This window comes from Hyperoodon ampullatus, assembly GCF_949752795.1.
Source record: "Hyperoodon ampullatus genome assembly, chromosome: 7".
Lineage (NCBI taxonomy): Eukaryota > Metazoa > Chordata > Mammalia > Artiodactyla > Ziphiidae > Hyperoodon > Hyperoodon ampullatus.
The window spans coordinates 23,163,675-23,235,763 of record NC_136920.1 but is presented as its reverse complement, the minus strand read 5'-3'; positions in this window follow the sequence as shown (position 1 = coordinate 23,235,763).

The window sequence follows — 72,089 nt, the reverse complement described above, 5'->3', positions numbered from 1 at the left end:
AAAAAAATGATTTTAAAAATGAGCCCAAGACCTTAAAGTATATCTCACCAAGAAGATATACAGGTGGCAAATAGACATTTGAAAAAATGCTCCACATAATATGTCATAATAAAAATGCAAATTAAAACCACAAAAATACCACCACACAGTTATCAGAATGGTGAAAACCTGGAACTCTGACAACACCAAATGCTGGTGAGAATGGGAGCAGCACAAACACAAAAAACAGAAGGAAAATAAATGAAATGAAATGAAATGAGTATTAGCCAATGGGAGGTATTAGGGACATTTACAAAAACTCACACATCACATGGATGTTTATAGCAGATTTATTCATAGCTGTCAAAACTTGGAAGCAACAAAGATGTTTTTTAGTAGGTGAATGAGTAAATAAACTGGTACCTCCAGACATGAACTTTTATTCAGCACTAAAAATAAATGAACTATCAAGACATGGAAAAGCATGAAGGAAACTTAAACGCATATTACTAAGTGAAATAATTAAATTTGACACGGCTACATACTGTATGATTTCAACTATATGACATTCTGAAAAAGGCAAAACTATGCAAACAGTAAAAAGATCAGTAATTGTCAATGGATGAGGAGTGAGAAAGATGAATAGCACAGTTCAGAAGGTTTTTAGGGCAGTGAAAATACCCTGTATGATATTATAATGATAGATACATGCCATTATACATTGTCCAAACCCATAGAGTATACAACAAGTGTGAACTGTGAACTTTGTGTGTGTAAATGGTGTTGGTGTAGATTCACCAACTGTAAAAAAAAAAAAATGTACCTATGATGGGACATGTTTATAATGGGGAAGATTATGCATGTGTGTGGGGCAAGGGTATGTGGGAAATCTCCGTACCTTCCTCTTAATTCTTTTTTAACTTCAAATTTCTCTAAAACAATAAAGTCTTAAAATATTATTATTAATTGTCACTTGCCATGAATATCTCCTATTCTATAACTGGTATTTTTCTATTTCTTTATCTTGTTGAGGTCTGCCCATACTGGAGATTCAAAAACAGGAATTCTAAAAGCAGGTAAAAAAACTTTGATTAGGAGTTGAATTGTGTTTTTCCAAAACTCATTATGTTGAAGTCCTAACCCCCAGTGCCTCACAATATGATGTTTTTTGGAAGTAGGGTTATTGCAGGTATATTTAGTTAACATGAAGTCATACTGGAGCAGCATGGATCCCTAATCCAACATGACAAGTGTAAAAGAGGGAAATTTGGAAACAAACTCATGCACAGGGAGAATGGTCTTTAAAGATGAAGGCAGAGATCTACAAGCCAAAAAATGACAAAAATTGACAGCAGACCACCAGAAACAGTGAGAGAGGAATGGAACAGATTTTCCCTCACAGCCCACAGAAGTAACCAACCCTGCTGATGCATTGATCTTAGGCTTCTGGCCTCCAGAACTGTGAGACAAGAAATTTCTGTTATTAAAACCACCCAGTTTGTGGTATTCTGTTATGGCTGCCTCAGGAAACTAATATACAGGCACAGCTCATTTTATTGTGCTTTGCAGATGCTGTAATTTTTACAAATTGAAGGTTTGGGGCAACCCTGAGTCAACAAGGCTATCGAAGTCATCTTTTCCAACAGCATTTGCTCACTTCATATGTCTGTATCGCATTTTGTAATTCTTACAATATTTCAGATTTTTTTCATTATTATTATTCTATTATGGTGATCTGTGATAGGTGATCTATGATGTTACTCTTGTAATTGTTTGGGAGCACCCAAAACCACACCCATACAAGAGGCGAACTTAATCGCTAAATGTTGTGTATATTTTGACTGCTCCACTGATCGGCTGTTCTCCCATCTCTTTCCCTCGCCTTGGACCTCTGTTCCCTGAAACACAACCATATTGAAATTAAGCCAATTAAAATCCCTCAGTTACCTCTAAACGTTCAGGTGAATGGAAGAGTGCAGTCTCTCACTTTAAATCAAAATCTAGACATGATTAAACTTAGTAAGTTAAGTGTGTTGAAAGCTGAAATAGCTCAAAAGCTAAGTCTCTTGTGCCAAACAGTTAACCAACTTGTGAATGCCAAGGAAAAGTTCTTGAAGGAAATTAAAAGTGCTAGTCCAGTGACAGAAAAATGATAAGAAAGCAAAACAGCCTTATTGCTGATATGGAGAAGGTTTTAGTGGATGGGAGAGAAGATCAAACCAGCCACAACATTCCCTTAAGCCAAAACCTCATCCAGAACAAGGCCCTAACTCTCTTCAATTATGTGAAGGGTGAGAGGTGAGGAAGCTGCAGAAGAACTTGGAAGCTAGCAAAGCTTGGTTCACAAGATTTAAGGAAAAAAGCCACTTCCGTAACATAAAAGTGAGAGGTGAAGCAGCAAGTGCTGATGTAGAAGCTGCAGCAAGTTATCCAGCATATCTAGCTAAAATAATTAATGCAGGTGGCTACACTAAACAACATCCTCAATGTAGACAAATCAGCCTTATATGGGAAGACGATGACATCTAGGACTTTCATAGCTAGAGAGGAGAAGTCAGTGCCTGGCTTCAAAGCTTCAAAGGACAGGCTGACTCTTGTAAGGGGCTAATGTAGCTAGTTACTTCAAGTTGAAGCCAATGCTCATTTACCATTCTGGAAATTCTAGGGCACTTAAGAATGATGCTAAACCTACTCTGCCTGTGCCCTATCAATGGAACAACAAAGCCTGGATGACAGTACGTCTATTTACAACATGGATTACTGAATATTTTAAGCCCACTGCTGAGACTTACTCCTTAGAAATAAAGGTTCCTTTCAAACTATTGACAATGCACCTGGTCACCCAACAGAGAAGTAGACTGTCCTTTGACAGCCTTTATCCAGTTATCCAAATATTTTAAATGTACATATTTTTTTTTTACTTTACAATTTCCATCTTCTCCCATTACTTATTGAGAAACAATCATTTGAATACAGTAGCTGGAAGTGACCTTAGAAGTAATTTTGTCCAAGTCATACCTTTTCCAAATGAAGAAAGTGGTATGCAGAGATACTAAAAGACTTGTTTATCCTAATGAAAGCAATTCCAAATAAGGAAATAAATTAAGTATAAATATATTCAACACAATAATAATAGTAGCAAAAATTTGGAAAATACCAAAAATATTCTATAATATAGAATAATAGATAACCATTTAAAGTGAATGAGTAATCAATTATGTATTTATCATTCATTTTTAATCAGTTATTTCTTATATTTATATTATTTATTTATATTTTATATTATATTGTCAAAATTTTATTTAAAAAAGGAAGAGGAAGAATGACTGGAGCTCGCACTCATTCTGTCATGTTATGATACAAGAAGGCAGGAAGGCAGAGATCCCTCACCATAACCCAACTGTGCTGGCACACTGATCTCAGCCTTTAAGACTTAAGAACTGTGACAAAATACATTTCTGTTGTTTAAGCCACACATTCTATGGTAATTTTTTATTTAGTTAGTTTTTTTGTGGTACACGGGCCTCTCACTGTTGTGGCCTCTCCTGTTGTGGAGCACAGGCTCCAGACACGCAGGCTTAGTGGCCATGGGTCACGGGCCTAGCCGCTCCATGGCATGTGGGATCTTCCCGGACCAGGGCATGAACCCGTGTCCCCTGCATCGACAGGCGGACTCTCAACCACTGCGCCACCTGGGAAGCCCTATGGTTATTTTTTATGGTAAACTGAGGGGAAAACTTTTAAAGAACCTAGAAGTAACAGTGACTATAATAACATACATGTAAAACTTATACACTAGTGGAAAAGGGCAGTATAAATTAATAAACAAAATGACAATGGTAGAAAACAAAATTATATCTACAATGTGTTTATAATTGTGTGCTGTATTAGTTTTGTAGACTGTTGCATCAAATTACTACAAACTGATAGCTTAAAACAATATAAATTTACATTCTTGTAGTTCTGGAGGCCAGGAGTCCAAAATTAGTTTCACTGGGTCAGAATCACGATGTCAGCAGGGCCACACTCCCTCCAGAAGCTCTGAGGTTGCATTTGCCCCTTGCCTCTCAAAGTTTCTGGTGGTCATCACCATCCCTTATCTTGCAGCCACATCACTTGATTCTCTGTCCCCATCATCTTATCATATCAGCTCCTCCCCTGTGTGCCTACTCTCTCCCCTTCCTCTTCATACAAGAGAGTACACACGTGATTGCATTTAAGGTCCATGTGGATAACTGAGGATCATTTCCTCAAGATTCTTAACTTAAACAAGTCTACATATCTACAAGTTCCTCTTTTTTATATTTTGCCATGTAAGGTAACATTCACAAGTTCTAAGGATCAGGACGTGGTTATATTTGGGGAGGGGAGGCTTTTTTTGTAGCCTACCACAAGTGATTTGTATGTGTGTATGTGTTTGTGTGTGTTTTAAAATACTCCTAGGAAATAGTGCATGTTTATATTGTTATGAATGGCTGTAGAGATTTGGGGGGATTTTTATTATTTTATTATTTTTATTTTATTATTTCTCTAATTTTCAAATAGCTGTCACTTTTTTTTTTTTTTTTTGCGGTATGCGGGCCTCTCACTGTTGTGGCCTCTCCTGTTGCAGAGCACAGGCTCCAGACGTGCAGGCTCAGTGGCCTGGCTCATGGGCCCAGCTGCTCCGTGGCATGTGGGAATCTTCCCAGACTGGAGCATGAACCCATGTCCCCTGCATCGGCAGGCAGACTCTCAACCACTGCGCCACCAGGGAAGCCCTCGCTGTCACTTTTTAAATTAAAATAATAACAAACGTTTTTACTTTCAAGCATATTCTTTACTTTCATGATCCAAGTCTACTGGCTAACGGAACTAGGCATGGAATCCAGATAAAGTCATATAATCTATCACAATGGTTTAACTCATATGAAAAAGCTACCCAAAAAATCACATAAATATATTTATTTTGGACTCTGAATATTACCTTTAAGATAGCTTAACTGATAAAAGAGTACTGAAACATTTATTCTTTTAGATTATAATGGAAAACATAAACTGCTTACTGAATCCTACATACCATAAGAAAAGAGAACTAGAAAAAAGACCAGGATATAAGAGTAGATAAATGTAAATACTGTCATTTAAGAATAAACAGAAACTGCTGTTTTGTTTTTGATGTTTCTTTCTTTGGTTTTAACTTTAAAATCCAAATATATAGAGAAAGTTTTATATATAAAATGTTAAATAAAAATCTTTTTACTTTTGAAACTATGTTCACACCAGAGCTTTCTTCAATGACCTTCACCAGAAAAATACTTAAAACTGTACCTAAAACAACATGCAGGTGAAAAATATCTCATTTTACTGCTTCAGTAACTCCAAAAGTGGAGAATGGAATTTCACCAAATTTTCAGTGAAAATCCTCATTTAGGAACGAAGAGGAAAATGAGGATGAATTTCAAGCCAACACATTTTGAAGGCTATAAGTGGCTGCAAATAGGACTTATCAAGAAATGTCTCCTCAGCTCGAGCAACAGAGCAATGGCATAAAGCTGTAATAAGCACAATCAATTTTTATTAAACAAAAATGGAAAAACCCTGTAAGTTATTTTGTCAATCATATCATTACTGGAGTCATCCCCAAGATATATAATCCTTTGAATATAAGTGATTTTCTCCAGTTTTAATAATATAGCTTTCACTAAGCTTTGTTAAAAACAAACCTCCCAAACTCACTTTTAATTAATAGAACCAGTGATTGTTTAGCATTAACACATTGGTATAAGTAACAATTTGCCATACCTTTAATCCTTATCTGTAATGTATATGTTTTTTGTTACCTGTCTGAAATAACAGCATAGAGAATGCAAGAGGTTGGACATTGGAGCCTTAAACATTGTATATTGATATTTATGAGTTGTTTTGTGTTTTTAGCTTTATATAAGTATCACTATTTTTTTCTTATCTGGTGTCATCATCATCATTATGATCATCACTGCTGAAGTACTTAAATTATGCTTTTTATATTTGCAAAGTACATTAATAACTGTTTCTATCTGGTATCGAAGAACACTAACATTAACGTCCCAGGACTCTAGTTGTGTATGTCAAAGGGAAACCAGTGAAAACAGCTAGTTAATTAAATTCACATCAAACAAACAGCAAACTTGTTTCAAGTGTCAAAGAAGAATTACACCAGATGAAGTTAAACAGGAGAAGACTTTTTTCAAGACCATTACAATAGGCTTCAAGACTATTGCAACAGGGGCAAGAGATTGAACTCAATTCCTCTGAAACAAAATGCAGGAGGATTTTTAATGCTGGGGTGAGCTAGTGGAATAATACTGGAGCACTTTAAAGGGAAGGCTGGTGAATGTGATGATTCAGTCTGTGTTTGCTAATTGGTGCTTGTTATGGAAGTTATATTCCTAATCTTCTACAGGAACTAGAAGACAGGGGCCCTATCTTTTTGAGGATTATATTGCAAAGAGGGGATGGCTCCAAGTTCCTTGAGAAAGACATGCCTGGGTTGTAGAAGATTTGCACCTTAAAGAGGTACAGAAAGAATTTACAATTGCAAATTTTCTAAAGTAAATGATCTAAGGAAAGGAAGCCCAGGGCCTCTAGCCAGTAAAATACCTGTTTAAAGTTTATTCAAGCTCAGGGGCATGTTAAGGCCATCTTGGTAACAAGTAAAAATTATATTTGGTTGTTAGTAAGAATGGTTAGTCTGTCTTCCAAAAATTATGTAGTATTTGATACTATTATCTCTATTTTATTTTGCCAAAGCAGTTTTCTGAGTGTGTATATAGGTGTGTCTCTTAATTAGATTAATTAAGGTGCCCAAATCATTGTCTTAACGTGTCATGTAAAACTGAGTGTGTGTTAATAGACAAAGACAAATAACCTAAATATGTCCCAGTTCTGTCTCATTTTTATTTTTTATTTTTTAATTTTTATTTTTTTATTGAAGTATAGCGAATTTACAATGTTTCAGGTGTATAGCACAGTGTTTCAGGTATATATATCTATATCCCAATTTGGATCCTTTTCCATTACAGGTTATTACAAGATATTGAATATAGTTCCCTGTGCTGAATACAGTAGGTCCTTGCTGTTTATCTATTTTTTATATAGTAGTCTGTATCTGTTAAATCCAAATTCCAAATTTATCCCTACCCCCTTCCCCTTTGTTAACCATAAGTTTGTTTTCTATGTCATGAGTCTATTTCTCTTTTGTAAATAAATTCATTTTTATCATTTTTTTTTAGATTCCACATCTAAAAAATGTGGAATGATGTCATATGATATTTGTCTGTTGACTTCACTTATTATGATAATCTCTGGGTCAGGTCCATTCATGTTGCTTCAAATGGCATTATGTCATTCATTTTTATGTCTGAGTAATATTCCATTGTATATCTATACCACATCTTTCTTCATTCATCTGTCAATGAACATTTAGGTTGTTTCCATGTCTTGGTTATTGTATACAGTGCTGCTATGACTATTGGGGTGCATGTATCTTTCTGAGTTAGACTTTTCTCCAGTTATATGTCCAGGAGTGGGATTGCAGGATCATATGGTAACCTTATTTTTAGTTTTTTAAGGAACCTTCATACTATTCTCCATAGTGGCTGTACCAATTTACATCCCCACAAAGAGTATAGGAGCATTCCCTTTCTCCACATTCTCTCCAGCATTTATTATTTGTAGATTTTTTGATGATGGCCATTCTGACCTGTGTGAGGTGATACCTCATTGTGGTTTTGATTTGCATTTCTCTAATGATTAGTGATATTGGGCATCTTTTCATGCGCCTGTTGGCCATCTGTATGTTTTTTTTTTTTTTTTGAGGAAACGTCTATTTATGTCTTCTGCCCATTTTTTGATTGGTTGGTTTGGCTTTGTTTGTTTTTTGACATTATACTCTATGAGCTGTTTGTAAATTTTGGAAATTTATTCCTTGTCAGTCTCATCATTTGCAAATATTTTCTCCCATTCCATAGGTTGTCTTTTCATTTTATTTTCCTTTGTTGTGCAAAAGTTTTTATGTTTCATTAGGTCCCATTTGTTTTTTTGGTTTTGTTTCCATTAATCTGGGAGACAGATTCAAGAAAAATATTGCTGCACTTTATGTTAAAGTGTGTCCTGTCTATGTTTTAGTCTAGATTTATAGTATCCTGTCTCACGTTTAGGTCTTTAATCCATTTTGAGTTTATTTCTGTGTATGGTGTGAGAGACTATTCTAATTTCATTCTTTTACATGTAGCTGTGCAGTTTTCCCAGCACCACTTATTGAAGAGACTATCTTTTCTCCATTGTATATTCTTGACTCCTTTGTTGTAGATTAATTGTCCATAGGTGTGTGGATTTATTTCTGGGCTTTCTATCCTGTTCCATTGATCTATGTGTCTCTTTTTGTGTTGGCACCATATTGTTTTGGTTACTTTAGCTTTGTAGTATTGTCTGAAGTCAGGGAATCTGATTCATCTAGTTCCATTCTTCTTTCTCAGGATTGTTTAGGCTCTTCCCCATTTTTAAAGATTGATTATGGCTAATCATTCCATCTTATCAATGTATAGGATAAGATAAAATTAAAACTTATGACCAAAATTATGCTCAAAATAACACCTTATATTTTTAATGTGATTGTTTTGCATACAATGTGAGCTAAATCCTTATGGGATTTTTGTTTTTTTTTGATATTCATGTGGGAAATTACATGGCGAAAGTTTGTGTAGTAAGTATCTGACAACTATGACATAAAGATAAGACTTCCAAAATGGTATTTACCTAAGGCGTGCATTTATTTGCGGGTGTGTGTGTATGCGTTTGTACATGTGAAAATGAGCAGCCACTCATTTTCATGGTTTTTGAAAAAACTTTGGGCCTTAGAACTAGATGGACCTGGGTTTGAGTCACAACTCTGTCAACCACTAGCTATGACATAGGGGCAAATCAGCTAATCTGTCTGAGACACATTCTCCTTATCATTAAAATGATGTTGATGATTATGACACATTTTATTTTCTAAAGGGGGCTACAGCCATATCTCCTCTCCCACATGCTTTTTGTGATGTAAACTTGCCACACTCCCATTGAAAAGTAGAATCCTTTTCCACCCTCTTGAAAATGGGTAAGACTTTAAAAAACATTTTATTGGAGGATAGTTGATTTACCATGTTGTGTTAGTTTCTGCTGTACAGTGAAGTGAATCAGTTATACATATATACCCTCTTTTTTTTCTTTTTTTTTTTGTGGTACGTGGGCCTCTCACTGTTGTGGCCTCTCCCATTGCAGAGCACAGGCTCCAGACATGCAGGGTCAGTGGCCACGGCTCATGGGCCCAGCAGCTCCGTGGCATGTGGGGTCTTCCTGGACTGGGGCACAAACCCATGTCCCCTTCATCGGCAGGCGGACTCTCAACCACTGCGCCACCAGGGAAGCCCCATATATCCCCTCTTTTTTAGATTCTTTTCTCACATAGGTCATTACAGAGTATTGAGTAAAGTTCCCTGTGCTATATGCTAGGTCCTTATTAGTTATCTATTTTATATATAGTAGTGGGTAAGACTTGTAATTGCTCCTACAAAGAGCCAACTCTGGCTGGAACCTTCAGTTAGCCTGGTAGCTTCCACTTCTTAGCTCTTGGAATCTGGTCACTATGTAAGAAGTATGACTGCTTTGGAACCATCTTGCTCTGAGAAAACAAAGCCACTTACACAGGATGAGATACTGCATGGAGAGAAAGAGTGGCCAAGGAAGATTGACTTGTCAGTTGTAAGAATGAAAACAACATTCAACTAAGACCAGTTGAGCCTTCAGATGGTCTCGGCCTCGGTTGTTTTCACATTGCACTCCCATGTAAAATCCAAAGAGAGATCTATCCAGCTGAGACCAGTCAAGCCACAAAAGTGTGAAAACTAATACTAAACTATTGTTTTCAGCCACCAAGTTTTGGGTAATTTGTTATGCAGCAAGAGATCATTGTAACAGTGTCTAATGGTTCATTTGTGTCTATTAAAAATAATGTGTGTAAACAACTTTATATATACGATATTATTATTGGTGCTAGGTACACTTTATAATCTCAAATGGCCATCTTTACTGACTCAAAAATAATACTAGTATTTTTTTCTCAAAGTTTTAATTTTCTTGTCATTAACTATAATTTTTCATCCTTCTCTATGACTTTTCAATATCTTTTACTGCAATTGATTAAAATTATTCAAAGTAAGTGTTCTAACCAGTAACAAAAATGAAGTTAAATTACATAGAACATGCATTAGTTTGCTAAGGATGCCATAAAAAAGTACATTGACTGGCTTAAACAACAGAAATTTATTTTCTCATAATTCTGAAGGCTAGAAATCAGATAACTAGGTGTTGCAGGATTGATTTCTTCTGAGGCTTCTGCCCCTGGATTTGTAGATGGCCATTTTCTCCCTGTGTCTTGATATGGTCTTTCCTCTGTGTGTACTTGTGCCCTAATATCTTCTGATAAGGACACCAGACATGTTAGATCAGTCATATTGAATGTGACCTCAGTTTACCTTAAATATTTCTTTAAAGGTCCTATTACAAAATAAAGTCACATGTTTGAGGTATTGGGTGTTAGGACTTTAGTAAATGAATTTTGAGGGAACACAATTCAGCCTATAACATAATATAACTTGAAGATGATTATTTTTACTGAATTGAAAGTAATAGTATTATTTTTAAACAATTAAATACAATAATAACTGCAGTTAAATAACAGAACAAGTAAAAGTTGTTGAAATTAACTGTTGTTTGGAGTAGCTAGGAAAGACATGACAGACTTTCAATGGGGTAATCATTTATTATTATTAGCTGGAACTGATTCTCTCTCTAAATTCTCTGCCAAGTATATATTCCCAAAACCCCCCCAAATTTCTCAATCTACATACTAATGTTGAATCATGGTGACATTTAACATGCATAACCCTATCTTAATAACTGTTGTAGAAGTTTGCAAATTGGCTGCAATGCTTTGTAGCTACTTTCACTAAGAAATAGAGTTTTGTTTTCCTTTTTTCCCCCTTATTCCTTATACCTGACTGGTCTGTGAGGTCCTCTGAGCCTACACGATGCCACTTCCAACACATTTTTTATTTCATGTCTTGCAGCTTCTGCTCTTGATGTTCATGCTCCCGTGAGCCCACATGCCAAATAAAATAAACCTGGTATTCCCTGCTGTTTGATGTCAGAGAAACCATGTGTAGGAGAGAAAAGCTATCCCAGATGAGTACATCCTAGACAAACCAGCCCCCATCTGACCCAGCAGCTGACCCCAGAAACATGAGTGAGCCTAAGAAACTAGCAGAACAACCCAGTTGAGGCCAGCCAGACTTGGAAACTACAAAATCATAACCTAAATGATGATTGTTGTTGTTAAGCCACTAAATATTGGACTAGTATGTTTTGGAACAAAAGTATATAATTAATTAAAAATTGAAAATATATTCATAAGCATGTTTGACAGCTCATTTTAGTAAACATTGATCTTCTCTGAGTAGATACTGGTGATTCTAATTTTTGGTTGAGATAACAAGATATAGGTGGAACAGGTGAATTACGTTTTAAAGATTGGGAAAAATAACTGGACATTTTAAAGGAAACTCTTTTTGAATGACATTGAACCTTTGACAAATGCCCTTGTTTAACAATAAAGGGAACTGTCTAAGAGTCGGGAAATCACTTGATCAAAAACTGGGATCAAAAACTTACAACAGGGCTTCCCTGGTGGCACAGCAGTTGAGAGTCCGCCTGCTGATGCAGGGGACACGGGTTCGTGCCCCGGTCCAGGAAGATCACACATGCCATGGAGCGGCTAGGCCCGTGAGACATGGCCACTGAGCCTGCATGTCCGGAGCCTGTGCTCCGCAATGGGAGAGGCCACAACAGTGAGAGGCCCGCATACCACCAAAAAAATAAAAATAAAAACTTACAACAACTTCTATCTTTCAGGTCCATGCTTCTTCCACTTCAAACAATATCCTTATTTGTGTGTGTGTATGTTTCATTTTTTTCATATTATTATGTTACTTTTTGGACAATATTTACTATCCACCAAAACATTTTAAAATATTTTAAAGAACAATCAGTGAGCCATGTTGTATAACACAAAGTTTTAAAAGAAAAACATAATCACAACTCTATTAATCCTCCAGAACTTCACTTAAATCAAAATTAGATTAAGAAGTAAATAGTAGAAAGAATGTTAATGCTGTTTTAAGACCCATGACATTGTATAGCTGATTTTCTTTTGTATAAAGCAGAAACTAACACCATTGTAAAGCAATTGTACTCCAATAAATATGTTAAAAAACAAACAAACAAACATGGCAATGAATATCTTTATATGTGGGTATTCTTTTATCAGAAGCAAAAATTCTTCCATCTGGGTAAATGGCAATAATTTTTTCCAATGAATAACATTTACTTTTCACAAGAGAGACATAAGTTGCATATTAGGTTCAAGCAAAATAAAATGAGGCATTTACTATGTTTTTCCATTGTGATTTACAAGTTAAGACATTCATTCAAATGAAAAGAAGTAGGAATGGATGCAACTCAGTCGATAGAAACATTCAATGTGATGATATCCAAACAGCTCCAATGTTACCTGAGGTAGAGCCAAAAACTTGTCAAATTCTCATCCCAGATTATGGGTGTCAATAAAAATATTTTTACTTTTATGTTTTGGTGTTTGGTGCTTATCTGTGTGTCTTTTTTTTTAACAAAATAAAAAGTCCTGTGTTCTTCAAATGACTCAGCAGTTCCTTAAGATTGTTGTTCTTTTTGTGAGATGCTGTTTATATTTTCTCCTTTCTCTCTAAATGTCAAAATTTGGCACAGGAATATGGCAAATCTTCCTGAATGCCATGGCAGAATGGAAAATTGTTCAGGTGTCCTTACTATAAAGGACGCTTCCTCACTACTTCACAATTTGAGTATTGTGCCAGCTTCTCTATCCCACGTCAAAACGGTCACCTGTGCTGTTATTCATATTATTCAGCTCTACAGTATGTCCTCAAGCCAGATGTTTAACTGAGTTATTCTTTCTTCCAGTCAAGTGGAGTGCTGGTTGAAGGATGAAATGAAATGAAACTAAATAATAAATTAGCCAAGTTTTTATTTAAAACTTTGTTTTCTCAGTCCAGAAAAATAAATGTCATTTATATTTGTATTTGTATATGGCACATAATGTCACAGGTAAAGATAAGAACAGGGAGATGGCATCTTATATTTTCTTAAATGTTTCATTTATTTGTATCTTAAGAAGTCATTAGATGTGTCAGATAATCTTAATATCTAAAAATTATGAAAAAAATATGTAGAGGCAGCATCTCGGGGAAAAACACAGACAAGAAACATTATGTTTCAGGGAAAACATGGGGGAAATAGAAGGAGAATGTCCTCCACTTCCCTCTCGGACTAACAAATACTGAAGAATGGTGTTGAGTGCTGATGTTCATCCCTGATGAACACCGAAGACTGAAAATCCCGTGACATGCAACAAGTAAGAGTACAGAAGCTTCAGGTACTTGGGAAGATGCTGATGATAATTCTAGCTACCTTCTGAATAATCTAAAGTAGAAATTAAGGAGAAAGCTCTTATAAGAAGGTTATTAGCAAAGGGAACAGAGAATGTTCTCAAGGGCATATTTTTAGGTATATAAAAATAAATGAATTCAAGAAGGCCACATGTCTCTATGAGTCTGAAATAATCAGACAGCATTACTACAGTTGACTTTCTTGAATATGTGGATGAAAAATTTTGAAGTAGTTTAATACTTTTTATGTAATAGTAGTTATCTACATGCCTTTTTAACATATTCTACCTAGTCTGATTTCCCCATAATTGGGGAAATAATGGCAGGTATAATTATCATAGAAGACACAATTAGAGCAATAAGATTTCTTTATCAGATGGGCTGGGTCAGGACACTGGCTAGGAGTATAGGTTTGCACTCCAGATTCTGGGTTTAGGTTCAATGGAATGATTATCCAAAAGTCTCTAAAGATGGAAAGAATCAGAGTTTGAGTGAATTTGGGGAGTGGATGCATAAAGTCAGATACTAACAACATCACTCTAGTCATCAAGCCCAAGCTAGCGAGAAGAGGCAGGTACAAAAGACAAGGTCAAACAATTGAATGACAGGGTGATACTTGAAAAGAGCATAGAGTAATGATGGAATCAAACCCAAATGTTCTAAATATGGCTACTGGATTCCAGCTCATTTCTTCCATTGTCTTATGATTTATTTAAGTGTTGAAGTGAATTAAATGGAAAAAGTTTTGTTATGTGTGTTGGGGGAGTGGCATTTGAAAGGGTGTGCTTGTTTTTGTTGGAAGTACTATAGTATATGCCTTGGCACTAGAGCTGTATCCTATATAGACCCACCTTAAAAGCCCTTAACAGAGATAGATGTCTGGACCCTATCTCCAGAGATTTTGATTCAGCAGACATAAATCTGCCTTTTATTTAACAAACTTTCTAAACTTCTTGGTGCCATTTTTCTATGAACTACACTGAGAAAAAATGATGTCATAGGTAAAAACATAAAGTTTGGATCAGACTACCTTTGGGTTTTAACTTCACCACAATATTAAATGTGTGACTTTGGAACTTTCTAGCTGTTATTTTCATCAACTATGAAATGGATTAAATAATAACTGCTTTATAATTTTGATGATGAAGTCAGGTGATATATGTAAAGTATGTGACAGAAAGTATGGTCGACACTACTTTATAGATATGAACATAGAGTGGAACCAAACTTTTTAATAAATATAATGAGAAAAAGAGGACAAATGAAGGACGTAAATCCCCAATTGCCCTAAACTCACCTCCTGAATCTGCCTGATTCCTTCTCACTATTCCTTCTAGGTATCAGTTATCCATCCCCCACCTGTAGTAATTCATATAAACTGGATTTTAGGTCTAAAGTCTTAATTAGATTATGTTCAACATATTTGGAAACATGGAGAATTGAAAGATACAGGAAAAAAAACTTTAATTCTCATTCACATGTGTTTCTCCATTAGCAATCAGCATTATGAAGTATCTGTTAGTGATTTTATTATAAATCCCACCACCAACAGCCACCTGGCTACTAGTTCTTCTTTCCAGTTGCAAAAACTGCTTAGTCTTGAATACAAAACAATGATAATAGGATTTGATGACTCCAAGAAAAGATTACAAGTTTCCATAGAATCATAGAATAGTAGGAATACTACTTCCTAATAATACTAGGAATAATATTTAAAGTGAAAATGAAATGAAAATGGTTTTAGAATTCACAGCTGGGGTTTCCACTTACATAAATATAATTCTCAGAAAAATTAGTGTGAACAATTAAGTTCCTTTCTATGGAAATATAGAGTGAATCATTATTTTCTGCATGTATATTAGTTTGTTTCTACCCAATTGTGGAAAAATAAATAATAATTTCTTAAATTGACAGACACTCCTATAATTTTACATTAACCAAATCAGTAACTTTGGAATCAACTTCATTAAACATTTGGTCAGTTTCATGAGAAAAATGACATTAAAAAGAAAAAAATTAAGAGTAATTTGAAATCCTGTCTAACTGATTTTCAAAGTAAGACACAGGCCCATATACATAGGTGGATTTCAAATACCCTCCTGATAAAACACCAATTGGGTAAATAATTATATCTTTTCCATTTTTACTGGCATCTTATGCATAATTCCACTGTCATTCATTCTTCATATTACAAAGATTTACTTACTGGTGAAATAAGTTATTAGTTGCTAAAATATAATATTCTTAAGCTGAAATAATCAGTGAAGTGCTTAGATTGTTTTATATATTTTAAATAATATCGAGTCCACTATATAACTTATGTTCTTATAACAACTATAAGTAAAGTTTATTAAAATTATTAGGTTATTGTTATATTTATATTGCATTTTTCATAATATACATATTAAACAATTGACATATGTTTCTCTCTAATTCATTGTTATTTGAGTTATTTTTCTACTGAGACAAGGTAATAAGTGTAATAGGTATTCTGAGTTGACAAAAATTTTTTAAAGAGTTTACTATTTCAATTGTTCATTTTTTAATATAGTTTACAGAACTTTATTTTTTAATACAAATTCTTTATAGTACTAAAAATATAATTCATTTTTTATGAGAATTGACAAACTGAAATTGGGATTATCTTGTTTTTTTTTTGTTTTTTTAAGACCTGCCTGTACCTCTGTATGACAGTGTGAGCCTTTGGGCAAAGAGCTTAAATTTTCTCCCTTTAGGAGTGAGTTTTCTCACCTGCAATTGAATTAAATGATCTTTGTTCACTGCAGATCTATGTTTCTGAGACACTATGGATTCACACAAAATGCATCAGGTGGGGAAAAAAATCAACCTAGCTGATTAGATAAGCCTAATGAGATACTAACTTCAGTAATGTGTTGTTTTCACAGCTATGATTTTGCTGCCACAATCTGCTTCTCTCTTTTAACCAAACTGCTTGATTTCAAGTTCCTGTAAAGACAGCAATATTGTATCTGATTGCAAAAGATATCCCAAGTATAAATTCTGAAAGATGGTAACAAATACAGAGAGAAAACATGTAAGAAAGCACAAATGAAAATATCAAACAAAAACAAGACACTAAAACTATTTATTACCAGTAATCAAATGTGACACTTTTCAGTTCTTATCAAAATATTAAGAACATTAGTAGACATTTTGGCAACAATTTAATGCCATGCATCTCCAACTGGGGCAACATCCCCAGAAGAAACATTGAATTACAATATGGAGTATCAGGTAGGAACATCAGATTTTCAATAATTCTGCAGTGAAATTTTGTACTTCTGTACTCCTAAAATTAAATCAGGAGTTGAAATTGGTCAAGCTTTCTTTTATTTTTTTTGAGGGGGAGGCATGGTTGGATGTCTGTATGTGCTGTGAGTGATGGCAAATGATGGTACTTTTACGAATTTGGATGACTTATTGATAGAGCTAAGGACCCATTGAGAAGACAAATATTTCTCAATGCTTTTCAGAAGCTTATCTAGCTTTTTACTTTACTAACCTGTGAATTATTAATTTTTTATTATACAAAATCTACTGCTCCAGAGAAACCAATTTATTTCCTTGCTGAACTAATGCTTGACTGAGGTTTAACTTCCAAATATGGGACCAACTGTAGCCTCATCTCCCAACACAGTGAATTCCTTGATAAAACAAAATTTATACAAATTCTGGAAGATTATTTATTTCTTATTTTTGTAACATTCCTAATTTAACCATTTATAGTGTTATATGTTTTAAGTTATAATTTCAGTTAGAAATTTTGAAAGGTGAGGGAAGGGAAAATAGAAAGATGGTAGTATAAGTTTGAAGCCAGTAAAATATGTATATATATATATATATATATATATATATATATATATATATATATATCAGAACAACCTGAAATCATTGAGAATTTTGACAGGCATGGCAATGTCCCTGAGGCTCCACATAATAAAGTTGACAATGAGATGGTGATATACACCAGAGGTGAATCTGTAGTAAGTCTCAGCAGACACTCCAAAAGCTTAAGATATACGTGTTTAGATTTTATATTTGAGAAGAGTCAGGTGGGTGTGAACCTTGTCAATTTTTGTGAGCTCTCCTGCAGTGACATATAAAAATTACACATACACATTTTGAATAAAAATGATTAGATCTGTTTGCAACTAAAATGAGAATTCTTGGCTAGGGAAAGGTGTAATAATTAAAACCAACACTTTTTATTTATTTATTTTTTAAACATCTTTATTGGAGTATAATTGCTTTACAATGGTGTGTTAGTTTCTGCTTTATAACAAAGTGAATCAGCTATATGTATACATATATCCCCATATCTCTTCCCTCTTGCTTCTCCCTCCCTCCCACACTCCCTATCCCATCCCTCTAGGTGGTCACAAATCACCAGAGCTGATCTCCCTGTGCTATACAGCTGCTTCCCACTAGCTATCTATTTTACATTTGATAGTGTATATATGTCCATGCCACTCTCTCACTTTGTCTCAGTTTACCCTTCCCCCTCCCTGTGTCCTCAAGTCCATTCTCTGGTAGGTCTGCGTCTTTATTCCTGCCCTGCCCCTAGTGCTTTTTTAATGTCCCTTTCTAAATCACCCTTAAAGATGAAAAATGTGTCATTGGAGAAAACTTGGTGAACCTTGCTGCTCTGTGAATATGCACAATTATGTTTTGACTCAAAATGAGGTGTATGGGGTTTTAACAGTATATAACAGTTATAAAATATAACCAGTATACTTTAACGTGCATGAAAGTCATTTTGAACAGTTAGTACAAAGGTTGGATTTGACTTAGTTATTTTATATTTGAATGAAATAGAGACATTCATTTTTATTGGTCAGAATGAAGAGATCTATGAAGATATGTTTATTTGATAGTATATCATGATAAAATAACTGATGAAGTATTTTCCAAATAGATAAGTGAATATTTTGGTATGCAAGTGACATGCAAAATTAGGGGACTATTAGTCTGAATCAATTAAACTATATACCCTTGGAGATATTTTCAGTCATTTCATTGTCCATAATTACTTTGTCTCAAAAACCTTTCTTTTTGGGGGAACTTCCCTGGTGGTGCAATAGTTAAGAATCTGCCTGCCAATGCAAGGGATACGGGTTCGATCCCTGGTCTGAGAAGATCCCACATGTCGTGGAGCAACTAAGTCAGTGTGCCACAACTCCTGAGCCCGTGTGCCACAACTCCTGAAGCCTGAGCACCTAGAGCCCATGCTCCACAATAAGAGAAGCCACCACAATGAGGAACCCGTGCACTGCAACGAAGAGTAGCTCCCTGCCTCCGCCACAATTAGAGAAAGCCCGTGCACAGCAATGAAGACCCAATGCAGCCAAATTAATTAATTAATTAAATTATTTTAAAAATCTTTCTTTTTTGTTCTCTCAGTGTGCTAAATGGTGTGGAAAGGACGGTAGAGTTATCAAAAAAAAAAAAGCCCAAGAGTTTGTGTTTTTTTTTTTTAAATTTTAAGCTAATTTGTAATAAAATTGAAAGCTTACTCTGTTAACCATACACACAATGCTTAAGCTAGGGGGAGACAGTTACACTGAGTGTTTGAGATCAATGTTCAGTTGTTAATTTTCTTACGAGAAAGAAAAATGAGCATAGTATGTAAACATCTAGATTAGTTAAATAAACACATACTCACATTAATGATAAATAGTGGCTTACAGAGTCACTGTAAGACATTTCCCCACAAGGCCAGATACTGTCAAGCCAAATCAACATGGCAAATCTGTTCATTTTTGACACTTTATGGCAAATATACATTTTTGAGGGTTGAATAGAGAGCAAAATATTTTATTAAGAGCTTAATATGTGCCAGGCTCTATAACAGACACTAGAAATAGAAAGATAACTAAGACATAGATATTATTTAAGAAATAGGCTTCTTCTATTTAATTGGAGAAATATATTTAAATTAACATTTCTATATTAAATTTAAAATATATTTAAAATTTCAATATAGTACAAACACTATAATGATAAAAATAGTTATAAGCAGAACAGAGCTGATTGTTACAAGCTTTGTCTTCAGAAATGACTGAATGAGACCTTCAAAGGAGCCATTATAAAGAGCTGATGTTGAAGACTCTATTGAACTAGACAAGGGGATACAGAGGAGAACGTTGTGCATAACAGAATCAACAAATACATGAAACAACCAGCATTTTTTAGGCAGTGAAATTTTTTTTTGTGGACTAGTGGTCTCAGGAATAGAAGCCACAAACTTTGGGGAATAAAGTCTGAAAAACTAGAAAAATAAACTTAGTATCTCTGACATGTTAAGGCAGCTGAATGCTGAATATGGTTGGAAAAAAACTGACTGGTTGTAAGTAAGGAATAAGGTAATCAGGTTTGCATTCTAAGAGCCAGCATTTAGAAGAGCATGAAGTGGGAGCCTGTTCCAATCACCCAGTTAAGTCCTCCTATACTCTACCTCACTTAGCCTTAGAGACTTTACAATGGGCTTATTTACACCTATCACCATGGCAGTAGGCTGCTATAACAAAATAATTAATATAGGGACTCTTTTATGTAGTTACACTTTAGTCCAATAGCTCATGGAAAAAAGATGTATTGGTTGACTCTTTTGCATTTTACAAGCCTCTGGTAGCCTACATAAGACATAAATCACATGACATCAGCTTGGACAGAGTTAATTATAAAAAATGCTTTAAAATATGATTAAGGACAAATACTAGGGGTTTGGTATGATTAATGCAATATGTACCATAATGTAAAAAAATTGAGAAACAGAAACTTCAATTAAGTAGAGTCAGGAGACCAGAAAGTAGAGCTCTCATGCCCAGTGATGATAGCAGAGCCCAGCAGAAAGACACTTCTCCTCTCCTGGCAAGGACTCAGCCAATGAAAAGCCATAGACTCTTTGTGTACTATGGCCATCCCAACTTCCTTTTTCTCTCTATAAATGTGTTCTCCTTCCCTTGTCTAGTTGGGACTTGCATTTGTCTTGCTGTGGTTACAGACCGCAAACTGCAACTCTGCTGATTCTGAATAAACCCATCTTTGTTGGAGAGATATCTGGCATTCTATTTTTTTTTGGTCAACAATTGTTTTCTCTTTATTTTTCTGTTTTACAGTCTTGCATTGGATGTTATAAGGATCAATATGTCACACAACCCCGCCTGAGGGAAAGTCTCTTCCACTCCATCTGCCAACCCAAATGTTAAACTGTAGAAACAATGGCCCTCTTGGTAGCCAAACTATAGCAGTGGTTTTTCATCAAAACATGAACTATTACTATATAATGCAGTAGACATCTGGTATTCAGTCTGGAAAAGGAGAGCTCCAAAAAAGGAGAAGTGAGAACAAAAAAGAGAGGGAGTTGAATAAACACAATAAAAATATATTAAGGTCGGCCTATCATATTTCAATGTTTCTTTCTAAAAATAAAATCACTGGAAATCAAGTGAGTCCTCAGCCCAAGAGACAGTTAGTTAAGGCTTCATAGAGCCATAGTCTGTACAAGCAATCCATTTTCAGGTCCATTGAGCCCTGAACTGAGCTGTAAAGCTGTAACAAATGCTGAAATACTCTTAAATCGTGGGCAGTGGTATCAGTTAGAGAGGACAAGCTGTCCTGGCCCCAGTCTTGGTCACAGTTGCTCCCTACCCCTCCCTTTTAAAGGGACACATTCCCAGAAGATGCTGGTCTGACTGCTCATGAACTAAGAATTCCGGTGTAGGATGGGGGCACCAAAAGCTGATGGCTCATGTCAAAGTAGTTGTGAGTCAAAAATGATATTAAAAAATCAATCATATTACTGACTTTCAATATTTTGGGAATTACAAAATACAATGAAAAAAATCAATGAGAAGACTTGAATTCTAGTTCTAATTCTGGTCTGCTACTTTCTAAATTTATATCTCTGAGAGAGAGAGATACTTGTATAGCATTATATTTTTTTGTAGCATAAAAATATACATCTGTAAAGCTTAATTAATGTAGTTAATTTTAGATCAAGAGTTAATATATGCATATGTATTTTAGAAGTTAAGAACATGCAAGGACATAATAATTATTATTAAATGACAGAAGTTTTGTATCTTTAATATAATGAAGCTCGATTTAAAAAATTCATTAATAAATTTGCTAATTATAGTTTTTTCATATTGAACAAAAGTAGCTTGCTTATATAAAATAAAGGACCTGTGAGAAAGCACAAAAGGCCTCTAAAAGACATAACTGAAAATATCTTTCAATGCCTCACTGAACTTTGACTTTTCTTCATATTAGTTTTGCAATCCATGAAATATTAGAAGCATTAATTAATTCATTTATTTGCTTCTTTATTCACTCAGCCATTTGCCAAATTCTTGAGTGTTCACCATGTGCTGTGACTGATACAAAACTGAATATTATTTCTTTGATGAAAGCCACATTGACAACTCTGACAAAAGAAAGCCACTAGCAAAAGAGTGGAGACAAAAATATATATGTATTTTAAAATTAAGAACAAGACACAAAGAATGTAACAAACAAAGAATTTAGTTCAAGGATGAGAAAGGTATTTACATGTCAATATATAATAAGTGTAAACTTTCATGTAATAATGTGTTCAACTGGTTGTTAGCTTAGTGTAGGCGTGTGTGTAACATAGGGAGTAGCATTTACTTAGAATCTACTAGGTAGCACAGATTTCTTTTTTCCCAATTTACTAAGTTTCAGAGAAGTTAATAATTTGCCCAAACTCTCAGATCTACAAAGGAGGGTCAACTAGTATGAAAAATCTAACCGTTCTGATTTTGAAGCATCTGTCCTTTTGGCACTATGTCTCTTTAAAAGGAAGAGGAAAATTCTTTGATATTTGTCATTATCAGAAGAATGCACTTACATAAAATGCCTTTCCCTCTGACACTGCCAGATAAAATAAGATAATAACAAGAGTTTTTTAGATCTCTTAAGGTTTAAAAAGGGAGTGTTTGTCAATGTGAACACTTGTGCTTCTGCTACATTTATAAGTTCAGTGTAAAATGTTTCATTTAATTTCTAATTGAGCTTCTCCTCTGACCTCTGGCCTCTTCTCTTTCCCTCTCTCTCTCACCTTTTATTTTTTAAATAATTTTATATTATGAAAACTTTGCAAAAGTAGTGAGAGTTCCTGCAAACACTTCACTCAGCTTGTCCTAAGGTTACCATCTTAAAGAACTGTAGGAAAATTATCAAAATGAGGAATGTAATGTTAGAACAATATTACTCACTGTTAAACTACAGACCTTATTCAAAATTCACTATTTTCCCTCTCATTTTTTGTTGTTGTTTCAGGATCCCACATTGCATTTAGTTCTATGCCTTCTTCGTTTACTTCAATCTGTGGCAGTTCTTCAGTTTTCCTTGTCTTTTGTGACCTCGATGCTTTTAAAGAGTACTGGTCAGTTATTTTGTAGAAAGTTCCTTAATTTGGGTCTTTTTGATGTTTTCTCATGATTAGACTGGCATTACACTTTTGAACAAGAATATCAAAGATATAATGTTGTGTCCTTCTCACTACATCATATCAGATATGATATTGCTATTTACACTGTTAAACTTGATCATTTGGTTAAGGTATCATCTTATGGTTCCTTCACTGAAAGTTTCTATTTTCCCTTTAATATTAAAAAATATCTTGAGGGAAAATACTTTGAGACCACACAGATGTCCTGTTTCTCTTCAAAATCACAACTTCATCCCTACACATATGCACAACTTTGAACAAATTAAGTTATCTGCCTCAGTTTCCACATATTTAAACTAGACATAATAATTATTTATTTTACATAGACTCTTATAAGTATTAAAACGTTCATGTAAAGAGCTTAGAAAAAGTCTAGGGTACAGTAAGGATTTAATAAATGATTTTTTAAAATGTAAATGTTGAGGGATCTATAAGAGGAAAAGGTTAAAAAAAAAAGCAGTATCAAAATTCCAATAAAGGGACTAGGAATAGTAAGCAGTAGAAATCATGTCATACTTTAAAGCCTGAAAGAAATGTGAAATGGTGGAAAACAGAGACAGAGAAAGTGTTAGAGGGTAAATCTGTAGAATTTGGAAAGATCTTGCAGCCATGATAAGGATTTGAGCCTTTGTCCTAAGGCTGTATTGTATTCTAAACAAATATGAAAGATCCTAAGGATGGCCTTTTACCAATTTTTAAATGGAGCAGAAACATCGTCTGATATTTAGTTTAAAAATACTCTGTCTAGGGCTTCCCTGGTGGCGCAATGGCTGAGAGTCCGCCTGCCGATGCAGGGGACACGGGTTCGTGCCCCAGTCTGGGAAGATCCCACATGCCACGGAGAGGCTGGGCCCGTGAGCCATGGCCGCTGAGCCTGTGTATCCGGAGCCTGTGCTCTGCAACGGGAGAGGCCACAACAGTGAGAGGCCCACGTACCGCAAAAAAAAAAAAAAAAAAATACTCTGTCTATAATCTGGGTAATATTTTGGAGGTACGAGAGGAGGCGTGACAAGACTACTTAGGAAATCAAAATATTTGAGATTGGACAGGAATGTTTGCAACAGAGACAGAAACATAAAACAGAACTATTCATCTTTCTTTACATCCCTTTCTCTCTAGGCATTTTCTGCTTTTCAGAAAAATACCAGCCATTTGCTTACACTGGCCAACTATGTGTTATCCTACTATAATTCTTTCTGAATATAAAATTTGAAAAGTCAGATTTTTAAATTTTTACCTCCATAGCAACCCCATGATATAGGTACTCTTACTGTATTGATTCTACAAACAAGAAAACCGAAGTTCAAAAAGAATAAGGAATCCAATCTAGTCCAAACAAAACCAATCTAATCAATCACTAAATCTTGTTCATTCTCTATTCTAAATATTTCTTAAATAATGTTTCCTTTCCTTCTTCTCCACCACCAGTGGCTTGGCTCAGGTTTCTCCAGTACATATGCCAACTTTCTTCTAACTGGTGGATTGCCTTTAGCATTGTGTTTCTCCCTTCCATTCCATATTTGCAACACAGTGATAACTGTAAACATCAAATCTGGGTATCTTCCTCCCCTGCTTAAAAACCCTTGTTGCTTTTCCATTACTCACAGGGTAAAGAGAAAACACCTTAGTACTAAAGAATTTACTCTCATTTCCTCTCTAGCCTCATCGATCAGCAGCCTCACACCCCCATCTCTACTTTTATCCTCATTCCTCCCACCTTATTACTTTTTGCACCAACAAATTATAATAACTTGCAGTCCCTCGAACACACCATACTCTCAGCTGCTGGCATTTTTGCATGCCAGTATCCCTGTTTCTGACACTTTCTCATCCCATTTTTTTACTTGGCAAATCTTTTAGTTGACGAGGGTTTAGTGAAATTTTTTCCTCTTCTAGGAAAACTTCCATTTCTCAAAAGACTGAATTTATGCCTTTTATGTATTCCTATATACCTTATACTTACATATATTATTGCACTTAATACCATATATTTCCTATATATTCTTCTAGAAATCCTGTTCTTCCTTTAAATCGTAACTTCTTTGACAGCAGGATGGTGTCTATCTTTTTTATCATTGTATTGTTAATGTCTTGTGCAGTGTACCTCCTATGATAGGTGCTTAATATACAACTATAATGTTTCATTTCATGAATTAAGATGGTCAAATGAATAAATGAAATAACAAATATACACAAGAAATGTTTGCAGTGTTTGCTTTTCAATAACAATATAAAATGGCAAAATATTCGTGAAGTTAAGAAAATTTCCAGCAATTTTGTTAGTATAATATATACATCTCTATGCATATAAATAAGTTGTAAAAACCAATTAAATACATATTTACTTGACTATCTGTAATAGGATGTACTTTTTGATTTCTTATTCTAATCTGGTTCATGAATCTCTACTTATATGTTATTTAAGCAATAGTAATGAAGACCACCATTAAATTATTCTGCCAGTCTTCAGTATTACATAGATACCTTAAATGTTTCTGTTTTGCCTTCTAATGATTTAGAGGAAGACTTGACTTTAGCTCCAGATTCATGGCTCTCTGCTTTTATTGGATTCCCCTTTCCAGACGCAAGATCTAGAGTATAATCAATCATATTTACTGATCTTTAGCCCCAGCATTTCATAATTTGATTGCTAAAAATGCTCTTATTTTCCTGGAACAGGTAGATTTTGAATGTGTTCCTTGGCTCCTTGGACATGAGCATAAAGTGGCGTGAACAAGAGGGTACATGGAGAGACAGCAGGTTTGGCATTAGAAGTGACAACATCAGCAGTCTCAGCAAGGGTGACAGTATTTCCAGGCACTTCCCAAGCGTCATGTCATGAGTCCAACCTGTTCAGGTCTCTCCTGCCTAGAGAGGCTGGTTCTTGATTAATATCAAGTCAAGTGTTTTGTCCTTGTAAGGTTTTACTTAGTAAGCCTGAGGTTAAAGATGAGTTTTCCTTTTATCTGTGAATATTTTATCTCCCATTTATAAACGGAAGACCTTTTTCCCCACAGGTGAGTTCCAGTATGCTAAATCTCTTTTGATTTAACAGTTGTCTATTAAAAAGGATTAGATAAACAAAATAAACACAATGAATTATAGGTGAAGGTAAAATAATTTCTACTCAGTGTTCATGTCTAAGAGTAAAATTGAGTTTCTCTTCTAGAGTCGGTTTTAACATGTACATTATTTTAATCATTCACTGAAGCCACGAGAACATGTCCCAATATTGCAACTTTGATAGCAGTGATATAGACAAAACAGAGTAGCTGTTATAAGATATACATGAGCAGAAGTCTTGAAGTCAGGATATTGGGTTTATGGCTAATGTCACCTCTGACTGTGTAACCTTAGCCAATTCACTCAAATGCTCTGAACCTCAATTGCCTTGGCAATAATCAATTATGTTCCTGTTGCCAATAACAGACAGACAGTTTATCTTTGATGATGGGATTTTGTTATTAGGCTCTGTGGTGAAATGACGTGGTACAGGAAGCTGGTAGCATTTTATAATAGCCCCAATCCTGGAGTTTAGAAACCAGAATGATGTAGTTAAGGCAAAAATAGAAAAATAATTAAGCATCGTATAAGATAAAACCAGAAGTGTAGTATTTCACACTCTCCATATGAACCTGTTATTATCATTGTCAGGATATATCATATGACTAGGTAAGTTTATCAGTATACAATGTGAATCACACCAGTTAGAAACGATTTTGGGCCAAGCCACCTCAAAGGCAACTGGATTTTATTATGATCTGTCTAACCAACTTCACTTTGGCTCACAAACCAATTCTTGCTATAATCAATAGTGGTCAAAGTAGTAGCTTCAAATTCACTAGATGAACATGATATATCATTATAATTTGTTCAAAAAAAAGCATTTGGTGGAAATTTCTGTAGAAGGGAAGGGAGTATGTTTTCCTTCTGATGAAAATACCAAACATACATATATGAAAATTCATATATTTACATGTATGAATTGTAAAATATTAGGTAAAATTAAGTGATTATTATATCCTGATAAAAAAGAGATATTTTAGAATTTTATGTGTTTTATAATATATTATGTATTATCAGCTGTGGGTAAAGATACATTATTTAGCTAATTAAAATACAGTCAAGTATTAAGATCTCAATTAGAATCAGTTTTTAAGTGAAAAAGATTTTGTGGAAATCAATCATATGATGTTATTTGCCCAATCCAATCAATCCTCATTATTCATGGTTTCTGTATTTGCAAATTCATTCACTCTCTAAAATTTATTTGGAACTTCAAAATTAATACATGTGGTACTTTCAAGTCATTCACAAACATGAACAAAGTGAGGAAACATTTCAGTTGCCCTGGGCTTACATTTCCAGCTGAGGCCAAACAAGGCAGCTCTGACCTCCTTTTACAGCTCTCATACTGTAAACAAGTATCTTTTTTGCAGTTTATTTATTGTCACCTTTTTTTTTTGCATTTTTGTGCATTTTCTTGGTAATTTTGTCATTTAAAGTGACCCCAGGCTTAGTGCTGAAGTGCTGTCTAGTGTTCCTAAGTTCAAGAAGGCTGTGATGTGCCTTATAGACAAAATAAGCATATTAGATAAATTTTGTTCAGGTATGAGTTATAATACACTAGGCTGTGAATCCAATGTTAATAAATCGACAGTATATATTAAATAAGTATCTTTAAAGAGAAACATGTATAAATATGGTTATATATTGATTGGTTGATGAAAATATTGTGACTAGAGCTTCACAGGAAACTAACCCCGTATTCCCCCTAGCATAAATGATTCAGGATTCACTATCTCAGTGTTTTCAGTAGAACATTACTACCACAAATTTTAAAAACTTGACTGTATTTATTTTTCCTGCTCTGTTTTATGTTCCTACATGGCATAGAATGAGAGAGGGAACAAATGTGTGATTTGTAGAAGAAATTTGCCCTGATGAACTAAGATTTAGGCTTAATTTATATAACAGAAACCCTCTAGCAGCAATCATAATCATGAAAGGAAACTTTGGGGAGAGACGGAGCAGAACAAGGTGGAGTGTTGAGTGGGGAGTTCATCCCCCTCCTCAATGATTGTCTTCCAACCCAACTTCGTGTAGAACTCAATGAAAGAGCCAGTTTTAAGTAAGTATTTGCATGTCTATCTCACCTCTTAAGAGCAGAGACCCTACCTGACTTGCAAAATATGCATATATGCAAGGCCACACTAAGATAGAAGTGAAATCAGTATTATGATCCAAGCCATTATCCATAGTTCAAAGACTCTTATTCTGCTTGCTAAAATCATCTCACTGGTGTGTCTGAGAATCCTGACGGATGTTACACATGAGCTCATTAACAGTTCTGGCTCACTAGGGTTACCACAAGGCCTCATTAGTTTATTTTCACTTGTTTGACTTGATTCACTTTCCCTATGTATCACCCTGTGTGTTGACACTGCTCAATTTTCTCATATCACTACAGATTCTGCTGGTTACTGACATATCTGACACTGTCTGGGCAGCATCACCCCAATCCTGGGCACAGTTCACAAACTGGCCGAAAACCTCCATGTCTTTCTGTATTGGACACTGTTGCTCTGTTTTCCAGGTATGGCTTCTCCAACCAGACACCATACCCAGAGAAGTCTTTTAGGTGCCATGTTTGAGTGATCTTCTGTGACATTTTTGAAGTACAATACACCTCTGATTTAGTTTATTCATTCCATTAAACAGGCAATATAGAATTGCTTCTTGAATCCCAGTCTTATAAAGTTTTCAGCAAAAAAATGTCCTTGCTTTTATTCATACTGCCATTTCACTAAAACTTAACAGAAGTTTATGGGGTATGACAGTGAAAAGGAATTGTCTAACATTATGCTCTACAGAGAATTTTTTTCTAACCTTGGATTATGACATCTGACATGCTATTTCTGGTCCAAAATTCAATGGTATTGTGGTTACGAGTGTAGGTTCTCAACCTTATTGACTGTATTTGGAGGCTGACTCCACAACATAATTGTTGAGTGATCTTTCAAAAATTATTCAATTTCCATGGGCCTCACATTTCTCATATATAAAATCAATATTACAATAGTATCACCTGCCATTTAGTCAGTGGTATTAAATTGTCTAGCATGTGTAATCAGCAGCACTTAAATAAAACTGGCGTTATTAAACATCAATGGGTTTTAGTTATTATTTTTCTTTTAAGATGTGTTCTCACCTCATACAAATTGATGTGAATTAGATTTACCCCATCAGTTTTTCAAACAAGTCCAGATATGTCTTCATAGTAGGTTTGGACACATATATTCCTGACCTTTCAGTACCTAGTAGCTAGCACATATTAAGTGGTAGCTCAGGAGATATTTGTTGAATAAATGGTAAGTACAGATAGAAGCATTGAAATGTTCAGAAAGAGAATATGTCACTAATACACAGTAGTGGTTTTAGCAGGAGAAAAACAGGGGCGCTTATCCTGCCTAGGGATAAGCAAAGTGTCTCATAACAGTTCTTAAATGAAAAATATCCTACACTTACTGAGTAATTTTTCATGCCATGCACTAGCATCTATTATCCCATTTAACAGTCCTATGTTGTATGTTCTGTTCACTATTCCCATTTTGTGGATGAGGAAACTAAGGCAGAGAGGCAGTAATTTGTTCAAGATGACACAGCTGATATGGAGTAGGGTGGGGAATCACATGTTGATAATTTGAACATGAGAGCATGTTTTTTTTTTTAAGGAATATTTTTATGTTTTTATTTCTTTTATTTTTTAATTGAAGTATAGTTGATTCACAATACTGTGTTATTACTGCTGTACAGCAAAGTGACTACATTCTAAGGGCATGGTTTTAATTACATTCTTAACAGAAGGAAAAGGTGAATGAATGAGAGTTTAACAAGGGTTGTAGATGTTAAGACTTAAGCACTTGCGTCAACTTGTATGGATTTGAATACGTTACCTTATTAGTTAAATGAGTAGTTAACTCATTTTTCTGTGCCTCAGTTTCCTGACCTATCAAAAAGTGACAAACATGATATATATGTAACTGGTTGTTATGAGGATTAAATGGGAAAATAATATAAAGCACTTATCCAGTACCTGTCACATGGTATCTGCTTAATAAATAGCTACAATTATCATTGTTTTACTTGTTCTTAATTTTATTACTTATATTCTTATTTTAATATATTATTTGCTTAAAGATGAGGTGAAACAATCAAATTGGAATTATGATACATATTTATATTAAATATTACCCTTTCAAACTAGTTCTAAAATAGTTTTGTGGGTAAAAATGTAGGCCTCAATTCCTTGGAACGTTAACTTAACTGAAACCTTTCATTATCTAATTATTTTAGAGAAAGGGAGGTTCTATTCAATTTTTGTGGATGCAAGTGTAATAGAAGAAATACAGACATACTGCTTCGATACAATCTGCCTTTGAACGAGCTAGAAAAAGAAATCAGTTTCTTCTGAGAAATCTTTGTGTGAGAATAATAGCGGAATCCTAAGATGTCATCTGTTATGGTCATGACTGTTCCTCCAATGACACCTTAAGTGAAGTAACACATTTTACAAAAATGGGTTAAAAGAGAAATAATATATTTTCTTCTGGGAATTATACAGAACAAGAGAATATTTATTATCTGTTGTTAGTATTTTGATCATTTTTCTTTACAGTATAGACAGTAGCAAAGATGCCAACTTGCAACAAATAGTTGAAGATGCTTTCTGGTTTGGAGAAGTAAAGCAATTGTTCCAAGATTTTCTGAATGTGGCCTGCAAAAATCAGCATGTCTTTCATGCCAGATGGATCATAGTAATTATTCCTCAGCTACTATTGTAAAATTGTACTATAATTGATTTTTTTCTAAATATAAGTCACATATACTTAACTAATAGACTTTTATATAAATGGATGTTCTAATTTAAATTCTAAGTCATAAATTGAGACCAAATTTTTAAATACTGCAAGTCCTTTTTTAGCCTGCAATTAAGAGTTCTCATTATACCTAATCTTCGAGATCTCTGTAATCAGTCTTTTTAAGTTTTTTTATAAATATGCTTTCTTTCTTCGTACTCTTTTCATATCATTAGTTGTCAGATGCATTCAAATATTTTATTTCTATTACTCTAAGAGCACCTCAGGGAATGGGACCTGTCTTTTTCTTCTAAGAGCTAGTCCCTTGTTTGACACATTTGAGGTGTACAATAGCTCTTAAAATTAAATCAATAATGTCATAATTAGTTAATTTATGCCCAATGGTAAATTTATTTAAAATACTAAACATTTTTATATGACCACATATATGTATGTATATAGGCAATATATTATTACTAAAAGCAGATAAGTTCTGGAAGCTTATGCCATCCTATATCTTGGTTACGGCACAGCTGGCCCTTCCTATCACTGATATGATACTTTTACTAATAACTATTACAAAGCATTTTTCAAAACATTTTTATCTCTTAAGGTATAGATAGCCTCCGTTATGAACAGGAGGCACTTCTGCATGAATCAATACATCAAGAGGCATATGCAGTTAAATTAAAGAAGTGATAAGTAATGTGAAGAAAGACCAAAGCGAAGTCAGGGAATAAAGAGTGGTAGAACTGTGGTGGTGTTTCTATTTTGCATATGGTGGTCAGGGAAGCCCTCTATGAGGATGAGATATTTGAGGAGATCCCTTGATGAAGAGAGGGAGGGAAGGGAATCATGTAAGCATGAAGAACATTCTGGTGTAGGAAACACAAGTGAAAGTCTTTGAGACAGGAAATAATTAGACATGTCTTAGGGAACTGCAGGAAAGTCAGTGTGATCAAGGCATAGTCAGCATAGCTGAAGCAGGAAGGAGTCTAGGTTGAAAATTAAATCACATGAGGTTTCGAACCTGAGTCAGGAAGTTGGATTCTGTTCTAAGTGTGATGCAAACCACCAGAAGATTTTGAGTGGTATGAGAGTGATATGATCTTATCTACAATTTTAAAAGATGACTCTGATGGCTACATGTAGACTAGACAAGATTAAAAGTAAACAAACCACTAGGTTGTCACTGAAGTAGATCCCAAAGATGATGGTGCCTTGGGCTTGTGAGCTAGTGGTAAAAATGAAGACAAGTGGTCTAACTTAATACATCCTGAGAGTTGATTTTTCAAGACATATGAACAGGGTTCAGAATGATAGTGAAAGTAAAAAGAATCGAGGATGACTTCTAGATCTGAGCAATTAGATGCATGATGAATGCCGAGATGGGGAAGCCTTGAGTTCATTAACACTGGAAAGTAGAGCTATGTTTTGGATATGTTAAGCTCATTTAGTGGAAGCTTTAACAGATAATTAGCTGTAAGCTTCTTAGCTGTAAGGTTCTATAGCACACCAGGCTATAAATTTGAGAATGAACTATGTATAACAAGACTGAAGGAAATCATAAAGAAGTAAGGTATAAATAGGGAAGGAAAGTGGTTGGAGAACTGAGCTGGGTCACCCCAGCATTCAGGAATAAAAAGAGAGACTCCAACAAAAAGGATGGAGAAGGAGTAGCAAGGCAAGGAGGAGAAAAACACATCAGAGAGATGCATATAATAAGCTCAGTGAAAAAGAATTCTAAGAATGTCATCAAATTTATTGAATACTACTGATAGATACAAGAAGATAAGGACTGAGAATTGATCATTGAATGAGAAAGGGTTATTACTGATGATCTTGAAAATAGTGAGTGATGATGACAAGATTCATGGAGCAGAACCAAGTATGAGTTGATGAAATACATACAGAAAATATTAAATATTCCACTGACAGGTTTATCACTAGGTAATATATGAGTGAAACTATAGAGGGGATATGGAGTCAAGAAAGGTGTTTTGTTGTGTTTTGTTTTCTGTGATTCTGTTTTTTCTAAAATTGGGATCTGCTGGAAATTGAATTTTCTGTCATCAGCACCATGAATACAGGGCATTCTTGCTGCTATACATATGTTAGCATTCTTAGAAATAGCTCATTTTGAACTTTGCATCTACCTAGTAATTTCTCTCAATAGCACATGTTCTCTAAATCCTACATATATACACTAAGAATTATATTCCCCTGCTACCTTAGAGAAGCCCTCTTTCAATATTCCAGATATTGTAATCTCTCTATTAAGTGAAAGCACTTTTTTCAGTAGTTTTCTTATCCTTATTAAATATGACATTTTATTATTATCTACTTGCTGACATGTTCACCATATCTAGACCATTAATTCTATGGGCTCCAAGGTAGATTGCCTGGGTTTAACCTCTAGTTCTGGTATTATTACTTATGACAACTTTGGCAAGTGTCTTAGCTTTCTAAGTCTCAGGTTTCATATATCTACAACTATAAAAATAATAGTAAACATATTCCAAACTTCTTTAGAGAATTCCACAAGACAGAAACATCAACACAATGTAAATTTCAGTAAATGCTAACTTTTATTATTGTACAGTTTTACTTTATTATATTGTTACATAACCTTTGATCCCCAGATCTCTGGATAATGCTTTTAACAGAACAAATGATAGTTAAATGAATAAATCAAATTTTCCCAAATGTTCATTTAACTCTTTTATTCAACTAGTATATTTTGAGTATTTATATCTTCCATTCATTGTTCTGGTCACTTGCTAATAGATCAATAAAGAACAGAAACAGCAACAAAATGCCCCCCAAAATGACTTTGCTGGGGTATCAGCAACTTTATACATACTAAAGACTCACTTATCTACAATTTCCAAACCGCAAATTTCAAAAAATGGAAAATTGATACAAAGTGCGATAGAACTAAAATAAGTCTGTTTGTGTAATTATTTATCCCAGAAATAAAGGGTGCTAGAGTTGTATATAATGTGCATTATATGACTGCAGTACCTTAGAAAATTTAAGAAATTCTGAATTCCAAATTATGTCTGGCCCCAAAGATTGTAGTTAATTCAATGTGGGCTTGTACTATCTAGACTTCAACTGAGTCCACTTATTAGACAGTTGTTTTTCAAAAGATGGTTATTAGAATGTTCATTTAAAGATTCCCATCCTATTCAAACATATCAAAATTTTTCTGGCAAATGAGGTAACTGCCTGAGCTTTAATTTTGACATTTTTAAATTTTAAAATTATGGTTATGGCACAAAAACATGGTGTATATTTTAGATTTCAGAAAGGATTTATAGAAAAAAATTTTAGAACAAAATCATAAGCCAGTTTATTCTGAAATTTGTTTAGGATTATACATGTAAACCCAACAATATTCCTTTATGGAGCCGCTTTTTAGAGAATAAATATTCACAACAGAAAATAAGCATTCTAGTGGAGAGTGGAATCAAAAAGGATTCTATATGGAAAAGTTTTATTGCAGAAATTTGAGAACACCCATAGTGACAATGGCTGCTATCCTAACCTAGCCACAATTGTTATTCACATAACTCAAGACGAGAAGAAGGTCTTACTTTTCCTTACAACACTGAAAGAGAGTGTGCCACCTGTGTCTCACTGCATATCTGTTAATAACAGATTGCACCAATTATGTTAGTGTTCTGTTGCTGTGAATTAAAATAAAATACAGCAGTGGGAAAGATTTATAGGCAAATGCCTCCTTTAGAATTCTAAAGCTGATAAGAGAGAAGTATGAATTATTAAACTGAATAGAAACTTTATAGAAAGGCTTGTAATCAAGCTTTGCTTGCACAATACAAGAAACCTGTGACTAATTTCAAATAATCTTGTTTGCCTAACAAGATGGGACATTTAAAGGTCAACTTTGTAATGAAAATCTGAATCTGAATCTGTTTCTGAAAGGAAACACTGTTATTTTAGTCTTATATTTTCCTTAGAATAGACGTCGTATTGCATATAATAAAACACAGCTCTAGAAGTTAAATGTTTCTGGTGATAGTTTGCAATGACTTTAAATATATGCTAGACAGTAATTGAAGTAAACCTAAAGGTTAGACCTTCACATTTTAAGTTAAGATAGCCGAAGTTAGATAAACACCAGGTTTTGTCTTTACTTTGAGCTAAAAAGCACAACCTTCTAACAATTGTGCTCTTACCTTAGTATAATTAACCCCTCTTCAATTTTTTTTTTTTTTTTTTTTTTTTTTTGGCGGTACGCGGGCCTCTCACTGTTGTGGCCTCTCCCGTTGCGGAGCACAGGCTCTGGATGCGCAGGCTCAGCGGCCATGGCTCACGGGCCCAGCCGCTCCGCGGCATATGGGATCCTCCCAGACCGGGGCACGAACCCGTATCCCCTGCATCAGCAGGCGGACTCTCAACCACTGCGCCACCAGGGAGGCCCCCCTCTTCAATTTTATTCTAGGAAAAATAAATTGAGACAGATAATTAATGATAGGGATGGAAAAGGAACTCATAATAGAGCAATCTGAGACTTTATAGCTTTGAGCACTATAGTAGGTATATTTATTAAGAGAAAATATTTTTCCCTTTCCCACCAGTGCTACTACTTAACTCTCTTCTTTATCTAAATATCTGGAACAGATGGAATGTCAGGGTTTTTTGTTTGTTTGTTTGCTTGTAGTACCCAAATTAAAAAATAAATAAAAATCTCTTCTTTCATTTCTTTTTTAAAAAATATTTATTTATTTTGTTGTGCTAGGTCTTAGTTGTGGCATGTGGGCTCCTTAGTTGTGGAACCTGGGCTCCTAAGTTGTGGCGTGCATGTGGGATCTAGTTCCTTAACCAGGGATCAAACCCCAGCCCCCTGCATTGGGAGCTCAGAGTCTTAACCACTGTGCCACCAGGGAAGGCCCTCTTCTTTGATTTCTGATTTCAGAAATAAAATTCTGATTTCTGAAATCAGTAATGAAAGAGGAGATATTAAACTGATACCACAGAAATAAAAAGAATCATACGAGACTACTCTGAACAACTATACACCAACAAATTTGACAACCTAGGAGAATACTGATATTTTATGAGAATGTGAGGAACATTCTGTAACAAGTTAAGCATGAATTTTTTATAGGAAAGTGATTTTGTGCAAGAAGGGAAAATAAATTAAAAGGTAAAAATACAAGAAGAAAGTATAGGAAGATGCCCAGGGAGACAAAAAAAATTAGATAAGGGAAACAATAAATTAATATAGAACTTAAAAGAGAACATATTAAAATAGAGGTGAGTAAAAAAGAAAATAGACTCCCTGTTATTTATCCGAAGTACTAGAAGGTGGGCAAATAAAGATACTAAGATCTTGAACACATTCAAAGAAAATTTTGCCTTGTTTATAAACAAAAAAATAAATAAATATCCCTATTCCTATACTGCTTTTTTAAAAAATATAGTTCATCACAACCTGCCTCATACCCTTCAAAATCCACAAAGTAAAATGCATTACGCTTTTAAGGTGCATCAAGCTTTAAGTTACTCAAACTAATTTAGTTCTCCGAATGTCCCTAAAATCTGGCTGTGGCTATAGAGGCAAAGTGAAGAATTTCAATGCATTAGGGCAAAGTAGATTAATTATATAGATTTATATGTACTATTTATTCTGAAACCCAAGGAAGCCTATTCTAACAAGGATGCTTTTCTCTCTTACGAAGAGGTTTAGTTCTAATGTCACATCTGAACCTAAACACCATGTATCAACAAATTATCTGGTTTTGTTTTCTTAGCATTATGTCATTGATTACAGTATTTCCAATATTTATGCATATCACTATAGTTCTTGATTTCAGAATTTTGTAAAGTAAAAAAATGGATTTGTTATGAATTATTGAACTCATAAATGAGACCTGCATTATTATTGATATGATAGGTTGAAAAAATTACCTTAAGATCTGGCACCACAATTAGTCTCAGAATTCTTGTTTTGAAATTTGAGCTCCTGTACTGTGAGAACCTCAAGGCCCGGGGAGAGATCACATGGAGGAGAACTAAAATGTTTTTTTCTACAGAACAGAATTCCCAGCCAACAATCCATACCCACTGCTATCCACTTAGAGCCCAAATAGAACTGCAACCTCAGCCAACAGTGACTATACCTTCCTAAGAAACCAAGAGAAAACTGGGTAGGTGGTTCTAGACAACCCGGACACTGTAGAAGATAAATAAAATATTTCTTGTTTGAAGCCATGAAGTTTTGATGTGGTCTATTTTGAAGCAATAAATAACTAAGTCATATGCATTTCAAGGAAAGTATCACGGCGTATTATTACCACATACCTCAGATTTAATGTGCAATTTTATTAAATGTTTCTTATGCAGTTAAAATAAATGTATATTCTGCAGGTGTGTGGTGTGTTTTATATATGCTACTGAAGTTAATTTAGCAAATTGGGTTGTTTAGATCCTTTTTTGTCCTTTCTAATTGTCTGCTGATTCAATCAGTTGCTGAGAGAGGTGTGATCAAGTCCTCTATTTTGGTTATGTATTTGCTACTTCTGTTAGTAGTTGCTTTAATTATGATACTACGTTATTAACTGCAAACAAATTTATGATTGTTACATCTTTCTGGCTTACTGACCGTTATACAATTTTGAAGTATTTCTCTTTATCTCTAGAAATAATTCATGCTAATGGTCTATTTTACTTGATATTTGTATGGCTCCACTAGGTTTATTTTTGTTAAAGTCTTTGCATGACAAATCATGTTCTATAATTTTATTTTCAACATTCCTATTTCCATTGATATAAAATGTCTTTCTTCTACAGAGAATATGATTTTTCTTATCTGTAAATTTATAATATTTAGTTTATTCACATTTGATGTAATTTATTTATTGATTGATAGATTTATAATTAACATCTTTTTATTTTATTTTTCCACATATTCTATGTTCTCTTTTTTCTCCTTTTGTAAAATTAAAGTATAAATTTTTTCCATTTTCTCATCTATTATGTTGTTTACTAAGAAATACTTTACTATTTCTTTAATGGTAATCCTAGGAATGTACTACAAGCAATCTTTTTTTAAAAAATTATTTTATCGAAGTATAGTTGATTTATAATATTGTGTTAATTTCTACTGTATAGCAAAGTGATTCAGTTATACATGTGTAGATATACATTTTTTTCTTATTCTTTTCCATTATGGTTTTTCACAGAATATTGAATATAGTTCCTTGTGCTCTACAGTAGGACCTTGTTGTTTATCCATTCCATATATAATAGTGTGCATCTGTTAATCACAAACTCCCAATCAATCCCTCCCCCACCTCCCTTCCTCCTTGGCAACCACAAGTCTGTTCTCTACGTCTGTGGGTCTGTTTTGTTTTGTAGGTAAGTTCATTTGTGTCAAATTTTAGATTCCACATATAAGTGATGTCATATGATATTTGTCTTTCTCTTTCTGGCTTACTTCATTTAATATGATAATCTCTAGGTCCATCCATGTTGCTGTAAATGGCATTATTTCATTCTTTTTATGGTTGAGTAATATACTGTTTAATACAGAGACCACATCTTTATCCATTCATCTGTCGATGGACATTTAGGTTGCTTCCATGACCTGGCTATTGTAAATAGTGGTGCTATGAAAATTGGGGTGAATGTGTCTTTTTGAATTATGGTTTTCTCTGGGTATATGCCCAGTAGTGGGATTACTAGGTCATATGGTAATTCTATTTTTAGTTTTTTAAGGAACCTCCATACTGTTCTCCATAGTGGCTGTATCAATTTACATTCCCACCAACAGTGCAGGAGGATTCCCTTTTCTCCACACCTTCTCCAGTATTTGCTGCTTGTAGATTTTCTGATGATGCCCATTCTAACTGGAGTGAGGTGATACCTCATTGTAGTTTTGATTTGCATTTCTCTAATAATTAGTGATGTTGAGCAGCTTTTCATGTGCTGCGTGGCCATCTGTATGTCTTCTTTGGAGAAATGTCTTTTTAGGTCTTCTGCCCATTGTTGGATTGTTTGTTTGTTTTTTTGATATTGAGCTGCATGAGCTGCCTATATATTTTGGAAATTAATCCTTTGTCAGTTGCTTCGTTTGCAAATATTTTCTCCCATTCTGAGGTTTGTCTTTTCTTCTTGCTTATAGTTCCCTTTGCTGTTCAAAAGCTTTTAGCTTTCATTGGGTCTCATTTGTTTATTTTTGTTTTTATTTCCATTACTCTAGGGGGTGGGTCAAAAAAGATCTTGCTGTGATTTATGTCAACAGTGTTCTTCCTATGTTTTCCTCTAACAGTTTTATAGTATCCGGTCTTACGTTTAGGTCTTTAATCCATTTTGAGTTCAGTTTTGTGTGTGGTGTTAGGGAGTGTTCTAATTTCATTCTTTTACATGTAGCTGTTCAGTTTTCCCAGCACCACTTATTGAAGAGACTGTAGCTGTTACCTTTTTGAATATCAGTTATTCCCATCTTTCTCTTCTCTGCTTCTGATAATTCTTTTAAGTTATATATTTTCACATTATCCCACATCTCTTGCACTTTCTTCTTCTCCTTCCCCTTCTCCTCCTCCTCCTCCCCTTTCCCCCTCCTCCTCTTCCTCCTCCTCCTGCTTCTTCTTCTTCCTCTTCTTCTCTGTGTTTCAGTCTGGATAGTGTCATTAACCTATTCCATTCCAGTTCAACAGTCAGCTCTTCACTGTTTCAGTATGCTCCTAAACCCATCCGTAATGTTTACATTTCACAGTATTCACCTATTTGGTTCTAAAATTACCGTCTGATTTTTTAAATATATATTCCAGCAATCTAGCTCAATTCTCCATTGTGTTATTCATTTTTCTTGGCATACTAATCACACTTAAAGTTCATATCCAAAACTTCATTATATGGGCCACCTCAAAACTGTTTCTATTATCAATTTTTTTTCTTAGTTCTTCCTTTTAGAATGCTTGATAATATTTCACTGTATGTCAGGCCATTGTGTTATGAAAAATGATAGAGGTTTTGGATGATGTTATCTTCCTCCAGAGAAGGGAGGAAGTCCCAATCCTGACTCAAACTTCTAGAGAAGAGGAAGACCACCTCAATCCATAAACAACTAAGCTGACTGAAGGCTGTTTTTCATGCATTTATTGCTTAATCTATTTCAGGTGCACTCCTTTCCAACTTGCCAGGTCCTGAACTCCAACTTTATTTTTAGGAAAGATGAACTCCAACTTTATTTTTAGGAAAGCTAAATATTGTAAGACTGTCAAAAACTCCATTAAACATTTCAGCTATTTTCCACAAGAATCCTTAGCATCCGTCCCAGAGTATGTTACAATTTGGATAATAATGTGAGGAGAAAGCCAGTCAGTGTGTCACGTTCAACCTTCTATGCACATCTCTTCTCTCCAGATCTTGGCTACACTGGCTTTGTCTGCTGAGATTGCCAATCCCAAATCTCATTTCTTTTCTCCATTTCTATGAAATTACTGAAATCTCTACAGCTTCTCTGCATCACATTGGTTGTCTTCTATCAAGCTTTTTAGCCTCTCTCTGTGTGCCACTTAAGGCTTGGAAAGGGCTCCACAAAGAAAAATGTGGTGGATTGATGGGCTCACCTAAATACATTTTCCCTCTTTCAAGGGTTATTGCACTTCTATTCTTGGATGCCTCAGGAGGCCTTACTGTCTTCATACATACACATGTTTCTTTTTCTTTTTGTTTTGTTTTGTGTTTTCCCAGTTTTTCTTACTTTACAACAAAAACATTGTCCAAATGAAAGTGATACAAATGTAGCTAAGAGAAGAAATCCTGAGAATCTCTACATTGACTTGAAGAAATTTCTCTAGATACAATTCTATGCAAAAATAATTTAAGTACTGAAATTTCAGCATTACTGTATAAAGGAAATTAATTTCCTCTGATTTTCTATCAAATGCTAACCAGTTATATAGTATCTGAAAGTGACTTAAAAATAATAGTTTCTGGGCTTCCCTGGTGGCGCAGTGGTTGAGAGTCCGCCTGCCAATGCGGGGGACACGGGTTCGTGACCCGGTCCAGGAAGATCCCACATGCTATGGAGCGGCTGGGCCCGTGAGCCATGGCTGCTGAGCCTGCATGTCCGGGGCCTGTGCTTCGCAGCAGGAGAGACCACAACAGTGAGAGGCCCATGTACTGCAAAAAAATAAATAAATAAATTAATAATAATAATAGTTTCCTTTTTGTGGGGCACATTATCTGAAACTTTAATTTTTTTCTTGAATAGAGTTAAATGAGGGATTAGGTGAATTTTCTAAAATGAGTCTAAGCAAAAAAGTCAATTTTTAATTTATTAAAACAGTGTGTATTTGTAGAAGGATAAACTAATTGACTAATGGAACACAATGGAGTTTGTGCCTCTAAAAAACTAATGCACATATAGAATGTTGTTATATGGTGGATTTGGCATTAGTCACTGGCAAAATAAAGGAACGTTTAACAAATAAAGCTGGAGTTAGTCCCAGAGCACTACCTAATTTATAAAATTTGGAACAAGAAAAACTAGGCAGAAAACCAAAGTCACAGCAGTAAATCATTCTATGGGAGGCAGTAGGATGGGACAGTAATTGTTCCAATAAACAAACATAAGTTATTTGAAATATTCTAGCTCTTGGTTTGCATGGTGGATTAAAAAATTATCTTTATATAAATGAATTAATACATTAATTTTACAAGAACGTCATGTATGTTTCAATAACAATAATGTGTTTATTAATCCACTCTGTGTAACTAAGCTTCAAGACAAAAAATAAGAAGAATTGGATGACAGTTGTCTTCTAATAGCCTAATCCAACCTCCTAACTACAGCAGGCAGGGCTTTGGGGTTTAATTCCTGCAATACTAACCATCACATAGAACATCTAGTATTTTATATCTGTTGTAAAATTGCATAAAAATGATTAAGAGTAGCCCTGATTAGAAGATCTAGAATGCATTTTTCCATGACTTTCAAAAGCATATGACAACACTGCTCTCTGTTATTTTATTTTTAGTAAGACATAGCTTGCTGACATGGCTGTAATTAGAGCTCTGTAGCTCTGTGTGGAATCACTGCCTACTTCCTATAGAAAAAAATTAATTTGTGTGTCAATCTTGGCAGTTTAAGAGCTGATCAGGATATCTTAGAAAATGAAAATGAGGCTGCCTCTCCTCCTTTTCCCTCATAAACAAACACTGCACAAAAGCTTTGGGGAATGGCACTAGGAGAAAGAAACTTGGATGATTATCCCATACTTTTCATAGTTAAGAATTGTTTACTATAAAACATTTACAGCTTTACATGTGTGTACACAGACAGTTCAATATTTTTTAATTTAGAAAATGTAAAATGACCAAAACCACTATATATTTAGGATTACTTTCAAGTGAAATTCTACTTTAATAATCATGATATTAATTAGATGTATGAAGTATTAGAGCATTTATATGAGAGACATACATTTATTGACTCTAAAAAATTATTGATCAATATATTTATACTAAGAACCCCAAAGTATTAAATCAAAATCCCTGCCAACATTTGTAACTAGAGTAAATGAAAGTGGTTCTGTAGCAAAATCATAAATGTCAGTGCAGAAGCACTGTTTCCTCCTTATCTATCAGTATTACATTCATGAATATTATAACAGTTTATCAACCAGTCAAAAAATAGGAGGGAAAAAATCAGTTATATAATCTATGAGCTAACAGTATATATACACACATACACATGCAATCTGTAAAAATACCTCATTTTATAAGACAAAATATAGAATTTCGTGTTACATTAGGAGAAAAAGATATTCTTATACTCAAAAGTTTTAACTAACATTATTCTTTGGCTTATATAAGGAAATTTTAGGTGGAAGTTCTTAATATACTTTGGGACTTTTTTATGAGATATATTGTAAAAACTTTCAAAAATGTTGGGTAGAAAATTGTTTAGGGCTAAAAAGACAAAAAATCACTTAAGAACAATAACTGAATACGTTTTCCACAAATTTTTGGCAATTTTCCATTACTTCTTGGTTTAGAAACAAATAATTCTAACTCTAAGTGGAAGAGTGTGCTGAAATGATGAGATAATCTTTCCTTTAAAAAAAAATAAAAGCATTTGTTTTTAGGTTTGATGCCAAAGTACTTTATTAAACTTTTTTTTTTAAGAATGGCAAAAACTCTCAGAGTTACTAGGTTTTTGTTGTACTTCCTAGTGATTTTTTTCTTTTAATTTTGTTGTCCCACTGTTTTGTTTAAAACTTGTTGGAAGTTAGTGCACTAAGATGTCATCTAGTCATTGAAATCCATGAAATTAACAATTATTTATTTATTGATCAACTATACCAATTAATCTCCCCTTTCTTGTATGCCCATTGGCTTACTTTAAATTCATTTTATCATAACTAATTATTTAGCCTCCATTTACTTCCATTGGATTGGAAACTCCATGAATAATAGTATTTACCTTTGAGCTTTACACAAAGTAGTTGCTTATTAAACATTTCTGAGATTTGATTAATCAATAGTTTTGTTTCAATCTAGGTTGGCTAACCTAAAGAAACAGATGATATAAGCACAAGGAAACAAAGGTATTCCAAATTCCTTTGTGTGATTCCCATCTACACAGATTAACAAAATGCTTTGGAATTCTCAGAGGAAACATTTTCTTGATTTATACATTTATATACTTGGTCTTTACATGTTTTGTTATATAAGGACCTCGGTTTCTAATTATGGATTCAGTGAGAAAGCTGCTGAATTATTGCAAAGTATTATTGAATTCATATGCAAAAGTTGTGGACTGAATATGATTTTACTCATATTACTATTTTAAGGATAAAATGATGAAAACATATATTTATTGAGCCCTTAATATGTGATATGAATTATTACATGTTACATAATAACTCATTTAATTTCTTTTAGATAAGATGATTATTTAGATTAATAAAACATATTCTTTTAACTGTAATTTTACAGAACTTTTGGATCTTTATTTTTTCTATTGATGGATATTGAGATAATATAAAAGATATTAAGTAATGTGCATAACAATAAAAAGGGATTCTCATATACAAAATATTGAAGAGTACTAAGATTTTCCAATGCTCAGTATAGAATTTGAGGTAGATGTACTAATCTTTTAAAGAAACTCATTTTCTAAAACCTAAATCACTGTATTGTAGTTTTTTAGCTTCAAAATATAGCTAAGTAGACGACATAACTAAGCTAAACAATTACCAAGAAGAAAAACTCTAGTTAGTTGGCACCTCCTAGAATAGACCAGGTTGGTTTTTCTTTTGTATAATCCAATACAAGAAATTCGATCAAATGTGTATGTTAAGGCAATAGTTACCCCAAATAAGAAGCTTTGATTAAATTTACTCTTTTTGGTGTATCCTGATTTCTTAAAATAACTATGTAACAATTAAAACATCCATCCTCCAGGGAAAAACTGCTTCAAAGTTCTTTAATTCCTAGGTAGGGAGTGTATGAATCCCTAACTACAATGCTTTGCTCAGTTTTCTCCACTTACAGTACTTTCATCTTGTGAGGAGATTAATAGCCATCCTTGAGACACTAGCTGCTTTCTATTTATCAAAGAGAAACCAGTGGCTGGCAGCTCTCCTAGAGGACTTAGGGAAGATAACACAGTGACTTAACTGCATATTGGTAACCTGAGTGTGGAGACAAAACAAGGAACTCTAAATGCTGATGTGTCCCCGAAGACTGTGCTTGTTTTCTACTATTTCGATTAATACACCTATCATATCTTTAATTGTATGCTGCTCATTTTAATTTCTGTGTTTATGGTCTAAAGCCACACGAATATAACAGTTGTGCCTCCCATTGCTTTCATGAGAAGCCATATCTAAGTAATCAAGAAGCTGATCTTATTGTTTTAGCAGTGTTTTTATTCTTCGCTAAATTTTTTTAAAGAAATTAATTCCTTGACCTCAAGATTATGCAATCTTAAAACTAGTGAACATGAGAGAAATAATTAGTCCATGTTCTACAACCAACTTCCTGACTGAAATTTAGTTCTAATGTTGTGTTATAATCACTTCAAAACACATTTGTTAAAAGAAACTCAAGAGAGGTTTCTGGGAAGATGGAGAGGTAGGAAGCACCAGGAATCTGTCTCCCCATCTAGACAAAAATTGTTCTGGCAGAATCAATATGATATAATTATTTTGGAACTCTAGAATCTGTAGAAAGCTTGCAACTTACAGGGAAAGACTTGGACAGTGAATTATGGTTAATTTTGGTCAATTTCAGCTTTTAACACAATAAGGTTAAATCCACCAGCCCCAGCCATCTGGTAAGCAGCTGTGTATGAGCTCCTGGAGCACCTTGCACATAGTGTAGGACTTGGGGTGGGTTCTCCAAATATTATGATCTGTTTTCAGCTTCCTAATTGCTGCTTTTGATCACAGAGGTGTAGAAGGATAGGTAGGTAGCCATTGTTGCTGCAAGTTTCTCACCCTCTGGATGAATTAACTTCCAGAGGATTCAAAGGATCAACATCCTTTTAGTTCCCCTTCATTTTTTGCTTTTTCCTCTTTTCGGAGCCAGCCATTAAAGACTATGATATTCAAAAACAACTGCATATACAGGGAAAATTAGAAAGCGAATTCCTAGGGAAAGATCTAAGAAGACGTTAAGTTTACACCTCAGCCTGACACTTAGCGTAGAAACAACAATCCCCCCAAAACAAAACAAAACAAAAACCAAAACACCCCAAAACAATAAAGGTATATACATGAGCAATTATAAGATATAATCCCCATGGCCCATGATTACCACAAGAAAAGGGCTTTCAGAAGGAAGACTACATAAGGACAAAGATTTTTAAGCAGCTCAATCCATATATGTATATCTATATATAGATATAGCTCCCAAACAATGCTTAGACAGTTGTCAGTACCCATTCCTTAGTGAGTGCTGAATGTGAATAATTTACACTCTTCCAGCACAACCAGGTAGGTATCGTTTTCTTTTTATCTGGAAGGAATTTGCTACACAAAGAGATCGCCAAATTTTCCCAATCAGTAGCAAGTAAGGACAGTTATAGAACACAACATTCAGGCTGTTTGGGTGTAAAATTGATGCCTACCCCTACTCTACTTTTAAAGTAGAAATGTTCCTTCAGCAGCAGAACGTACACAGTCATCTTATTGTCAAATTAATTCTAAATTTGCCAGAAGAGATTAGAAATACAGTAGACAGGAAAGGACTGGTAAACACCTTTTATAACTCAAAGATCGAAAGAATTAACCTGGACAGAAAGGTCTGAGCAGGCTTAAAATTGCAACAGATTTCTTAAATGCAAAATCTAATAAATCAGAGAGTAGGACATAAGGGAAGTTAAAAACACAAGAAGACTACTGGGGCAATGTAACACATTTCAGGGTTCAACCATCACTTACAGGCATCGTATAAAAATGATATGAAGGTTAAAGCTAAGACTTCTAGAATGCATAGATAAGAATTCAAAAGCTATTTAGTCATGAAACTCAGTCTGGGTGTTAATTATGATTTGAAAGAAGATTTTAAGTTTTAAAGATTTTAGGTAGAGTTTTATATTATCCACTTGACAATACAGAATGCTATCACCTAAAAACCAAAGAGAAAATAAAAGAGAGTAACAAAGAGAAGACTTTTCTTTACCTATTGCTCTTTAGAGTGAATGTTTTACATTTCTATAATCCTACAACCACGTTAGAGTAACGCAAGACTGAAATTACATAGATAAATCTGGTCCTAAAGTAAAAGTTTATAACATTACTGTATAAATTCTTATATATGGAGGGCTTGCATCAGAGAGTCAATAAAGCATACCCTCTATTTCATTTATACAACTGCTGGAAATATGCAAAAACACCATTCATGGGAAGGAATATGAAATAAGGGTAGAAATTTTCATAGATCCAGATCCTATCAGTTTGATCATATATTTTGCAGGGTGAGTATTTGAAATTCAATTCTACTTGATTTATCTACTATAATAATATATTCAATGTCATTTTAAATTGTGCTTGGTATTATAGAGTAGGATATGAGCTTCCTGGTCTTGGAAGATAGCTATATTGAAAGATTTTCACAATCATTATATGTAGTTGTTTCTATTAAATAATTTGAGTTGATTTGTGAAAAAGATTTTTAAATAAATATAACTCATATGCTATAATAAAAAAGAGAATATTGGCTGTGCTCTATGATGTAAGAAATCTCTGTCCTAATCTAATTCCAGACCCTGTCTGCTACTGAGGAATTAGTTCAGAATATGCATCCACCAGCCTTGGACCCCACTGCCTCATTGATTGGGCAATAGTACACTGAGGTGGGCATCTATTATCACTATAGGCTAAGGCGGGGGGGTTGTGGAAAAAATGTCATCACTTTGTAAGTGAGACAATATTATATTCATTTTAAAGATTAATAAACAGAGGTCCCCAAAACTTAAATGACATATTTGAAGTTAAACAGCTGTGAGATAATCAGTTTTAGCTTTGAAACAACATCATTTTATTTCAAATTTTAACATAGCTGTCTCTTGCCATTGAATTATGGACATTAAAACATGAAATTTTAGCTCATTCTAGGTTTTGCTGTAAAATATTAGTGTGAGAACTGTAAATACTTTTGTAAAAATCCAATTAAAATCTCATGTATTCAAATCTCCCTATCTTCTTAAGATAAAAAAATTGCTTAAATAATATACGTTTTAGGACATTTTCTAATTTTCTTCTTGTTGTAGTCAGGGCATAATTTTTAGCATGGCATCTATTATCATAGTGTATTCTCCATTGGAATATAGTGTGTAGAGTAGTCCAAAACGTTCTTCCCAGAGTACCATATCAAACAATTTTTTTCCTAGATGAATTCCAGTTTAGAAATACTGGGGGTAACGGGTCAGTAATTCAAAAAGATGTTTCCAAGAATATATTTTTCAAGCTCATTCTGCTGAGAGCAAATTTCATATGTTACTATCATGTCATGTTTGGACCTAACTGGAATTAAGAAAAAATTTTCTAAGAGGAATGTGTAAGAGTTTTTTAACTTCTTTGATCTTGTATCTTTGCAGGGAATATTTTTTGTTCATAGACATGAAGTCAACTGATCCCTATTATTTGATTCACTTTGAGCCCTTCAGTCATGAGCAATGTCCACTGAACTGCAGATTCTCATCAGAGAACAAGGCCACCCATGAAGACAAACCATGATGTCTGGCACTGTTACCCTGAGGAGCTGACCTTGGCACTGGTGATACCCAAATTCGTATAAAATCCGTAGCTCATCTTTCATTAAATATCATCCCTTATGTGTCACAACTTTGTCCAGATGTTTGGAAGCTAAGTGAAGTTCAAAACAATCTCTTATCTTTAGCAAATATGAACTGACCCATATAAAATTTAAGCAAACAGAGAATCTAGGGGGAAAAAAAGAGCTTAATCTAAGGTTATTTTTATTACTTTTTTCCCTTTTTTGTACTCAACTCCTAAATAACTCCACTGTAATAATATCAATTACATAACTCATGGTACATGATTTTAACTTTCTTTGTTGTTGTAGAACAAAAACTTAAAAGTTTTTGCAAATAGATTTCATTATACTTGAAGTGGTCTTTATTTAATAATTTTTTAAACAACAAATTATGAGAAGAAAATACACAGCTTCTAGAAAATTGTCCTAGTTGATTTACCCTCAAAAGTACCCTCCATTTACCTTTTAAATATGTCCTGCAGGAATAAACTCAGGACAACTTTAATTTTTCTCCTTGTGTGTGTGTGTGTGTGTGTACCTTTCTGAAATCACCCTAGTCTGTCCAAGATACCATCTTAGGTACGTTATGTCATTCGATCTGTGCAAGCATCACAAGGTAGATGTGCTTATTATTCACACTTCAGATGATGGAAATGAACCCTGAGATGTGAGGGAACTTATTTCTTGGTCATGCATGTAGTTTATGAATGATGAGCACAGATTTAATTACCAGGCTATATTACTCCCAAGCTGCTGTTCTAAACCATCACATTCTTAGCTCTCAGAAAGTATAGTGATACCTGACTAGAGAAAAACTTCGGTAAACATATGCAGATGCTTCATTATAATGAAGTGCCTTTCAGGTACAAAGAAACTTTGAAATATGTGAGTGTTGTCTACTCCATTTAAGCATCTCAAATTAACTAAAAAATCTGCCTTTTTTTTAAAAAAATAGCTTTTCCAAGTTGGTTCAAACTAATGTAAACTTTCTGGATCTGATCCACTAATGCATAATACATAATACAAGGAATGAAATCTTACCCTCACTTTTCTCCAGATGGATTTCTGGATGTGAGTTTCATCTCTTTTGACATCAAATGCTAAAACCTCTAGTAATCACAATGTAGATGTGAAACAAGACAATTTTAGCTACAGCCTCTTGCATAAAATACAGCTCGACTTATGAAAAAACGTTTGGAGGAAACATGTTGGGATGTCTGTCTATTTACATTTTAATGGGATATAGGTCCGAGGCTATATTTTCTATTATATGGAACTAGTTTCCTAGCAAAGTATTGTTAATCCTGCTGACCTTTTGCCTTAGTGACTCTTGATCATTTAAATATAACATTTGAGCTTATATAATCTTAGAACATATTTAACTTTCTTCTGAGGCTCACAAAATTAAGCCCTAGAGAATAAGTGCAACATGTAAATAAGTGTTTCACAAAATACCAAAAAGAAAGGATCAATGCCAATATAATTAAAGAAGTATTTTAAGAATTTTTATAACTATTTACAAAGCAGTTGGTAAAGAGCAGCCTGATGGCAACTAGCCATCTCTGTCTGCAACCTTGAATCTGGGGGATATTTAAAATCATGATATCTCTAATATTTTTTTAGTATTCTCCGCTCCAGTTACAGCCTTTGTTTTTTTTCCAAAGTGTAAAAACCTATAAAATCCTCTTTTATAAAATCACACTTCCCTTTAATATCTAAAATTATGATTTTTTTTGCACTCTTTTTTATTTTTTAAAGAAGATGTTGGGGGTAGGAGTTTATTAATTAATTTATTTATTTTTTCTGTGTTGGGTCTTCGTTTCTGTGTGAGGGCTTTCTCTAGTTGTGGCAAGCGGGGTCCACTCTTCATCGCAGTGCGTGGGCCTCTCACCATCGCGGTCTCTCTTGTTGAGGAGCACAGGCTCCAGACGCAGAGGCTCAGTACTTGTGGCTCACGGGCCTAGTTGCTCCGCGGCATGTGGGATCCTCCCAGACCAGGGCTCGAACCCGTGTCCCCTGCATTAGCAGGCAGATTCTCAACTACTGCGCCACCAGGAAAGCCCTACAATTATGAATTTTAAAAATAATTTAAGGGCTTACCTGGTGGCACAGTGGCTGAGAGTCCACCTGCCAATGCAGGGGACACGGGTTTGTGCCCCAGTCCGGGAAGATCCCATATGCCGTGGAGCAGCTGGGCCCGTGAGCCATAGCCACTGAGCCTGCATGTCCGGAGTCTGTGCTCCACAACGGGAGAGGCCACAACAGTGAGAGGCCCGCATACCGCAAAAATAAAAAATAAAATAATAATAATAATAATAATAATAATAATAATAATAATTTAGGTAATGTGCATCTTATTTCTTCCCCAATATCATTGACGCCTCACTAGGTGTTCTCTCTTCATCACTTCTTCCTCCAAGAGAAAGCCACAATCTTGAATCCGGTGCTTGTTGTTACATAAATATCTTTATAATTTTCTTATCTATATGGTTTTGAATGTTTTAATGTTATTTTAAATGGGACAGCATTTTATACATACATATATTCTTATATAGATACACAAAATTTTGTAAATTTCCCCTGTTTTTAAACAATGAAATTTTAGTATTTGTCCATATTGAAGCATATAGCTTTAATTTACTTATTTTAATTGATGTATACTGTATCATTACAAGAATATTTCTGAGCTGTTCTTTTCTTGATGAGGATTGAAGTTTTTTTGGTAATGCAAGTGCACATTCATATATGTGGAACTGTAGTGAGTAAATAAAGAAGTGGAATTGCTGAATTGAAGAATATATTAATATATATATTGGTTAGATATTGTTATATTTCTCTCCAACCTAGTTAGGCTAGTTTACCTAGCCACAATGACTGGATGAGTTTATTTGATTTGTTCTTCATATCCAGTGACATATTTTTTCTAAATGTATTGTTTGTCATATGCTGTTATTCTTCTTTATAGTACTTTTTATTTGTTCTTAATATTAATCTATGGCTAATTATAGGTATAGCAAATATTTTTCCTAAAATTTACTTTAAAAATAAATTATAAAGTCATGTAACATAAGAAAATTTGATTTTTTTCTTAGTATTATGTGAATAAAGTCAAATCAGAAATCTTGTTTTTTAAAAAGCCTTTTATTCTAAAATAATTTTTAGATTTTCACAAGATTTGTAAAGATATTGCAGAGTTCCTATGTACCTTCACTCAGCTTTCTCCAATGTTAATATCTTAACTAATCCATACATAGTTATCAAAACTAAGAAATTAATATTGGCCAAATACTATTAACTAAACTATAGAGTTTGTTCAGATTTCCGTACATTTTCCACTAATTCCATTTTTCTCTGCCACAATACCATGTTGTATTAAGTCATCATGTCTTTGTCTCTAATCTGTGATAGTTCTCAGTGCTTTCTTGTTTTTTGTTACCTTGACTCTTTGGAAGAGTAATAGTCAAGATTTTGTACAATATCTCTCAATTTGGATTTGTTTGAAGTTTCCTCATGGTATATGATTATATGGATTTGGGGAGAAGTGTCCTTATTATTGCATGGTGTCAGGTGTAAATGGTATCAATATGACTTACTAAGTTTGATCATTTCATTAAGGTGGGATTTGCTAGGTTTTTCTAAAGAGAAACTTTTCTATCAAGGTTTCTTTAAAGTAACTATTTTAACCTCTCCATACTTTTTATAAATTAGAAATTCTTATTCTTTTACATTTTTACTTTGCTTATATTTCTTAAGAACAGTTCCCTACACTGATGTTATAATCTATTATCCTATGTATTCTTGAGCAAATTTCATAGTTCTGCTTTTTACATTTTTATCTTTAAACTACCTGAAACTGATGTTAGCAACTGAAGAGATGTATAGATCTAAAACGTTCTCAAAGAGATAGTCAACTTTGCCAGCACTAATTATTAATTTCTTCCTTCTGTTCCTTGTGATTTACAAACTATTTTACCCATATATGAAGTTTCCATGGATATGTGGGTATTTTTTTGTGTGGGGGGTGGCTTTCAGTTCTGTTCTGTTGAAATACTTTTATAGTTCTCTAGCATTATGATAATACAATAATTAATTTGATTTTATAGTACTTTTTCTTATGTTGTGAAACAAGATTCCTCACCTTGTACTTCTTCAAAATTGCCTTGGTTAGAATTAGACCTTTACCCATACAGATCAGTATTAGAAAGAGCTAGAAATTTGATTTAATTTACAGATTAATTTGGAGAGAATAAATGCTTTTTTAAAATATATTGAGTTCTATCCACAAGCACAGCAAATCTCTTCCATTTACCTATATTTCTTAGTTACTAAATTTCTGCAAATATTTCCATTAAAATTATATACTTTCTACAGATACATGATTTTTTTATATTTATTACCTTGTACTTTATAGTTTTTTGTTACTCGAAATGGCATATTTTAAAATTACATTTTCCATATATTTGCTGCTAGTGTAGAAGAATGCATTTTTAGTATTAATTTTATATCCAGCCAATGTTCAAGTATCTTATTAATTTTAATAAATTGCATATTTTTGGGAGTTTCCTACTTTGAAAGTCATTATCTATGAAAAAAAGACAACTTTCTTACTTTCTAATCTTCCTATCTTTTACTTATTTTACTTCTCCTATTGTGCTGACTAAATCTCCAAGAAATTTCTTAATAGAAGTTAAAACAGAGGGCATCTTTGACATGTTCCTGATTTTAAGTGAAAAGCTTCTTATATTTAATATATCATGTGGATTTTGAACATACCCTTTCCCAGAATAAGAATATTCCTTTTTATTTTTAGTTTGCTAAGGTAGTATTAATTTTTTTTTAATTTATTATAAACATATTTTGAATCTTTAATTCCTTTTTTCAATTATTTTGATGAAACATTATAAGTATTCTCATGTAAACACAACATAATCATGATACATTAGTTTTATAGACATTATTGCATAGCATTTCTTATATTTATTTAGAATAGTTGAATATATTTATGAATAGGATTCATCTATAATTTCCCTATCTGTACTGCCAGGTATATGGGGGAGGGCTCTTTTGTTTGTTTGTTTTCTAGGACTTTTTGTATAAGTTTGAAGTTATTTTTTCTTGAATTTTTAAAAATCTTTCATGAAAATATTGACCTGGTATATTTTTCTGGATAAATTACATTACTGATTACATTTTTTTAAGTTATGAGACTATTCAGGTTTAATACTTCTTTAAATGGGATTGATAATTTTCATTTCTGGAAACTTGTTTACATTTTCTAAGACTTTAAATTAATTGCAAATATATATATATATAGAATGGAGGAGAGATATCAAAGTGAATGGCTGAGTTTCTCCAGAAAAAAAGAAAAAGTATGCTGTGTATACACAAACACACACTCACAAACATACACATGAATAATGCCTCCAAAAGTTTCATCCTTGAAACCTGTGATTACCTTATCTTACATGACAGAGGGACTTTGCAGATGTGATTGAATGGATCAGAGAGTTTATTCTGAATTATCTGGGCGGGCCTAATATAATCACAACATTCAGTATTAGAGGGGCATAGAAGGAGTCAAAGTTAGAGTAGTATAAGATGTGACAGTAGAAGCAAAAGAATGAAGTGATGTGTCCACAAACCAAGTAATGCCAGAAATCTATAGCAGCAGGAAGAAGCAAGAAATAGATCATCCCCTGGAATCTCCAGACGGAACCAGCCTGCCAACACCTTTATTTTAGCTCCATGAGACTTATTTTGGATTTCTGACTTCCAGAACTATAAGAAAATTTAAAAAAAGTTTAAAGCCATAAAGTTGTGACAATTGTTTACAGCAACAATAGGAAACTGATATAGATTTTGGCACTGAAAATGGGGTCCTGATGTAACAAATACCTAAAAATTCAGTAGTAGCTTTGGAATTGGTTAGTGCATAGGGCTTGGAATAACTCTGAGCATAAAAAAAAAAGAAAAAAAACTAGATTCCCTTAAATAGACTCGTATTAGAAATATAGATGCTAAAGATTGTTGGTGAGGGCTCAGAAGGACATAATGATCATAGTAGATAAAAACCATGGCTCAGATAGAACTGAGAAACACAGTAAAAAACAAACAAAAAAAAACACCTATACTTTCTTAGAAAATACCCACATCTTCATAAACAGAATGTTGGTAGACATTAGAATGCTGATGGTGAGGGCTCAAAAGAAAATGAGGAACATGTTATTGGAAACTGGAGGAAAGTGGATACTGGAGGAAAGTGGATACCGGCTATAGAGTGGCAGAAATCTTAGATTGAATTGCACTTGGATATTTAGCTGAGGAGATTTTCAAACAAAGTTTTGGAGGCATTGTTTGGCTTCTTTTTGCTGCTTACAGTAAAATGTAAGAGTTAAGAGATAAATGGAGGGAAAAACTATTAAGCAAAAAGAACCAGACTCCATGATTTGGGGAAAATCTGTCTTTCCAGATTGCAAAAGATGCTGAAATTAAGAGATTCACTCTCTCTAAACAGAAAGCCAAGAATGTGGCTGGACAATCTTTTGCTAGTGTTTAGGAAGGATCAAAAGATCAGAATATTTATTCATATAGAGGTTTATTTGACGAAATGAAGAGTGTGACTCAGGGCTCTCCTCCACCATCTCAGCCTAAATAAGAAATAGAGATGGACTTAGTGAATCAGTGAAACCACTTATCAGGAAAGATCAGTGGAGAGGTTTCTTGTTTAAAGGAGTAAATCCCAGTGACATATGCAGGAAATTCACAAGGTTTGTGGGAATGTTATACCAGTAGAAATACTGCCAGATTAGACTAAGTGAAACAAAGAAAGACAGTAAAATAAAGAAAGTTGTTGAACTTTCAAAATTCTACAGGCAGAAAATAGACTGATAAAACCACTTGTCTATAAAAATGTGGTACCCTTCATGGAAAAGTAATGATGACTTTGATGGCAGAGCCTCAGGTCCAGAGTGCAAGAGCCTGAGCCACAGAGAATTATTCCCATGCCTTGAAACTTAAGTTTACCCTGCTAAATTTTAAAATTGATTGAGACTGGTAACTTCCCCTTTGAATAAGAATGCCTATAATGGTTATCCTATGCCTGCTCCACCATTTTATTTAGAAGCAGATAACTTTCTTGAGTTTCACAGACTCAAAGAGAGGAATTTTTTCCCAGAATTGATCATACACAGAACCTCACCTATACTGAATATAGATAAGATTTTGAACTTTAATTGAAGCTGTAACGGATTGAGACTTTGGGGAATTTGGGATGAAGCAAATGCATTTTGCATGTGAGGTGGACATGAATCTTTGAGACCCAGAAGGCAGAATGTGGTCAGCTAAATTATGCACACCAAGAACACCCATGTCATAATACCCTGAATCTGTTTATTGTACTTTGCATTGTGAAAGAGAGTATGTAGGCACAATTAAGTCAAGGATTTTGAGATGGGAAGATTATCCTGGATTACCCTAGTGGCCCCAATGTGTCAACAGTGCTTCCTGTAAAAGAGATGCTGGAGAAATCAGAGACAGATTAGTAGGAGATAGGCTAATGCACAGGAGATCAGAGTGATGCAACCATGAGGTAAGGAATGCTGACAGTACCTAGAAGTTTAAACAGGCAAAAAGCAGACCTCCCCAATGAAACTCCTGAAGAATCCAGCCCTGTTAAAACCGTTGTTTGTATTTTATCCCCATATGACTCTTTTCAGAGAATAATATAATGTTGATTTGTTTAAGTTGTTCTAAATTTGTGGTAATTTATTACAGTGGCAATAGGAAACTAATTTTCTATCTGGATTATCTGGATGGGCTTAATACAATCACATCACTCATTAGAGGGACATATATGCACTTACACACACACACACACACACACACACACACACACAGATTTCCAGATATCTCTTCTGTAAGATTAAGAAAATATTATATACACTTGTCTCAAATTCAAATTTTAGGTTTTCTTTTGAAACATGGTTTTAGCAATTAGAAGACACGGGAGAGTAATGAAAATAATAACATCAATATTATCAGCAATACAGTTATATTGTTTCTACATAAAATATTTATTAAATAATACACTATTTATTGAATAGGTAAAACATTGGGTCCTTGTATTGTTTACATTCCAATGGAGAGGGATGGAAAATAATAAATAAGTAAAATGTATAATACCTGAGATGATAAGTACTTTATACAAAATAAGTTGAAAAATAGCAAGACATTGCAGAGGTTGAAGGAGTTGTTTTTAACTGTATTATTAAGTAGGGTGTTCATAAAAGCTCTAAAATACTAGCCTTTTTTTCTTCTATGAAGTGGAAAGGCTTATAAGTTCATGAAAGGTATCCAGATTAATATTTACTCCTCTGAAAAGCATTTTTCCAAATGCACTTCAGAGGCAATTTTTTCATATGTGAGAAAGGCCAAGGGTGAGGTCTGGTAGATTGCTGGGGGAAGAGCTTTTGAGCCAGAAGGAACAGCAAGTGCAAAGATCTTGAGGCAGGAATATGCCTCATATATTTGAAAATCACTAAAAATCCTCTGTAGCCCAAAGAGAGTGAGCAAAGGAGATAGTAGCGGGAAATGGCGTCTGAGAATTAGGGGAAAGTGGCAGGTCTTAAAGAACTTTTAGGGGAACTGATACAGATTTTGGCTTTTCCTCTGGGTAAGATAAAAAAGTATGAGACAATTTTGAGCAGGAGAGGGACATGATACAACTTACATGTTAAGAAAAAACTGTAGAAGAGTAAGAGAGGAGCATGAAAACCAATGCAAAGGTCATTGTTGAATCTGTGTGAAAGACAGTGGCTTGGGCTAGGGTGACAATGGTGGAGATGGCAACTAGCCAAACTTCATGTTCATTTTCAAGAAGATTTTTAATGAACATTTTGTGGGGTAGGAGACAAAGAGAGGAGCCAAGAATACCCTCAATGTCTTTGACCAGAGCCAAAGGATGGATCTGAACTCTACTGAGCCAAGAACGATTTCTTCAAATGTAGGTTTAGGGAAAAGATCAAGATTTCAGTTTTGAACAGTTTGTGGCCTTGACATCTAAGTGAGGATATCAAACATACAATTAGAGACAAGAATTTAGCAAGGTGATCTAGGCTAGAGATTTTTTAATTTTTAAAAGATCATTTTCTAAAGTGCATTCCATTAGCCTCTAGTTCTCTACCAGGTTAACAAGTACTAAACACACAGCTTCTGTAGTCAAAACTTCTGGGAAATGGGGAGTTCATGTAAACAAGTTTTCTTACTTTAGTACTCAGAATCACTAATGTAATAATGTAATTTTGATACTTAAAAATTAAGATACGATATTTAAAATTTTCCAAATTTGTTCTCTCTAGAATCTTTCTTTTCCAGGAAAATTTTTGGGTCAACTATTTGGGAAGGAATATTTTGTGAAAAACTATAACAACACAACTGAGAGTATTATTCTTATATTTACAAATGAGAAAATCAAGTACTGAAGAATTTGAGTGGTTGTTCCAGGTCACATAGCAGGGTTCAAACTCTAGTCAGTCCTTTTCAGTGTTTGAACTCAGGAAAAAGAAGGGATTGGCAATATAGGTGCACATGATTTCATGGGATAAGCAGAAGAAGCCAAACAAAATGCCCCAGGACCTGGCCCTAGATCCCTAGTGGGGAAAGTGGAACTACAGAACATTAGGAAAAGCAAGCCAGAGTGTGCTGTTTGAATCTACTTAGTTCTGACTTAAAACAGTTTAACTAATAATGGCTATATAACTCAGAGTGTTGCAGAGAGCTTGAATACCTTTGAACTAGAATGGAAAATTGCCTTCTAACATAGATAAACTAAAGTTACCCTGTGTATCTTTAGCCACAATAGCCCTGAGAGGTGAGTCAAAAAGATAAGTTTTACCATTTGGATAAGGATCAGGTGGTGGCAGAATAGTGCAAAGTGATAAATACCCTTGCACAAACAGAAATGAAATAATGAGCCATTCAAAAGTAAGCTTTGAGGAAATGACTGTTCTTTTTAATAGTTTTGAAACTGTGTTTAATTATTATCCTAGAATTGAAATTCAAATATGACATGAAGTCCCATGGAGGTAAAGGGACATCAAAGTGGGCTGCAAACTGAGCCCCCTCAGTGGCTCTTACTGTTGTTAACAAACTATTGCATAGATTTTAATTTTGAATCTTGAACTGCAGGCTCTTTGCTAGTAATGTACCAAGTGAGTGATTAAGGGTTACTAAAATTTTCTATTCATAAAGTTTAGCACATTATTAACATTTATTGATGGCTTTAATTCCATGTTCCACAAACAAGATTGGCTGCCATGCAACGACTGGCAAAACATCAAAGCCACATCTGTGTATGTACACCTGCAAACCACAGAAGTACTAGAGCATTTAGTTTGCAGATAAGTTATACAAAGTGATATCCTTTAAAATTATATAACACTATGTTTATACTCCAGACTGTTCGGACTCTGCAGGATAACAAGGGCGGCTCATTCATTCTTCAACCATTTCCTTACTAACCCTACAAATTCACCTTAGATTGTAAACAGTTCCAGGCTCTACTTCCTTTACTACAGAAACAAAATAATTTACAAGGAATTTACTCTAAAAATATACTTATGAAATGAGCTTCTTGATCTGTGTGAGGTTATGGATAGTGACTCCTGGAGGTGAAGAGTGTTTTGATAGGCAGTCTAACACTGCAGCTAAGAGTAGATGTTTTGATTTCAGGAACACATGAGTTTAAATTCTGGCTTTATCATTTTTTATCTAAGACATCTAGGAACAGTTATTTAACTTCAAATATCAAATTTCTACTCTGTAAATACAGATAGGAAAAATTACCTCAAAGTTTTGGAGTTAAATTAAAGGAGAGAAGTCATGTAAAGCATTTAGCACATTACACAGGACTCAACTGGTAGATGTCAGCTAAAGAAGAAATCTTGTTTTGTTGTTATAAATCTTCTTGAGATTCTTGTGTGGCTGACGTGTTGGTTCTACCTAAAGGGAATTTAAGTCATTTAAATATATTAAACTTATTGAAAGTTCTATGAAAATGAACTATTTAACATATTTTAAATCTGACTCAGATAGTTCCTGTTCTTGACCCAAAGATGACATGGCTCAGACGCTCATGGGAAAACCTGATTGATAGTCACTTGCCTCTAGTTTTTAACAAGGTCATCATCCTACAGCTCTGCTAGTAGGCTGCATAGCCTGAAGGGACGGGCCATACCTTATGGCCTCTGTGTTCATTACAAAGTCCTAAACTACCATGGTAAATTTTAATAGCACTGGTATTAAATTTTCCTTTCTGAAAGACAACTAGCAAAGAGGTAGAGAACAAGAAAGAAAATTATTTTTATAATTATGAGGAGTATAATAACATAAGTGGAAGTTGATTCAGTGTGTTAAAGGATCAGAGTCAAAAGTTAATTTTAATAATGATGTATCTGCTTTTCTTAATATGACATGAAGTAATTACTATTATTTTATTTCTGCCAGTTTCAAGGGAGTGGATAACCTTGGGTTTAGATTGAAGGAACAAGTAGATAAGACCCAACATTTGAAGGAAATAATTAGTAGGTAGTCACTGTGACTCATTTGTTCAATTTATCTAGCTATCAATTCAACCCCATGGTTAAGAATAAAAGCAGAATAGGTCCAAACTAATGTTCTAGAAGTAGTTCAGTGGGACAAAGGGTAGCAAATCTATATGCTTAAAGTTAGAGGGAGGCAAGCATACCACAGTTAGGGAATGTTCAGAGAACAAGGTTATTACAAGATCAGGCCAGAGTGAAAGAAGATAAAATAGGATACGGAAGAGTAGAGTAGGATGAGTGGCCTAAGTCCAAGGCAGTAGTCTAAAAAAAAAAAAAAAAAAAAAAATCTACAATAGACTGTGCAGGGAAAATCAAGCAAGATATCATATTAAAGTTACTTTATGTAAAAGTAATATGCTATCTTTTAAACAAACCTACACTTCCAGAGTAATTTTCGTCATAACTTCTCAAAAGAGGTCACCAAAATCTCTGGGCAGGTCCAAGTGGCTCCCTACATATCTTTAACAGAAGTTATTCCTTGGATTTTAAAGATTTCTTCAAGGAAATGGATGATTTTTATTTTAAGAAAGTATTTATTAGTACTGATGTTTGAGTTGTTTTTCCACATGTTTGAAGGAATGTCTTTAGAGTTAAGAATTATGCACTTATTCTAATGACTGTTATTTTCAGCAGTATCATTCACATTTTATATGTATCAATTCAAAGACAGGTGCAAACATTTGCCTGTCATTATTAACAATCAGTGAGAGGGTTCTTCAAACCCCATTAAATTTTAAAAATGGAAGAGGAAAGAAGGAACTAAAGGGAAATAATTTTCTTTTGTTACACAAGTAATTTTAGGATAATAAAATACATAACAAAATACAATTATCAAAAATAAGATTGTCAACAAAGAAAGTTTAAGCCATTTTATAATGGAGAACCACACTTATTCACTATGGTTCAAAGCCATTCAGACTTAAAGGCAATGTTTTACTTCTCCCACTAGAATTCATGGAAACATGTAGCTCTCAGGTCTAGTTTGCTCTATTTCTTGTGACAGCCCCGACGTATAAAAGTTGAGTCTCACTCATCTAAACAGAATTTCTAAATTGATATTTCCTTGTGTTTATTTATAAAGTTTCTTGGAACCACATTTTTTTTTTTTTTGATGTACGTGGGGCTCTCATTGTTGTGGCCTCTCCCGTTGTGGAGCACGGGCTCCGAATGCGCAGGCTCAGCGGCCATGGCTCACAGGCCTAGCCGCTCTGCGGCATGTGGGATCTTCCTGGACCAGGGCACGAACCCGTGTCCCTTGCATCGGCAGGCAGACTCTCAACCACTGTGCCACAAGGGAAGCCCTCTTGGAACCACATCTTACTCTGTAGGTAGTTAGCAACGCTTTTTTGTGTTCTGAATTATCAAGTCTTGTTTCAGTTTTGTCAATTCAAAAGAAAGGGAAACACACATTTATTGAGCGCTCTGTTCTGTTTGTAACAGAACAAATAGAAATTTAAGAATGGAAAGAGACATTTATTGTCCAATAAATTTTAATAGCAGTTTACAGCTCCTAAATTAGGTTTAATAAATGGTATTAGAAATATCAAAAATCTTTCCATTGTGTATTATATCCTATAGGTTTAGTTACTGATTCACAAGGACACTACAAAATATATTAGCATTAAGTCAGACCAGTGGAGCAACTCACTCAGTCTTAAGTTGGCTGTGGCAATACAAGTTTCTATTAACAACATTTTATTTTTAATTGACAACATTTTTAAAGCATGAGTATCTCAATTACTCCCTATATCACTTCAGAAAAATCTTAAACTCTTTAGCATGATATACATAACACTCAATGATTAGATTGGCTCTATCCTCATTTTATTCACCACCTGCTCCAGATCTGTTAACTTTTTCCTCTTTCTAGCTGGAGCCCTAGCTCCCTAGAAACTGTTTATATTGATTTCTCCAGTTGCACAAGTCCGCAAGTCCGGTTGTGTGGAAACCTGCGCACGGTGTTGACTGGCAAAGAGAGGCTACTGCTGACCAGCTGGTCAGATTAGTTGTCTACACTATACTATGTCACTAAATGAGTAAATAAGTGAATAAGCAAATGAGCAGGTGAGTAATAATACCATCAACGTTCTCTTAAAGCTTGGCATTCACAATTGCAAAAAATACTCCGTCTCATGTACTATTGCTTCCCCAAAATGAAAGAAAGCTTCTCACACAAATCATCTCTATTTCCTTTAACAGTGATACCAAGTATTGAATTGATTATATTTTTGAAGTACTATATTAGCCTGCTTCCAGTGACTTCTAGACTTTTGCCTCGACCTTGTAAGTAAAAGAGAAAAGTTTATCATTGTGATAGTGTTTGGACTATCTTTTTCAAATGTTTGCTGTACACTGTGCTTGTTCTCACTAGAACATACACATTCCTACAAACCAAATCTACTCCAAATATAGCTCCAAGGCTTATTCTTAGTTAGTTGATGCTTCCTCACACCAAACTCCATTCTAATGTAAGTATGGAAATTTCTAAGTAAAATAGATTTATCCAGATCATTTATAAGAAATGTTAAATGAGATTGTTCATAATGCTTAATCTACAATGTTTACCTTTTTATATTTAAAGATTTTTCCTGAGCATATCATAGAGTGATGCTGCAAGTAAAAAATGAGAAAACATATATAAAATGACCATGAAGAATTAAAGTATTATTCTAATGCAAAATATGATCATTACAATTATAATTATGTTTTATAATTATAATTATATAATCATAATTATATGTATAGTTATAAATATAATTGCTGTTTATAATTATAATCTCTAGATATGCTTTAATCCAGGTCTATGAATAGGCTAAAACTGCCCCAGTTTTTCAAAGCTCCTTATTTTTAAGACATGATGAAAGAAAGTACATTACATTCATTGGACCTGCTTATACACATTCTTATTGACCTTTGACAATTTATTAGACAGGTTTTCTACTAATTTCCACTCTATTCAAGCTTCCTCTCTTTACCTGTACACACGTGATCTTGGGCAGAGGTTTTCTGAGCTCTTTCACCTAAGAGTCATGATGGCTGAATGAAGTAAGGTCATAACAGGAAGAATATGGGTCAAGGGTCAGAACCCCTGGATTTGGATTCTAAATTTTCTCTTCTCTGTTTGTGTGCAATCACTTCACTTCTCTGAGCCTCAGTTCTCTCATCTGAAAATTGGAAATAATGATACTAAACTCATTTCTCTTCAGAATAAGAAAGATAGGTAGCAAAATGTTTTGGAGTCTGTAATATATAAATATTACATGTTTTTTCTTCTCCAGTCTCAATGTAACTTTGAAAATCTGAGGATATACCACAGGCCATCTAAGTTATATGTCAGATTCATTTCATACAAATGGAAGCAATCATTTAGTGCTTAAAATGTGTCAGACTCTGTGCTAAGCAGACTCTGTGCTAAGCACTTTACTTGCATGATCTTATTCAAAACTCATTAAAAACCTCAAAGAAAAGTATTATGATTCCCACTTACCTTGAGGAAGCTGAGTCAAAATAAGCTTAAGTAATTTGCCCAAATGTTGGAACTGTCATATTAAAATGAATTGAACCTTTTTTTATGGTTACAGGTGAAGACACTGAATTCTTTTGACAGGCCAGGAAAAGAGAAGCGAATCTTTCAGAGCAACAATGACTATCTTCAAAAATTAAAAAAAAAATCACACATATTGACAGTGTAGAAAGACAAAAGAGGAATGAAAATAAATTAAATGCTTTGATATAAAAGCATAAAAACAAACAAGAAAACAAAAAGAGGATGCCAGTTTCTAGGATTTAATTTGCATATGCAGGTGTCATCAAATCATGAATCTCAGGGTTTGCAGGTCTTTAGGTGGCTGGTTCAGTGCTACTGTTTTTAGCTCATTGTCTTATCCCCTTAGAAACATTCTCTAGAAATAGACTTCTAGATCGCTCATCTTCAGCTGCTCTCTTTCTCTCTGCAAAACATGATGAATGATATTCACAGTCACAGTAAACACACATGGACCTAAGAGCTGAGACAATAGAAAAAAATGCATGAGTTATGTGTTATTCTAGCCATTGTGGTTATTAAAATACTCCTCTTACTCCCAGCTAAATGATAGTGATGTCATTATACAAAAAACCCTATATTTGTCCTTATTTTAAATGGAAACTCTTCCAAATTTTAATAACACAAACTATAATACTAGCAAATTCCTCCAACACAACAGCCTGTCATGAAGCTGATCTTAAAATTCTCTTCCATCCTGCAATTCTGCAACTCAAGTGATGGGTTATATAAGTTTGCTTTTGGTTCAGAGTGACATAAAACTTAACTCAAAGTAATATAAATAAAAATTGAAAATTGACTTTTTCATATAGTCACCAAGTCCAGAGGCATGGCTTCCTTCAGGTATGATTTGATCCAGAGGTGCATCATGGCATCAGGGTCCTGGCTTCTTTTGTGTGCTGGGCTTTTCTGACTTTACTCTTCCCTGTGCCCACTTCATCCTCAGATTTTCCCCTCCTCACACTATGTAGCAAAAATATTTGCACAGTTTCACACACCACATTCATTTTCATACACATTGATCAAAGACCACGCACATTCCAACCCCAAACTCCCAGAAAAGATCGTGAGGTTCATAGTGCTGGGATCAGTGTATGTCACAGGCAAACATGAACCAACCACTATGGCCTAGAGTAGAATTCGTTGATTGGCTTAGACTTGGTTGCACGGTTTATACCTGGAGGATAAAGTTGGCTTCCCAGAAACCACAAAAACCCCTTCCCTACCACACATACCAAAAACATCAGAAGCTGTTGGAAAGGGGAAAAGGAAACTAATGCAGGGAATATAAACTGAAAAGGCCACTTGTAAGAATGCACTCCCTCTGAAAATAATTCTTCCCCTTATGAATGGCCTGATAGAACATCTTTTCTTTTATTAAGCCTAATTTTTCCCCATAGAGTCTATCCACCAATTCACGTTCTTCCCTTGCAGATCCACAGAACAGACTATCTTTGCCATATGCTTTCTAGGGCTGATATTTATCAATAAGATCTTAGTCTCTTAGTTATTCCTATGAATAGTAAAAGTTTAACTTCTGATTTTTTTTTTTTTTTTTTTTTTTTGTGGTACGCGGGCCTCTCACTGTTGTGGCCTCTCCCGTTTTGGAGCACAGGCTCCAGATGTGCAGGCTCAGCGGCCATGACTCACGGGAGCAGCCACTCTGTGGCATGTGGGATCCTCCCTGGCTGGGGCATGAACCCATGTCTCTTGCATCGGCAGGCGGACTCTCAAGCACTGCGCCACCAGGGAAGCCCCAGCTTCTGGCATTTTTGATGCACCTAAATAAGGACATCTCAAGAAAATAAACAAAGAGTGTATTAATATTCAATTTTTCTGCTGATTTCCAAGGAAACCCAATGATTTATGATGGCCTACCTTGACAGTTCATAGAAAAAAGTTATTTCTCATATAAGTATTAATCAAAATGCATTCAGTATTCTGTAGTGTATAGGATAGAGATTATTGATGAAGGTGACTAGCCTCTTTCTTTCTGGATGGGAAAAATTACACTTTGTTTAACTTCTTTAATGCCAGGTTAATAGAGGCACAATGGAGCAGCTGAAGTCCTTGGACCATGAACAGAATGCTTTTAGGCCCTTAGTTCTTCACAGCAGGAAATCAGAGAAAGTGTGGCCAGTTCTCTTTTTAGTTTACTGAAAGGCCTTCCCACTCTGTAGGAGCTTAGGGAAATAACTAGATATTTGTCTCTCCCCTGGACCCCAAAATGGCATTCCTTTTGGATAAATCTTTTAAGATTCCCTTATCTTAGTTCAATCATTCTTTTAAAAGGGTTGTGCCTTTCTCACACCAGCTCTTGTCTCACTTTTCATGGAAAGAAACTCTCTTATTTTTCTGTAGTAGGAGGGGATTTTGACATTAAAAAAGACAAGAAACAAGCCTAAAACCTAGGAGGCTTCTTAGAGTGTTGCTATGAATTACACTGGATACTAACCATGGAATAATATTTAGAATTTTACACTCATGTTTTTCTTCATCCCAAACCTGACAGATGAATTGATAGATGTGACACAAGCCATTTTATTTTATTTTTGTTAACAGATGGTGTGTTCCCATTAGATGCTAGCACATTTTGAATTGTGATAGGTATACTGGAAGGGAAATTTGTGATGCCTCAACCGTGAAAATAATATTCTAAATTCGTTTTGAATGAAATGCTCTTTTTGATTCCTACTGTGGATAGAATTAGTGATCAAAATGGTCTCGCATACACACATAGACACACACACACATACCACATACTTTCAATTAAATTACCAAATTATTGTAGGAAAGATTCACATATTACATTATATTAGGCATGGCACTTACTGCGAACAACTTTGAAAAATTAAATCACTTAACAATTTATTAGGGAAGGAAGATATATTATAAACATGAGTTCTAGGCGTTTAAACTGTCATAAATGGAAAGTGGGCACCAGCGGGAAAACTTAATCTTTGAAGGCAGTTGGTTTAATCCAGAATATACTGATGACCATATTTTAAGTTGGCAGCTTATTGCTATTAGGTTAAAGAATGATTATTTAAAAATTTGTGTATCTTTCATATGTCTTTTGAATTCTCTATTTTAAAAGCTTAGTTTTTAAAAGAATAGATAAGATGATATGGTAGTCTTGTCTCATTAATAATTAATAATTAACATAAATATTAAAATTTCAGATTCTTAGGCATGGTCTCTATTATTTCCTCCTAACAGAGACAGTGAAATATATATAATAATAAAATTAACATGTCAGACTTCCTGATGAAATACAATTCTTTAAATTTATAAGTGTTTATATAAGACCTAAAATAAATGAGTTAGACACCTTGTAACCACAAATGTGCATTTTGTCTAATAACATGGATTAAAAGGTATGTACAAGAAATCAAAACTAAAATATCAAAACTAAACCAAAACTAAATCAAAAACCAAAACTAAACTAAAATATCATAAAACTAAAGATATGTTCTTGAGGTTTTTCAGCTAACAAATATGGAAAATAACATTATTTTGTGAACTTTCTAAATGTTATGAGTTGAATTATGTCCTCCAAAAACATATATCGAAGTCCTAACCCCCAGTACCTCAAAAAATTATCTTATTTGGAGGTAGGATGGCTGCAGAGGTAATTAGCTAAGATGAGGTCATACTGATAGAGGGTGGGCCCTTAATCTGATATGATGGGTGTCCTTATAAAAGATAAGAAAACACAGGGGGAGAATTGGGTGATGGAGTCAGAAATTGGAATTACACTGTTGCAAACTAAGGAAAACCAAGGATTGCCAGTAGCGACACCAAAACTAAGAGAAAGACATGGAATAGATTTTCCCCTAGAGCTTTTGAGAGACTATGGTCCTGCAAACACTTTGATTTGGACTTCTAGCCTCCAGGACTCTGAAAGAATACATTTCTATTGTTTTAAGCTACCCAGTATGTCATACTTTATTATGGCAACTCTAGGAAACAGGGCAGATTTTAAAGCAATATAAATGTACTGTTTCACATTTCTGGAGGCTAGCAGTTCAAAATCAAGGCTTTGTCAGGGTCATGCTTTCTCAGAAACCTCCAGGGGAGGAATGTTTCATTGCTTCTTCCAGCTTCTGGTAGCCCCAGTGGTCTGTTGGCTTTTGGCAACATAAGTTCAATCTCTGTTTCCATCTTCACCTGGCCCTCTTCCTTCTGTATCTCTGTGTCTTCACATGGTGTTCTTCTCCCTGTGTCTCTCTTTTCTTTTCATATGAAGGCACTAGTCATGTTGGAATAGGAGCTACTCTAGCTCAGTATAACCTCATCTTAGCTTGATTATATTTGCAAATTTTCTATTTCTATATAAGGTCACATTAACAGGCACTAGGGTGGGACTTCAACACAGCTTTTGGTATGCTGCGATTCAGCCCATAACATTAAGCATACAAATTTAAAGTTAAAATTCAACTGCACTATGTTAGGTTCCAACTGTCCATGCATTTCTAATGTATGCTCTTCAACACCCTCTTTTAAAGGTAGCATAATCTAGAATCTAAATCATACTTCATAGACTCTAAGATAAAATTGATTGCCAGTCACATGTTACTTTATGTACTCTTTGAAAGGAGGAAAAATACTGCCAATTAAACTACTACAGACTGCTTTCTCAGCATTTAAGTTATATGCTTATTAAAGCCTTCTTTGAAACTTACTTGGGAATGGATGTTTTTCATACATTACTCTTGTGCATACATCAAAAGAAAAACAAAAGCACATGATTTGGTTAATGAATTCTAAAATTTCTACACTCCTAGTGTAGCTGAGCAGGACCCTATTGGATCTTCCTGGGACAGGCCTTCCCCCCATATCCTCGCTTTAGCTTCTCTCTAAAGTAGCTAGATAACAGTATTTGATGCACATCTCCTGAGTTGTGAAATGTGAAAACCCTCCACCAAATGGATGATGTTAACAACTTGATGACAATGAGTACATAGCCACAGGCCTCGTGGAGCTGAGGACTGATAAGTACTGATAAGGACTGATCAGGTTAACCCCCGTGATTCTGCCCTGTTACTTCACCTTCAGCCAATCAGAATTGTGCATGAGCTGATCGCATACCCTGTGACCCCCCCCTCCCTAAACTGGCTTTTACAAATGCTTTGCCGAAACCCTTCCGGGAGCTCAGGGGGTTTTAGAGCATAAGCCACCTGTCACCTTGCGTGACACTGAAATAAACCTTTCTCTGCTCCAAACCTGCTGTTTCGCTTTGTTTGGTCTCACTGTGCATGGGGCACATGCACTAGAACGTTATCCTTTTGAATCAACGAACTTACAAGTCAAAGATGCTTAATTTTTTCACACAAAATCATCCTCTGTTTATCCACAGCATTGGCGAGAGAACATCACTAGCCTACTTCAGGAATGTTACTACACATTCACCATGAACACCCTTCTTCCCACAGCCATTTGATGCCTGGGAGGGGACACGATTATCTTTTAATCCAGTAAGAACTATTCTTTATGTTTAATGCTAACAATTTCTGATGATCAGGAATGCATGGAAAATAATCATTATAATAGTAATTTTAAGACAATATGACATGAAAGAGACATGCTAATTTCAGAGATGTTATAGTGTGAAAAGAAAATATTCCTAAGAAATAAACAAGATTTCAGCACATCTTAATGACAGAATATTCAGAATTTTAACAAAGAGTCTATGCTTTAGATAATTATCCCGCTTAGAAAGCTTTCCCAATTAATGAGCAAAATCTAACCCCAGAGCTTTAAACTGTTTCTTTCAGGTCTGCCTCTTATTATGTTACCAAAACAACTTAGTACATCTTAATAGATCTTCTAATAGAAGTTCTGTTGAAACAGCTTAATAGATCTTCTAAAAGAAAACCCTTCAATTATTTTAAAAGATTACTCGTTATCTACCTTCATCCCCCAAGAATCTTCTCTCAGGCTAACCACATTCATTTCTTAAAAAATATTCCTCATATCAATGATTAAATAAGTACTTACTGGATGCGTCATATATGGCAGGTATCCTGTTAGACACTGGGGAAGCAAGCTTTGACACCTGTGTGTGTGGGCGTGCGTGTGTGTCTACACCCATCTAACTGCTTCCAGGCACCTTTACACATTCTCAGGAGCACTGAGGTGACTGGTCATACTGATGCTAGGAGTAAAGGGAGTGGAGTGTTCAGGGACAGAGAGGAGTGAGTTTAGAGGCCATGATGCAAGAAGGTGTTTGGTGCCCTTAGAAATCAGATAGAAGGCTTTGTGGAAGATCCTCACAAGTTTAAGATTTAATTGTTAAGACTAAGATAAATGTAATTCATTTAATGCGATGCCAGCCTCTATTGACTGGCATTCAGTATGTGGCATAGCTTTAAGTCACATGCCTGTCCTGTTTATATCCCCTGAAACTTCTTCCAATATCACTGATCTTTTAAGAACGTGACATCTGACTCTGCATGCAATTCTGCCAGTGCTCTTTCTGTTCAGAGCAGAACAGAAGGTGATTTTCACTACCTTACACTTACAATGTTAGAACTGTGAGCTCAATCTTCTTGTATTTAATTTCTTCTGATTTGCCATCCCAGACACTTGAGTTTTTTTGGATTCCGAGTCTTTTATCCTTCACAGCCCAAACAGTTAGTGTTCCCCATCACCGTCCTACCACCCGCTGATGTCTTTTCATATGTTTAAATCATTGATTTAAAAAAAGGTGAGAGGGGACACAGTTAAGGACCAGGTCTTACAATGTTACTAAAACATTTCCTGCGTGCTAACATTGATCAGTAATTCAATATTTTGGGGGCAAGACTGTTCAAAAAATTGCAAATTAATCAATTTATACTATAATAAAGTAATTTATCTTCATCTTGTCTTCAAAGACGTCATAAGGAAAGTTTATAGAACTTATCATATTGCATAATTATATTATTTGGTTTTTGAATCGTTTTTTTCCCCCTGTCCTTTCTACTAAAATGTGAATCTAAGAGAAAGTTTTAAAACTTTATGATTCAATCTAGGGGAAAAAATGTGCTATGTTAGTGAATACCTTCAAAAGAAATTGCCCTGAAATTGAGTTATTCAGTCTGACGGCACTAGAACTTTACTTGTTTACTTGTGACAGTCATGGAGGTATCAAGAGATGCTTCTGCAAGAACTTAACTGGAGGCTGAGATTCCTTGGTACCTTCCATAAAATGAGGCCATGTTCCCAGCCATTCACCGAGCATGTCAGGGTAGAGAACTCTTCAACATAGAACCACTCTATTGGGCAATCCTTGCTTGGGGACCCCCAATCATTATGCCCAAAATTTTCTCAGAGCTGTGCTACTGCCTGTGGCTCTTTTAACAACAACCTTTCTCTTTCCATCATTTATTTCACATCAGGTCCACATCAAGGTCCGAAAAGAAGATTCTCTTTACCTATAATTGCCTGCTTTCCTCTTTATCATGAACAGGCATTACCTCAAAAAATTCTCTTTCACATCTAATTCTGTCCTAGTGTGTACTTCTTAGAGGATTCAGACAGATGAAAATATTTCTAAAAGACTATCAGGATTTAGTTCACAGTGCCTCCCAGAACTGCTTACTCTAATAACTGCAGGAAAAGTAAGTTTTTCTTCTTTATTCAATTGTCTTCTAAACGTTCACTCTCATTCTGTTCTCTTAAGGTGACTAAATAATTCACCCATATATTCCCTTTCTTGTAAATCTTTTCAGTGTGCCCTCTGGATCCCTTAAACATGATCATCCCATTCTCGTGCATCTCAACAATACCTCATAATATTCCCATTAGCTCTTTACTTTGGCAGAAATGTGGCTGCAGCCAGGGAGCACTGCCTTCTCGACCACCTCCTCAATTGCTATGTTATTTCTTTTACACAAACTGGTAGGATAATTATATCCCTTGTTCACCATGTATACCTTCTCACAAAAAATCCTGCTTGCCTGATATCCACAGCAATCAGAGACAACAGCTCTTCTCCTCTTCATCTATGGACTTCTTGGTCTTGCCCCTTGATTTCCACAAGTATCCTCACTCATTCAATGAAAATTTTAGTCCCCAGTTTGTCTTTCCCTACCAACTCCAGTAATTCTTCCTGGAGCCAAAAGCATTGTTGTGAATGATCCGACCAATATTCTGGTCTCATTGTACTTACTTCCCTATCATCAGTCCTCATGGGCATTCCCTCTCCCCAACACATTCTCTTTCAGACACACAAAGGTCACAGAATTTATCACCACCAAATTCTAAATAATGGCAAAATCCTAAAAGTATGCATTCTATTCTATCACCACACTTCCCTATCCTTCCTCCTTACTTACTCAAGTATTTCTGCTTAAATATTTTTGAACATATAATCACCTCCACTTTATAAATGTCATGAATTTCTTACTATCAACAACCTCCTGTCTTCATTTTCCATTTTATCCAGGTTAGTCTATGAGCCATCATTATTTTTTAACACTCAAATCATATAACCTATCAGACTGGATTCACATTAAAATCATAATTCCATGTGTCAGATGGACTCTAAACACAACTTGGTAATCTTAGTATCATTTATCATAAGAAACATCATATTTCCTTTCCAACTTCCCAAAATACTCCACTTTCAACTTCCTGCCAGTATATCTGCTGATGACAAAATTAATAATTTAAGGAAATTAAAATATATAACAGGTGCACCTCTATTTTTCTGTCTCCAACTAAAAATTTAGCTGTGCATATTTTCACCTTTATCCATCATTTCATTTTCAAGGAAGATTTTTTTCAGTAAAAGGTCAG